The 71,579-nt window shown below is 40.7% G+C and overlaps 4 protein-coding genes across 6 annotated transcripts; 2 read left to right on the top strand and 2 right to left on the bottom strand.

Annotated features, from left to right (window-relative positions):
* Positions 1-21,858: 21,858 nt before the first annotated feature.
* brd1a (bromodomain containing 1a) lies at positions 21,859-33,853 on the bottom strand. Its single transcript, XM_079263286.1, has 13 exons — positions 33,712-33,853; positions 31,425-32,823; positions 31,054-31,210; positions 30,589-30,720; positions 30,348-30,476; positions 29,077-29,389; positions 28,683-28,991; positions 25,996-26,568; positions 25,684-25,825; positions 25,051-25,184; positions 24,370-24,479; positions 23,819-23,973; positions 21,859-22,760 (listed from the first exon to the last, which is right to left on the bottom strand). The coding sequence occupies exons 2-13, from the start codon at positions 32,804-32,806 to the stop codon at positions 22,577-22,579; spliced, it is 3,720 nt and encodes a 1,239-aa protein (XP_079119412.1). The 5' UTR covers positions 32,807-32,823; positions 33,712-33,853; the 3' UTR covers positions 21,859-22,576.
* A 1,209-nt stretch (positions 33,854-35,062) lies between these two features.
* Positions 35,063-42,779, top strand: zbed4 (zinc finger, BED-type containing 4). The gene is made up of 2 exons (XM_079263203.1): positions 35,063-35,179; positions 37,979-42,779. The coding sequence occupies exon 2, from the start codon at positions 38,167-38,169 to the stop codon at positions 41,929-41,931; it is 3,765 nt and encodes a 1,254-aa protein (XP_079119329.1). The 5' UTR covers positions 35,063-35,179; positions 37,979-38,166; the 3' UTR covers positions 41,932-42,779.
* A 177-nt stretch (positions 42,780-42,956) lies between these two features.
* alg12 (ALG12 alpha-1,6-mannosyltransferase) lies at positions 42,957-46,596 on the bottom strand. Its single transcript, XM_079263204.1, has 9 exons — positions 46,432-46,596; positions 45,459-45,591; positions 45,204-45,377; positions 44,926-45,120; positions 44,708-44,813; positions 44,349-44,570; positions 44,002-44,171; positions 43,418-43,493; positions 42,957-43,317 (listed from the first exon to the last, which is right to left on the bottom strand). The coding sequence occupies exons 1-9, from the start codon at positions 46,588-46,590 to the stop codon at positions 43,092-43,094; spliced, it is 1,461 nt and encodes a 486-aa protein (XP_079119330.1). The 5' UTR covers positions 46,591-46,596; the 3' UTR covers positions 42,957-43,091.
* A 356-nt stretch (positions 46,597-46,952) lies between these two features.
* creld2 (cysteine-rich with EGF-like domains 2) lies at positions 46,953-55,621 on the top strand. Of its 3 annotated transcripts, none has more exons than XM_079263210.1 (10): positions 46,953-47,279; positions 47,439-47,521; positions 47,777-47,887; positions 48,222-48,313; positions 48,695-48,871; positions 48,982-49,080; positions 52,927-53,010; positions 53,269-53,364; positions 54,833-54,976; positions 55,075-55,621. In XM_079263210.1, the coding sequence occupies exons 1-10, from the start codon at positions 47,136-47,138 to the stop codon at positions 55,119-55,121; spliced, it is 1,077 nt and encodes a 358-aa protein (XP_079119336.1). In that variant the 5' UTR covers positions 46,953-47,135; the 3' UTR covers positions 55,122-55,621. The 3 variants fall into 3 exon arrangements, with proteins under 3 accessions (XP_079119336.1, XP_079119335.1, XP_079119337.1); XM_079263209.1 differs by having other exon boundaries at positions 55,072-55,621; XM_079263211.1 differs by lacking the exon at positions 53,269-53,364 and having other exon boundaries at positions 55,072-55,621.
* The last annotated feature ends 15,958 nt before the right edge of the window (positions 55,622-71,579 follow it).

Raw genomic sequence — 71,579 nt, 5'->3', positions numbered from 1 at the left:
AAGATCCATATGGAAGTGTTTTCCCTCATTGCTTTATGCACAAGTACAAAGCAGAAGAGAAAACCAACATTTTTCAGTCTCAGACAACAGACAATTGACTGAAATTGGATGATGCAGCTTATTAACAGAATCTAATTGCAATATAACAAAGCACTTATTGTGTTTCTTCATACATTTCATCACTGGTGACTTGTGTGGTGTTACACTGCACTAACTGCTACGCTAAATCTCATGCCGTTTGTGAGAAGCAGCGATAAGGAAGGGGGGCAAACATTTTAGTTTCTGATATATAAGGGCTGTTGAATTATTTTTTAACAAGTGGCAGTTACAAAATGACAAACTGAACAATAAAACTGTCACGGCTGTGATGCATTTCACACCTTTTCATGTTTCACAACATGACAAAAATGGGACTTTTCTTAAGTGCATTACAAAGGAATGTTTTTGGACTGGATGTCAAAGCCAAGTTTAAAACAACTCTGCTAAAAGTCAAGAAAAACCAAAAAACATGGGAAAAATAGTTCCTGTATTGCTGCTTTTTCCCTAAAAGAGCCCAGTTTTCGCCATTTCAGCTGGGTGATCGAACCTCAGGAGCTACGCTGCTTCCCCTCACTGCATTTTACAACAAAGCAGATCTGTCTGGAGGCACCAGAAGCAACTTTATGTCAAGTTGAGATTTTCAAAACGAGAGACACCCCGACATCCACTATTACCACCTGCTGACGCACTACAGCTGTGGTCTTCTTAGTGACTCCAGCTGTTTTGTTTCAGATATGACATAGATTTTTAATTAAAAAGACTATTCAATATAGTTACAGTTTATTGTGTCAGTAATTTTACAATATCAAATCAGGACAGTAGCAAAAATCCTCATTTAAAAACAAGGGGGAAATACTGTGCAAAAGAAAACTTTTTAATTTTTTTTTTTTTACTTTCAAAATTCTGCACAGAATCTGTACAAGGCAGAGAGCCTGAGCAAACATCATCTTGCCACAAAAGCCCTGCCAAATTTCCACAATGCTGATTTAACAGTATGGGCTGCGGCATTACTGACAGATTAAAAGTCTCTGCTGCTTTGCAAGTAGGAGATACCCTATTTACAAAGAAAAAAGATATACAATACAGAAATATAATTATGTTACTTTCCCTATCTTCCATTTTTTTTTTAACAAAAAGGAAAAAAACAAAACAACCTGAAGTAGAAGTACTTGGGCCGGGCGCACTACTGACAAGTGTTCAAATCTTCTTTGTGCTAGTTAAGAGTTTATCAGTGCTTTCTTGGGGACTTTTCATCCATTCTTCCTTCAAAAGTACATCCAGTTCTGTGAGACTCTTGGGTCTTGCATACAGATTTTTAATTACACTGCCCATGGCTAAACCTTGCATGTCTCACACACGGTTAGAATCTTTATCCTCTTAAGGGTCCCTGTTGTCAGCTAGGGTTCTTTGTGCCACTGGCCGCAACATCTTCCCACGTATGATCAATCCCCATCTTTAGCATTTGGGGAGATACGTTTTTTTTTTTTTGGATCAACTTCTGGATAGCTTACTTGAAGCTACTACTGCACAACTTGAACTGTTTGAAAGTCTTGTTTTAAAAACAAGTCTATTTAGCTTTTTTTTTTTAAAAAAAAAAAAAGATTTTCAATTGCATTGCTCTACTTTCAATGACTGACTAAGATCATATCTGTATAGGTGTTACTGCAAACATATGTAGACCATCAGAAGAGTACAGAATCATGGCAGAGTCCTCCAGCTCTTCCATAGATTGATATTTAGTCAAACAAGGCTTTGATTTGCCTTCCTGACTTCTAGCTATCTGTGTGAGAAACCAGTTAAGAGAAAAGTCCATCTTCTGAAAGCCTACTAATGCTGGACACTAAATTTGAATATCAAAGTGCAAATAAGAAGCTTGGAGGTGTTTGCTACTGCTGACCTTTTGTTCAACCTTTGTCCTGTCAGTATTTATGAAGCTTTGAAATTTGCCTCACCTGACCTTTACTAGCTAATAACTGTAAACAAGTCTTTGCTCTAACAAGCTCATTAAGACGGAGATCTTGGTTAAAGTTATCCGAGAGCTAAAATCTATAGAAGTCCCCAACCTTCTGCACGCTGAAACTCTTCCTCTATATTCTTACAGGCAAAAACAATGCTGTCAAAATAACACACTAATCACAGTTAAGCTGCCCAAATATTTCAGATTTTTGCTAAAAATGTTAAAAAAGGAAATTTTGGCTTTAATCGCTACTGTTTGGCATATAAGTGGATATTTGAAGTATATTAAAAGATCAGTACAACATCAATTTGCAATTTAAAATCTTATTTGCAGACTTAACTTCCTCAACACAAACGTGGATGCATTTTTTTTTGGCAATTAGACCATTTCCCCACCTTTCCACTGGAAAATAAAGAGGAATCCATGGAGTAAAGCAACTGCAGCTGTGAACTACTGTTACAGAATGAAGGGATTCTGTTTTGTGCACATAGCAGGGTAAACATCTGCTATTACATGCTTCATAAAAACCTTGCTTTTTCTGATGCAAACATTTTAGAAATCAGACAGAGATCCTCGTTGGCACCAGATATCTGAAAATACAGCCATTGATCATTTCAATTCTCTGGTAAATCAAATGGAAACTGCAGGCTGTGATCACAGATTTCTTATTCATTCAGCGTGACAGCTTTTCTTTTGGACCGAGCAACTGGACATCAAGATAAATTCCAACAGCAGCCCCCTCTGTGCCAACTTAACAAGCGAACACGCTCATATAACCACACAACAACACAGGAATTCTTAAGCAAAAGACACCCTGAAGCAAGAGTGTTTTTGTGTGTGTGTGTGTGCGCGCGCGTGTGGTTGCTGCAGTTTAATCAATCTTAATTATTTTTATGCAAGTAATTCAACATAATGAGCTACAACATGCAAAACAGTTACCTTTTTCTTCTCAATTAATCAATATTTCTACTAAAGACCTTTCCTGAACCCATTTCCACACGCCTTCCATTACTTTTTCAAAAAGGATGTCAGAGAACAGATGCAGCCAGTGAAGCCTATCATCTGCCAGAACACACGACAACAACCTGGATGTTGGCACAAGCCTAATATCTTTGTCTCTTCTAGAACAAGCACACAGACATGGACATACACACATTCACACTCACTCTCACACAAAAACAAGGACCCCAATGCAGATTAAATCACAGCTGACATTAATAAGTAAACACACTAAAGTAAACAAACTCCATTAAAAAAACTGACATGTTTAATTTAGCTGAGCTTTTTTGCCTTATTGGCTCCAGTTGTAAGTTTTGTTTAAACAGAAGAATGGAGAAGTGAAGGGATGTGAGGTGAGACCACTGCAGGTAATTATACTCTTACACACTTGTAATCTGAGGGGGGGTCAACTTCAGTCCCTCCCCTTTGTTCTACAATCAATAGCCTGAGAGGAGGTGGTGAAAGTAAAGAGGGGGGAATAGAAAAGAGATACAGGAAAGAAACAGAATGGGAAAGTTTTTATATTGAGCATAAATGATTAAACAGTATAACTGTGAGCAAGTGGAAGCACAAAAATATGGCCAAATACTCATAGTTAAGAAGTGAGGTGAAGCAGTGAAGTGTCTGGTGGTGTTAACAGAGCATACAAGAGGAACCAGGGCTATACTCCCCATCAGGGAAAGGTTGTGGGAAATGGGGACACAACGAAATGTTATGGCATAAAGAGCATCCTTTGACTAAGTCCATTTATATGTAGGAAAATAAAAAATTATTGCTGCCATCTGCAGACAGATGTAGCTCCTGTAGCTCAGGAGGAAGAGCAGTCATCTTTCAACTGGGAAGTTGGGAGGCAGATTCCAGGCTTCCCTTGACCTGGGGCAAGACCATAGACTGTATATAAAGAGATGGACGGAGTCTCCGTGACGTCACCTATAGGTTTCTGAAGAGCTGAATTGAAGCTCGGTGGGGGGTTCCTACCGACGCCATGTTGGCAGCATCATGCGTGTCATCTCGCATGAAAATTACAAATATGGGCAAAGAGGTGGAGCTGAGAGGGCAGACGTGAGCGTCATGGCAGATGATTGACATCGAGCGAACTCCAAGCTTTCTGTAGCTTAAAGTTAACCAAGCTAACCCCGAGATAACGGGAGCTAACCAGCTAACAGAGGTAAGCGGGCTAAAGCTAAGTCACGTTGTTAACCGGCTAAAAACCGCGGTTGTTCTACGTTCTTCTTGCTTGAAGCCAGAGATTGGTACCTGTCAATCAAAAGGACACGCCCCTAAATATGCAGAACTTCAAGATTAAATTACTTTTAAAAGGGCGAGTTAGAAAAAAATTCAATCCCCCCCCACAGTTGTCATGAAGGTAAACCTGACCTATAAACCGAAAATGGATTTTTGAACCAGGCTGTAAACATGTTTATTTCTGCCGTGAAGTTGGCCTTTTTAACATGGGAGTCTATGGGGATTTGCTCTCTTTTGCAGCCAGACCCTAGTGGATGAAGGAGGAACTGCAGGTTTATGCACTTCCGCATAGACTTCACTTTTAACCACTGGAGGTTGCCGCTTGGGCAAGACACTGAACCGCAAGCTTGATGTGCCTATCGAGGTATGAGTGTGTTGTATCAGTGTGGGAGTAAATGTTTGAATGTGACAAGTAGTGTGAAGCGCTTTGAGTGGTCTGCATGACTAGAAATGCGCTACATAAGTACAAGTCCATTTAACATCCGATATGATAAATTTGGAAAAGGAAAACAGTATCATTCATGTGGGCAACTAGACTAGAATCTCAACAGAATTCTATGAAGATAAAGTAACAGAGGAAAAAAAAGGAAAATTAAGAAAGTTGTTGTGTGAGTTGACATAACCTAACCTGTAGCTGCCCAAGGGCTTTTTCAAGTTTGGGTAGACTTTAACAAGTTATATGGGGATTTTACCTTTAAACATGCATATAGACATTACATTTATGATGAAAGAAAGCAAAGCAAGCAGGGTTTATTTGGACAGCTCCAAATAAGTCTCAATCAACCACTTCCATCAGCTCCTGGTTAATCTAGTACCCTGCCACCCAAAGACTTTTTAATTACAGTTTTCCCTTTGATGTTTTTAAAAGAGGTAAAAACATAACCCATGTTTTCCAGTTGTACATATTGCTAGCCATTTGTATGACAGCAGAACATATTTGCTCAAGTGGAGAAGTGAAGCTTGAGCCAAAGAAGCCATTTCAGCTTTTGTATCTCCAAATTTCTACTACACTAGATTTTTTTTAATAGACAAGATTTTGTAAAAATATTGAGGGTCTACATGTCCAGATGACAAGCAGTACCTACAAAATAATAAAAATGACAACATGAATAATGGATCAGGTATAAATTGCAGTTTTAAGCACTTTACATTGACTCCATTCATTCACACTTGGCGATGGTCAGCTACATGTTGAACCACAGCTGCCCTGGGACAGACTTACAGAAAAGCAGAGGCCACTGCACACCTCCACAGCCTCGCTGACTACCACCAAAACAATTATACACCAGTGGTGCAGACACTAAAAGGCAAGGAGAGTTAAGTGCCTTGTCCAGGAATGACAACAGATTGATTGAGGGAGCAGGAATCCAAATGACAACCTTACAGTCATTGGACAACCTGCTCTGCCTTCTAAGTCACACTCCAGAGGAATGTGCCTAATCCTGTGGTGGGTTTATAAAACTTCAAGTTCAACATGAAAATATCCAGCCATCCATTTTCTATAGCAGCTCATTCCAAATGCAGGGGCTTTGGAGAGGCTGGAGCCTCCCAGCAGCTACTAGCCCAGAGGCAGGATACACCCTGCATAGGTCACCACCCCACTGCAAGGAAAGCTTACACCAATGGATAAATGTTACCATTTAACCTTATATTCATGTCTTTGAAGGATTTTTAACCCTTTTTTCCTTGGCTCCAAAAGCAATAAATTCTGTATTGCTTTAAGTAAAATTTGAAACACCCAAATTCAAGCACTTGTTGAAGATACAGGTAGTTGAATAGCCGACAAGGCACAAAAACAAGATTAAAACCAGCAGATCACAGTGTATGGATGGATAAAGGATGGCACTTGAGCAGCGCCTCCACATGAAGCCGAGATAGAAAGCCATTGTTTCCCCTCTCAGCTGAAATAGTAATCTGTCTTGGATTGCATGTGCCTCCTAAGCCTCACAAACAGATAAAGATAAAAGGAGTGGTGGGGGGGACACCATTGCAGTAATGTCAACCTTCAGCCAAATGGATAAACCTGGATGGCAGGCTTTTTGCTTGCGATAAGACTGTTACTACCACAGATCTGCAGGAGACAAGAGTGAGCTATCTAAACGTCAGGAAGAATGAGACAGCGCTGGTATGCCCATCGTTTCACGGAATAGCTAACTAACGTTACAAATGTAGATCTGCATGGCTTCACCGTAACAACAAGCATGACGCTTCTTTGTTCTGGCCATCTTCACCATCTCCATTGAAGAAACGCTACCAGCTAATGGAATTCTATTTCAGATGCCTTGTTGCCATTAATGACCACGATTAGGCCTTGACCTGTGATGGACTGGCGAGCTGTCCAGGGTGTACCCTGCCTTTTGCTCAAAGACAGCTGGCATAGGCTCCAGCTTCCCCGCGACCCTTAATCGGACGAAGAGGTTAGGATAATGAACGAATGAATGATGCCTTGATGTGTACAGTTGAGGAAAAGTTTCGCCTGTTCTGCAACTAAGTTGCCTTGCCAACTCACCCCCAGACTGAGTGGTGTTCCTGACAAACACGCCACAAATTATTGTTCCATTTTATCTCGTCAGTTCTTTGAAGCATGAGGCGCTAGCGGGGGGGTAGTGCAATTATTCAGCCAAATTCTGCAAGGAAAATTACAGCTCTGCAGCAGCAGGTGCATTGAAAATTACCTGTTCCCATTTTCAGGCACCAACAGACATGTAGATTTGGGCACAGAAGCACATATCCCAAATCATACACATGTATAGAAAACACATGACATGAATAACTAAAATAAAGCTCACACAGTCACACCTGTTTTGTTTAGTTTTAGTTTGGTTTTTTTTGTAAATATGTCTCCCAAATGCGCAAATCCTCCTCTATCACCATTCAAGGAAAAAAAAAAAAAAAAAAAAAACACAAAAAAACACTGACACAGATCCATGCATGATCTCGCCACAATGCAGCGAGCAAGCCTGCTGAAGCTGCTCCAGAGGAGGTAATTCTGTTTCTGTTTGTTCGACAGAGAAAAAGGGAGGGGAAGATAGAAGTAGAGCGGAGGAAAAAAAAAGTGTAAATCTAACATACAGGCCCTGTGGCAGAGCCCCCAGGATCAAATTCAATTCTGGCAAGATACACATTAAGCCCCGTCAATCACAAGAGTGTCCTTGGAATGTGACAGAATGGTGATGAGAGCAGCAGGGGAGTCTCTTTTCCAAGATAGCTGGGATAAACCCTCTTAAACCTGTTCAGGCTCATACAAAAATTCCCATCATCCCGTCATGTCCCCATACAGAACTCCATATGCATAAACAGACATATATGCAACAGTTAGAAACAGCCAACTCAAGTCCATTTCTTTTTAGTAAACACAGAGCTGTGGTGTCTATGGGTAAATTCATTTTGAGCATCATTACACCACACACAGTTATAAAAATATTACACAAGACTTATGATATGAAGTTGCGTTTTAGCCGAGAAAGCAGGTTTTCCACCAATAACAGATGCATCTAAAGACGTATCATACCTTATCCCAGGGGTGTCCAGCTCTGGACCTCAAGCGCCACAATCCTGCAGGTTTTGCATGTGGGCCTGCTCCAACACACCCAACTCAAATTAATGGGTTGTGCAGAACTTCATAGGCTGTTGGAGCCATTTAACTTCAGTCAAGTGTATTGAAGCAGGGATGCATTAAAAACCAGCAGAACAACGGCCCGTGAGGACCAACTTTGGACTCCACTGCCTTATCCCATCTCGACAACCCCTCATTATTTTAGGCTTCATTTGTTTTTAATCTTTTGCTGTCAAACAGCCTTTTTAAAGTTTTACTGTCATTTAAAATGTGTTCTTTGCATTCAAAGGGTTATTAAAACATTTTTTGTATGAATCAGGCAAATATAATGTAAAGATGGACTTTTAATAAATAATGCCAATAATGTTTTTTAATAAAAAAAAAACAAAAACATTATTGGCATTATTTTCAATATTGATATTAGTTTAGAATTTATATCCAAGATTATATTATATACAGTATTAATGGTACACATGGGTAAAAATTAGGGCCTGACCGATATATCGGCTGGCCGATATTATCGGCCGATATGGGGGCCCAGGGTGATATCGGCTATCGGTAAAAAATTACTGATTTTTTATTGACTTATTTTTGTCATATATTAAACGTAGTTAAAAATGTAATTGGGCTACTTATCCAGCAGATGGTGCCCATAACACATGGGCTCCGTCTGCTGGGTAAGTAGTGGGGGCAGGGTCATCCTTGCTCATGGCTGCCTGCCGTGGAAGCCGAGACAGAGCAAACCGGACGGTGAAAAAGATAGCAGCTGAAGCTAGTAAAGTCTGCTCACAAGCATTTTATATTTTGTCACTGGTAAATTGAAATGTTAAACAAACAGTTATGTTTTCCCTCTTATATTCTCTACAAACTACAAATCATTGCGTGTCTCGTGGCCGCACTGCAGCGAGTGATGCAGTGCTTAGTGTTTTAGCCTCGTGAGCGTGTGTGAAAGTTGGTGGCTGCGTGCCATTCACACAACTTCTGAGTACTTATTATGAGTGGTGCAACGGATCATCATTGATCCGCGATCCGTTCGGATCAGTATCTACGGTTCGGCACACACGTGATCCGCGGATTGATATGGGGAAAAAAAAAAAAAAAGAATCGTTCCACACAAGTGCAGCGTGGTCATGGCGAGCGGAGGAACTTGAACGCCTCAGTTCATTCAAATCCCCTGTGTGGAAACACTTTGGTTTCCCTGTCAAATACAGTGAAGGAAAGAGGTCAGCTGATAAAACAGTGACGTTGTGTAGGCACTGGAATAAGAAAACTGTATTTACATTTTTTAAAAATCGGTGAATAACTCAGATAGTTCATGGTGTCTAACAGGTAGACATGAGTTCAAGAATGAGCTTAGAATGGAGTGTTTTAGCTTTGAGTAATATTTTTGAATTTTTTTTCTGGTGGATGGATTTATCGGCCATTATATTGGCTATCGGCCTGCTCTAAAGTCTTTATATCGGTATCAAAAAATCCATATTGGTCGGGCCCTAGTTAAAATTAAGCTTGACTTCATAAGCTAGAGGCAGAGAAAACTCATTTTAAACCTTTGTCACCGACATTACCCACAATGCATCAAGAAAACCTCACAAAAGGTAAAGATCTTGAAGTCACAGGCTGCTCACACTCACCCTTCTGTCTTCATATTTTTCCACCCATATCACAACAGATTCAAAACAAACATTCAAAGCTTTGAAAGATATAGCAGCAACTATTTGTGGGGAAGAACTGCCTCCTCTTTCATAAAAGATGATCCAGTGTGAATATTTTTCAGGCCCATTTATGCAGAAATACTTTCATAGTGTTAGAGGGCTCAGAAACATTCTAGCACCGCTGCAAATTATTCACCGCAGTTGCCAAAAAATGCACATCCTAAAATCTAATGCCACTTTCAGCAGACAGGAAAATCGCATGCTGTTTGACTCGCAGCTTGAGTTCATTCAGGCTGCAGTGGAAGCGACAGTTAGCCTATTTACTTTTATTCTGGACTTGTGCTAATTATCTTAACTACACAAGTAATTATCTTTCACATCAAAGGACCTTGCTCTGAGCCCTGCTGATCCCCCCACAGCCAACCAGCCAGCCCCTGACACACACCATCATCATCACGTTTCCGGAGCCAGCTGAATCATGACATTAGCGGATAATTAGACGCTCGCCTGACTGGGTTTGACGGGGGCAACATGTGACGAGCAGCCAACTGCCAGTTGAGCTGCCGAACGAGAATCCAGAGAGATAATCAGACCCAGATTTAACTTCAGCGATCAGGCATTAAAAAAGTTGAGCTGCAGCCCTCGTTTAATCCAGCGTAACATTTCTACGTCTTCATTTTGTTTTGTTTTCCTCCACTGCTTTTATCAATGCTGAGCAAAAGAGAATAAATAAAGCATCAATTAGCAGAGCCGTTTCTGATAAGAGTCCACTCTGATCAATGAATAATGCAGCTTCTGTTTTTTGCCCAAAAGTCATGACTTCATGCAGAGCTTCGTGGTGAGGAATACACTATTCGTTTTGGTGTGCATATGCATTTACAACTCGTCTCTGGGCTCCTGTTTCTGCAAACAGACAATAATCAGGTCATCTGGCATCAGGCGCGGATCCTTCATTAACAGTATAAGGATAATCTCTGCAGAAAACATGAGACTAGAGGAAAATTTACATGAACTGCATTTAAATTCCTTTGAAGTCGTTTGTTTTGCTCACCTTGGAAACATACTATTTCTACTTCGCCTCTGTGTTTGGAAGTAAACGCACCCCATAAATATTTATCTACCTTGGGCCTGTGCTATTCTAGCCCAGTGTTTTCAACGTAGTCACTGGAGATTGGGCCTATCAGGGACCCACCACGAGAGAGAGAGAGAGAGAGAGAGAGAGAGAGAGAGAGAGAGAGAGATAGGAGGAAGCAAAGGGGGTGGGGGGGGGGGGGAGACTCAAACAAGAGAAGGGAGCTGGGAGTGGTGTAGGATAATATTTTGGAGAGTATTCCAAATAGGAAAGTAGATGGGTTGCAGGATGTTTAATGCAGCAAGATCGAGGCACGGTTCAGTCATTTTCCTTGACGAACCACCTGACATTTTTCTGAACTTCAAGTCACAAGTCTAGGCTTCATTTTTATCGTTTTTTGTGTGCATAGGAGTCAAAGTAATGACCTTCAATGCTACTCAGTTATTTAAAACTACAGAATTCAATTCTATTATTTTTATAGCACCACTTCACAATAATGTGGTCACAGGGCACTTTACATATATGAATCAACATAAACATCAATTTGAGTCAATTCATACATATCTTATAATAAAAACCAACTGATTGCATCGAGTCATGACTTCGATCCCCCCCCCCCCCCCCCATCTTGAGCATGCATGCGGCGACAGTGGGAAGGAAAAAACTCCCCTTTAACAGGAAGGAAACCTCCGGCAGAAGAAGAAACTTGTCTCAATGCTCTACTTGATTTATAAACCATTTAAAAAAAGAACCACAGCTGAAGCAAAGTAATTGGAGAAAGCAACACAAGAAACAAAACATTTAAAAGGAAAATAAATATGAAAAATATTGTTTTTAAAATGAAAAACGAATAAGTAAAACAAATCATAACACACTAAAACAGAGTTTCATGCTGAGTTGAAAGCCAATGAACAAAAATGGATTTCAGGAGGAGTTTTAAAAACAAACTATGAGGAACAAATTTGCATCTAAAGAGCTGGAACAAGCTGAAATATATTAAATTTGAACAGTGACCGCTTGTTATATGGTTGAGGTTAACCATTTACAAAAACACAGTCAAATTCCAGTTGTATAGGCATAAAGTCTTCATATTTAAATTATATGAAGGCTTAAGGAATTACTGCAAATCAAACATGTAGAACCCTGCTTTTCAAGGGTTTAAGTGTAATTGAAAGAATTAACTCTCTATATAATGTTATGCAACTTCTGCTGCTGATATTTCTCTGCAGGCAGCATCTGCCTGAAATCCACAGACATAAACCAAGAACTTGTCTCCACAACTTGGGTTTTTCATGTGGGATCTGGACGTGCTGACGCTGCGGTAACGTATTGTGTCATTTCCTGTTTCCCTAGCGTGTGTCACTGCGGATTGCTACGAGCCGTTGGCTCCTTTAACTTCTTTCTAACTTCTATCTATTGTTAACCAACCACTCACTTTAGCGCACAATATCTTCCCAAACCACTGTTCTATATATTGCATTTATTTTTGGGATCTTTGGCTTTCTGTTTACTGACTTAAACAGCTCAAGCACTCGGTTTTAGCATGGCTGCTAGCTCTCTTCCCACACCCCGGTCCCCTGCCTTTTCTTGCTCGGTGTGTCTGATGTTTAGCTACTCCTCCGCCTCCTTTAGTGATAACGGTAGGTGTATTAAGTGTAGCAGCTTGGCAGCCTTGGAGGCGAGGCTCTGTGAGTTAGAAGCCCAGCTCCGCACTCAGTTAGGGAAGCAGTTAGTCAGCAAGCCCCCATTAGCCAGTGCGGAGCTACCAGCCAGGGCAGCCATCCCGAGCCGTCCCTCAGCAGTTCCCGCGCAGCCGGGAGCCGAGGCGGGCTGGACGACGGTCAGGCAGAAGCGTAGCCCCAAACCAAAACCCACTGGCCACCACCGACCTGTTCACGTTTCTAACAGATTTTCCCCACTCGGCGACACACCCGCTGAGGCAGAAACCCTGATTATAGGTAGTTCCATAGTCAGAAACGTGGCTCTAGAGACACCGGGGACCATAGTCAAATGCATTCCTGGGGCCAGAGCGGGCGACGTCGAATCGTATTTGAAACTGCTGGCTAAGGCTAAACGTAAATACCGTAAGATTGTAATTCACGTCGGCGGTAACGACACCCGGTTACGCCAATCGGAGGTCACTAAAATTAATGTTGCTTCGGTGTGTAACTTTGCCAAGAGCATGTCGGACTCCGTAGTTTTCTCTGGTCCCTTGCCAAATTTAATCAGCGATGACATGTTTAGCCGCATGTCATCCTTCAACCGCTGGTTGTCTAGGTGGTGTCCCGATAACAACGTGGGTTTTATAGATAATTGGAGCGCTTTTTGGGGAAAGCCTGGTCTTATTAGGAGAGATGGCATCCATCCCACGTTGGATGGAGCCGCTCTTTTATCTAGCAATATGGACTCTTTTATTAGTCAGCTAAATTGACAACTCAGGGTTGGGACCAGGAGGCAGAATTGTAGTCCTACACACTTTTCTGCAGCTTCCCACCTGCCGCCGCCCACCCAAAACCCCATTCCGACCTTATACAACTTCCCAGCAGTAAGAATTAAACAACACAAAAACACTTCTGGGGTTAATCGTGAAAACCTCATAAAAATAAAAACAATGGATCTAATAAAATCTGAAAATAAGACAATAAAGTGTGGCCTACTGAATATTAGATCCCTCCCAAATAAGTCTTTATTAGTCAATGACTTGATAGGTGATCACCACATTGATTTATTCTGTCTTACGGAAATCTGGTTACAGCAAGAGGATTATGTTAGTATTAATGAAGCTACGCCAGCTAACTATTTAAACTTTCACATTCCTAGAACTACAGGCAGAGGAGGAGGTGTTGCAGCTATCTTTAAGTCAGAATTTTTAATTAATCCTAAGCACAAAACTAACTATAAATCCTTTGAATTCCTGACATGAAATTTATCTCATCCAAAATGGAATTCAGAGAAACCGCTCCTTTTAGCATTAGTGTATCGCCCACCTGGACCTTACTCCGAGTTTCTGACCGAATTCTCTGATCTCTTGTCTGAGTTAGTGCTGACTACTGATAAGGTCATTGTACTAGGTGATTTTAATATTCATGTTGACGATGAAAATGATAGTTTAAACATTTCCTTTAGCTCTATTCTAAACTCAATTGGGTTTTCACAAAATGTCAATGGAGCCACTCACTCTCATGGTCATACTCTTGATCTGGTTCTAACATATGGTATTGAGACTGATAAGCTCAAAGTATTTCCTCAAAACCCTGTCTTGTCCGATCACTTCTTATTAACCTTTGAATTCACTTTATTTGATTACTCACTGACCAAAAATTAATTCTACTATAGTAGATGTTTATCAGACAATAATATTACAAAATTTAAACAATCAATTGAATAAATTTTTTCACATCTACCATGTGTTAGCATGACTGAGAGTCCCCCTTTAAGCCTTACTCCTGCTCAGATTGATCAACATGCTGATACTATAACAGCTTCAATGCGTACAACCTTGGATAATGTTGCTCCCCTAAAGAAGAAGAAATTAGGTAAGATTATGAAGGCTCCCTGGTTTAATTCCCAGCTTCGAGCTCTAAAACAGGCATCAAGGCGTTTGGAAAACAGATGGCGTTGATCAGGACTAGAGGAGTCTCACTTAACCTGGAAAGAAAGTTTTATTGTATTCAAAAAAGCCTTACGTGTGGCAAGAACAGCTTATTATTCATCATTGACAGAGGAAAACAAAAACAACCCAGTTTCTTTTCAGCACTGTAGCTAGGCTTACTAGGAGCCGGAGCGCTGTGGAGCCATGTATTCCTTTCTCACTTAGCTGTGATGATTTCATGTATTTTTTCAGGAATAAAATTGACACTATTAGAGATCAAATTCACAATACTCTTCCTTCTACCTATAATGTTGAGCCTGTTGTGGTCTCCGAAGCATCCTTAGAACCAGGATCTGACTTGTGTCTAAATAGTTTCTGTCCTGTCCAACCCTCTGAATTAACTAAAATAATAGCTTCATCTAAACCATCCACCTGTATCTTAGACCCTCTCCCAACGAGCCTCTTTAAGGACATTTTCCCTTTAATTAATACATCACTACTAAGTCTTATCAATATGTCTTTAGTGACAGGATATGTACCACAATCATTTAAAACTGCTGTAATCAAGCCATTACTTAAAAAGCAATCTCTGGATCCAGAGGTGATAGCAAATTATAGACCTATATCTAACCTCCCGTTTATGTCCAAAATTCTGGAGAAAATAGTTTCCGCTCAGCTACATGCCCACCTGAGCAGAAATAATTTATGCGAGGAGTTTCAGTCAGGATTTAGAGCTCATCATAGCACTGAGACAGCATTGGTGAAAGTTACTAATGACCTTCTTATGGCCTCAGACAAAGGACTTGTGTCCGTACTTATCTTGCTTGATCTTAGTGCTGCATTTGATACAGTCGATCATAACATTCTGTTACAAAGACTAGAACAGGTGATTGGAATTACAGGTACAGCGTTAAGCTGGTTTAAATCATATTTATCTGATAGACTTCAGTTCGTTCATGTAAATGACAAGTCCTCCTCCCAAACTACAGTAAGCCATGGAGTTCCTCAAGGTTCTGTACTTGGACCAATACTCTTCACGCTATATATGCTCCCTTTAGGCAAAATTATTAGACAGCATGGAATAAACTTTCATTGTTATGCAGATGATACTCAACTATACTTATCCTTTAAACCAGATGAAACAAATCAGCCCAATAGGCTACAAAATTGTCTCATAGACATAAAGACTTGGATGTCTAGAAATTTTCTCCTCTTAAACTCAGATAAGACTGAAGTAATTCTCGTTGGATCTGAAAAACTCAGAGCTAAATTTTCCGGTTTTGTAATGAACCTGGATGGCATTACTTTAGCTTCCAGTGCTACAGTGAGAAACCTTGGAGTAATATTTGACCCTGACCTGTCCTTTGGTCCACATATTAAGCAGGTTACTAAAACAGCCTTCTTTCATTTACGTAATATAGCCAAAATTAGGGACATTCTGTCTCAGAGTGATGCAGAAAAACTGGTTCACGCTTTTGTTACTTCGAGACTAGATTACTGTAACTCTCTATTACTGGGCTGTCCTAAATATGCCCTGAAAACTCTTCAGCTGATCCAGAATTCTGCAGCCAGAGTCCTGACCAGAACCAGCAGGAGAGATCATATTTCTCCAGTTTTAGCCTCTCTTCATTGGCTGCCTGTTGAATCTAGAATAGAATTTAAAATCCTTCTCCTTACATATAAAGCCCTCCACAATCAGGCACCACTATATATCAAACACCTCATTGTTCCTTATATACCAAGCAGAGTACTTCGTTCGCAGACTGCAGGCTTACTTGTGGTTCCTAGAGTCTCAAAGAGCCGAGCAGGAGGCAGAGCCTTTGGTTATCAGGCCCCTCTCTTATGGAATAAGCTCCCAGTTAGTGTTAGGGAAGCAGACACCCTCCCCACCTTTAAGACTAGGCTGAAGACTTATCTTTTTGATAAGTCCTATAGCTAGGGATGGTTAGCATCCCTTAGTTATGCTGCTATAGGTTTAGACTGCTGAGGGACATTTCCTGATACACTGAGCTTCTTTCTTTTTCTCTTTATCTCTTTCTTTTACCCCCCCCCCCCCCCAATAACAGTGTTGCATCATTAACATGTATGTCTCCTGTCTCAGCAGGTCTCCCTGGCCGGGAGTAGCAGTTCCTGTTGTCTGTTGTCTTTCTGTCCTCTTCCCCCCCACACAGCAGAGGCAGATGGCTGCCTGTCCTGAGCCGGGTTCTGCCGGAGGTTTCCTTCCTGTTAAAAGGGAGTTTTTTCCTTCCCACTGTTGCCAGTGTGCTTGCTCAGGATGGGAGATTGAGTTGGACTCAACTCAATCTGTTGGTTTCCTTATATAGGCTATTATGAATTGGCCTTCATTATGTTTTCCCCTCTGTCTGTAAAGCGTCTTGAGATGGCATTGCCGTGATTTGACACTATATAAATAAAGTTGAATTGAATTGAATTGAATTGAACTGTCATGGTCTGAGAGACCTTTGCCACAACTGTCTTCAGGAGTTTCACCTTTGCAAAAGTAAAACCACTCACTCAGGTGAAGTTCAAGTTGTTACTGCAGAATTTTCTTTTATGTTACAGTTTGCCTCCACTATGTTTCACATACTGTGTTGCACGTATCAGACCATTCCTTTGATTGTAGTATGAGCATCTCAGTGTCATCTGTCCAAACAATGTCGCTCTAGAAGTCTGGTCTGGCATTTCTGTTTGTGGTGATCCCTCTGTATTAGCCTTCTCTTTTTCAATGCACTTGGATACTTACGTCCGTACTCAATTCTTAACCAGGGAAAGGGTTCTATGATCTACCACTACTGTCATATGTAGAGCTTCAGGGCTATTTTTGATGCCAATCCCACCACAGCATTAGTTTTCTCTCAGATATACCAAACAAGCCTAAAGCCAACTTTATGGGCGCAGTGACAAGGCACTAAAATCGATATAATACTTGGCATGAGGTGCACTTTAGTGCCATTTCAGCCAGCCAAGTGCATCTTGACTTCCGTGACCTGTTACAAACTGCACAAATAGCGTGTGTGAAAAGCAAGGGAGGAGTCTGTGAGCAAGACTTTCTTTACAGGCATCTGTTGCACCTATCTGAAACCAAAACTGTGTATACATTTGCGTATGAATTGTATCATACGCTCGGTGCACAACTTGTTCTTGTACAGTTCCTGTGGTGAAGCAGTGTCATTTTCTCAGTAGCAAGACCAACAGTAGGATGAGGGACTGCAGGAGGTCCAGCTTGCCTCAAGCAATATTATGAACAATTACAGCGCTGTGTTAACATCACAGTTTGCTCTTGCCTAAACCAATGCATCAAACTTAATCCTATTTTACTTGTACTGAAAATGTCTTTGACCAGAAGTTGTGGCTTCATAGTAACAGAGATACCTCAAAGCGAACTGCCTACTTTCTAGGAAACAGTTTTGAATATCAGAGCAACAAAAAAGGATTATTTTTCAGACTGTAAAGATGTTAGAGTGGAAAAAATGTTTTAAACAAAAAAGAAAAAAAATAAATAAATAAAAAAGCAGTTTTACATTAATATTTTAGTCACCAAGTTGAATCTGGAGTGTATTTCTCAGATCCCCATGTGTTTTTAGAATTCAAAGAAAGATATATTCATGGTGAATAAATAATCACGTACCCAAATCCTTTTTTTTTTTTTTCGTTTCAGCGCACACAACTGCAACAACCTGCTGCCTGCTCGCCATCTTGTTGTCAGGCACGCTGTGGTTGTCATAGGTACTAGGAAACTTTGTTTTTTGTTGTTCACACTCGAGCACGTCATGCTGTCACACGCCGACTGACACCGACAACTAGTCATGGTTGTCAATAATCGTGGCTGACAGCAGTCGTACAGTATGAGTACACATGTCATAGGGTCAAATAGAGTACGAGTGACAAACCTGGTGGTGCTGTGGGAGCATTTCCCCGACAGTCAGATTTCTAAAAATCGCACAGTGTCTGCCCAGCATTAAGGAAAGCAAAGATTTGTGTGTGTGTGTATACATTTTACATTTAAGCCATTCCTTTATAAGCAAAGGATCCATCTTTTCTCTGGATAATTTGTGTACATTTCTTTAACTTCACTGTTGAGATTATATGGAATTAGTTGCCAAAATAATGCCTCCAGTTTCTGCCACCTCCTGACAGAAAAGAGCCTCCCATGCCACAACTTTTGCAATAATCAAACACATAGATATGGAATATGCGCACACATTTCCAGATATGAACCTGTGTGGCTGCTTATGCCATACAGTCGAGTATCTGTGTGGGAACATGACAATTCCTCCCTGAACCCTGCTGACACCTCAGTGCAGGGGGGGTTGGATTATACATCCAGGGCCCTGTCGTGCACACTCAAATACACATACACTCACCTCTTTACTGCTCTGCAGGCTGCCCTAACATCAGAGCCCCTCCACCTGGATGTTACTATCACCCACGGCAACCTCTTCCACCACTCTAACAAGCCCGCCTCAACTCAGTCAAAGTCATCTGATGACACTGATGTGGGGAGATTGATATTCACGCTTGACTCGCCGTCCTCTCCACTTGACTGCTGTGTTTACCTCCCCACACAATTAGTATCTGCTGAAGACAGACAGACAGACAGACAGAGAGTGGAGAGACAGATGGAGTCAGGCGATGCTGTGTGTATGGGGCTACATTAACTGCAATTGTTTGTGAAGATGGGAGATGTCTTTCAAAGTGACTTGAAGGTGGCTTTCTATATCACTGGGCCATTACTGACTCATTTAATCCCCATAAAACTGCTTTACTTCACAGAATGGCGGAAGCTTGAAATAACAACAGCTGTATTGGCTTAAGTAAAATGCATATTTCAGCGGATATCTGCCAATTGTTCATCTGAGATGAGTCTCGCTTTGGCCTGTTAAGATGCACTTATCAATGAAGCCACAAGGCTCTGCGTCTGCCCACACACACTCTCTCTCTTCTCTGTTAACTAATTTTCACCTGGAGATTAGCATATCAACAAATAACTTGAGAAGGCAATTTTCTGCCCACTCTGTGAATAAAGGAAAACGGACGTGGGATTTAGAGAGATGGTCAATGACTGACAGACGAACTTTTTGGCTCAGGTAAGACACTAAACGAACGACCGCTGGTTTGGCATTAAGTGAGTCTCTCTTATCGTCGAATTATATCGTTTTAACACAGTGATTTGAAAAAAAGAAATAAAACGTTTATAAGCTGAATGATACCTTACCTAAGAGGAAAATTGGCTTGGTCTGAAGAGGCCAGGTGGACACTCAGGTAGGCTGGATTCGCGAGTGTCTGACACAAATGGGAGGTTTAATACGGAGCAACAGCGCCTCCTCGTGGATAGAAACCAAATGGCCGCTTTTCACTGAGACGCTTCTACTGTATGTGTAAATTCAAGCCAGTTAAGCATTTGTATGTTTTTATAATCACAATTACTGCTTTATTCCCACGTATAAGGACATTTTAAAATTCATTTAAGTCTAATTTTTTTTATTTTATTTTTAAATTTTCTTTTAAACACTTACAACTTTACATATAACTTTGTCATTGCTTTCTTTTTAGCTATTTTCCCTTTCTAAGCCAGCATTTATACCTGAACCAAGTGTTTCCCAATCCAGGTCCTCGTGACCCCCTGCCCTGCACATTTTAGACATGTTCCAAAACACCTGAGTCAGATTACTGAACTTCCTCACCAAGTTCTTTGCAGCCGGTTATCAACCTTTTATTTCATTCAGGTGTGTTAAAGTAGGGTTACCTACCTCACTACCTCCTGAGGACCTGGATTGGGAAACACTGCCTTAACCCTTGTTGTTTCATATGACTTAGTTTAACTGTTACAGTCCGTCCACATAAAAAAAATGACCCAGAAGATGCATTCATGAAGAAAACCATGCTTATCTTAACTTTAGAGGCAATCTAATAGCCCCATCCATGACATTTACGAAGCATTATTAAATAGACTAAATGAGGATGTATCCTCCTAGAACTGAACCTCAGTTTGATTTCAATGTTAACTTTTCTTCTTAAAAAAAAAAAAAAAAAGACTGCAGAGATGTAAAATGGCTTTGAAAACAAAACCTGATACACTTTGTTTTTCTCATTTCGCTTATATCCATGAAGAAGCATGCAGAGTTTTGGAAGAACAAAGATTAAAATTTCTTTAAATACTCATAACTGGAACAGGGACTTAAGATGTTAACACTAAATAAAAAGTAACTGACAGGCAAGGGCTCTAAAAATGACTGAAATCAGACAGCTTCGAGACATATTGGTATTTGAAACAACTGCAATGTAGTTTCAGAGTTTTGACTCTATGTAGTGTTATTTAACTTGTGTTAAGGCCAAAAAGCATGCAGTCTAATGATACATTCAGGTACCTAAGATAGATTTGGTGGTTTTATGACTTTAAATGCTGCATTTTATGAAGAATGTGGTAGTGATGATGTAGAACACATTAAACAGTTCTTGTAAACATTTACCGGGGTAAACCTCAGATGCCGAAGCGCAAGTAAATGCAACATGTAATGTACTTGTATGTGTTCTACATCATCAAAATGCAGCATTTAAAGTCATAAAACCACCAAATCTAATGACTGCAAATGTAAAATGGTGACATATTAAAACCTGTGGCAGTTTTACAAATTTTGTTTTACAATAATTAATTCAGTTATAATGATTTAATTAAAAAAAACTTTTGAAATAAATAGATAAATAAAATCTGTAATTTACATGAGCCTTAATTTTTTTCCCAGTACTTGCCCCAGTTTGACTGCCATCAAACACTTTTTAGACCGGACCCTGCATGCCAAAATACCTTTTTTTCTACTGGTTTGTCATTAAAAACGTCCACATTGGATGAAAATAAAATTTGAATCGACGGGGTAGACTAATAATGTCACTGACACAGCTCATTAAATCCAAACTGGTATCTTCACTGGTAAGCAGGAATTTTAAATTGCAGCCCAATTAAACAAATCTGAATAATTGCAGTTTTTTTTCTAAAGATTCGTACCTTTGCCTCACAGTGAGATTAAAAACAAAAAGGTGAAAAGCAGAATTTATATTTATATTTTTATTTTTTGCTTTGTTACAAAATGTTTCAGCATTTTCTTTTGACCTCATAAAAAACACAAAAAGAAAACACTTAGGTACAAAATGAAGTTTACAAAACTGCTACCCAGAAAAAATAGGCTATTAAAAAAAAATTAAAAAAAATTCTCTAAAGTCTACAACTAAAAAAGAAGTTAGAAAAAAGGTTACTTTAGAAGAAGGCAAGTATCCACCACAAAATGTGCCACTTGACCACAATCAATTTGCACGCCTCTCCTTGAATATAAAGTTATGCAAATACTTTACAATAAGTTAACGCAGGCACATCTCCGCACTACTACAGCAAAACCAGGTAACAGTCAAATGTATCACATAAAAATACACTTCACTTGTTTTCTTTTTTGGCAACAATTTCTCACATCACGCAGAAAAATCAATCGGCAAAGACTTCTGGGTAGCACTGTTTTTGGTTTCTTGGAAGCAAAACGTCCTGTGTCGATGAGATTAGACTGTATGAGCTTCAGAGACGTACATACTGTATACCATGTATTCAAATGATATAAATATATATATATATATATATATATATAAACAAAAATATACTAAAACTGTTCTTAATACAAAGGATTAATGCCAAATAAAAGCTTACAATAGGAGCTTCAATAACTTAATAAAAAAAAAACGGAATACTTTCATGTTTCGGTAACTTTAAGATCTAATCTCCTTAATACTAAGGATTTCAGAATTTTCTTTTATTTTGTCCCAAATTCTTCTTGATCATAAAGGACTGGTGAGACAGCATTCATACCTTGGTGTCAAGAAGTATAAATACTTAAAAAAAAAAAAAAATAAAAAAAAAAGGAAAAAAAAGAAAGAAACCCTGTACAGTACTAATGTCTGTCCAAATTGCAAAATAAGTTAGTGTCAGGCAAATATACAGATTATATACAGTTTAAGTACAACAGAAAGGATTTATAAATGGAGTCAGTTTGAGTATCTGAATGCTGTTGAGTATATTTGAAAGAATAGATTTGAGTTGAAATACTTTTCAGCCTAAAATTAGTGGTTGCCGTTCTCACCCATGACAGGTTTGGTAAGACTACCAACGCAAAAGTCATTCATACTTTTGCCTTGAAATAATAATAATAATAAGAAGAATAAAAAATGGCAGCCGTTGTGTGTGGAGTTCAGATGACAAAGACTAAATAAGAGAGGACTCTTTCAGCACAGTTTCAGGCCGGGAGGTGGGGAGGAAATACAGACACATTCATTCCTGACACCACCTGTTGTAGCAGGTGCCCAGTAAACATTTTAGTCTCCCACAGAGACAAATGGGGGAAGAGGCAGGTTAGGGAAGGAGGATGAGAAGCTATTTGGTTTCGGAGAGATACGAATCTATGACCGCAGACGGTTGCTGATGTCATCAGTCTACGTCACTGAGGTCACTGACTGCCTCGTCCTGCACTATGCTCAGATGGTTCATGGCGCGGCTGAAGGCAACTTGGACTGCTTTGCGGATGCTGGATGTGCGTCCTTCCATCATTTTGATCTTGTCAATGGTTTTGTCTATCCCCAGAGGAACCATCTTGGATCTAGGAAGCCACTGCCTGAAGGAGTGAAACAGCATTGGGATTACATCATCGGAATAGAAACGGGTGTTTAATTCTGTTCAGGAAAATGTCATTAAAAAGGCATTTATTCTTGTATTAAAAACCACAATCCTCCGACTTCCATCAGAACTATCCTGCTAGACTGAGCTGAACTTCATTTCTAAACAATAAACATTTTATCCTTTTATAAAATAAAAATACCACCGCTGCATCTCATTTTTGATTGGGTGCATAGCCTCCGCTGCCAACCCCGTCAGATTGCACACAAAGACACCACTGTTTGTAAATAGCACACATTCAAAGACATGTTTTAACTTGATTATAGATTGGCTTCCTGCTCCACAAGGCTTTGACTGCACATCACCTGTGTGATTGTTAAAATAAAGGCCACATCCACACTGAGGTGTATCCACTTCGGCAAGGAAAACCAGTTTGGAACCACTGTTTATGCTTTAACCTCTGGATATTATTGTGCCAAAGCTGCTTTTCTGTTACTTCTACCAGCCCATCATAAACTCCAGACTTTACTTGGTTCTGTTTATAAGATGGTTTTAAGAAACAAAGCTACTCGTAGCTGCAGATAATCTTGAAAAGTTATTTGTGTTCAAAATCAACACTTATGATTGAAAAATAAGAAAAATGTCATTATGAGCTGCTTTAATAATCAAATGTTCTCCTTATATATATGACTCAATTGTTATTGTTTCTGCCAGTTTTTTGTAACATGTTTAAAAAACATGTCTTTTTTTTGTATGTGAAAACATACAGACACTAAACTACAAACCAGTTCATTGTTTACCAACCCAGATTATGTATTTATTCATTAAAATATTGATATTTATAAATGACCTGTCTGATACCCTTTCACAACATTGTGATGGGATTTTAGGGGAAATTATCCAGTGTCTCTTGAGGTGAGAGCAATTTGTTGTCTCTTGACAATTGATGCTACGCAGCCACGAGAGAGTAATGATCAGCTGACGGAGGGGTTGACGGGTTTACCCTTGCAGTAGCTCTTGTCAGCTTAAATCACTCCGACAGGCAGCGGCACTCACCAGCTGCGCTTGTTGTCGAAGAAGAGGACGAGGTAGAGTTTCTCTTCGGCCTTGTACTGCATCTGCTCTCCGATGCGGAGCACGTCCATGGGGGGAATAGGGATGGATACCCCATTGTGCTGGCAGCCAACACGCGGCATGTGGGGGTCGATGATCTACTCGCAGCAGAGGAGGCAAAGCGGGTAGTTACAAGCGAGCGCTTGCGCGGCAATCATGTGTACACATTTTAAACAAATCTATATTGTCTATACACACAAATGCATACTGACTACCAGCTTGTGGGAAGAAGATTTTTCTCTTTTGTCCTTTTCGAGCAAAGATCAAACTGCTGGTTCACAGTGAAAGGCTACCACCTAGAGGATAAACCGTGCACTGAAAAGCAGGCAATCCTGTTCACTTGCAAGCAAAAGGAACACCTTCTCTCCAAATGTTGCTCCAATCTCTGGAACAAGACTGTTCCGAATGAGTTTCGGTGTCACCAAACTCAAAAAAGAGGCATAAAAACATCAGAGTAAAAGGACTGTCATGCTGTCTGCGCCGCACACACTCACCAAGGCAGGGTAGGAAGGGTATCCACTACATTTGGCCCAAACTAGCTTTAGGGGTTCCAGTGCAACTGTTGAAGCACTAGCAGGCATCCAAATATTGCTGTTGCCAACCTCTATGGGAGCAGGAACAACAAACAAGTAGTGTGTGTGTGTGTTTATACACACAGAAACATGTTTCAAAAGCCGTGCTTTAAGTGCAAGATGACACAGTAAAATCAGGGTGGGAAATTAACTTCCAGAAATACGGAGAAAGACAGATATTTTCTGACCACTTTCAGCATTTAAACAGCCAAACTGGAGTTTAAAAGCCAGTATCAGGTTTCCAGATGCTGACTGGTTTAATGCCACAATAGTAGGCAGAGTACAGACTCACCAGGACGTGGATGTAGCTGCTGCTAATTTCCGACCCTGCTTTTTACTAAAAACATCAGAAGTCTGCAAGTTCTATAAAATGCATCCGTTATGATTTTATAGCTGATGAGACAGAATGTTAAATATCTGAAAGTCTACTAAACCTGCAGACATCTGGGACTGTACAAAGCCAGTTCCTCACTATTTACTGCTGATAAAACTATAAGCGTTTTGTAATGCTGAATAAAACAGGCTTCAATCTGCTGTACTTAGCAAATGTAATTTCAACATTTCATAAAATCCATCAAGTGAGACTTATTAGTTTCACGTTACCTGCAGCGATCCGTGCAGCTTTTGCAAAGTTTCCCGTTTCGATGCATGCAATAAGTTCACTTTTATCATCCACGGTGTTTCTCCTCACCAAAGCGGGTTTTCCCTTCCCGCATTTTGGAAGACTGAGAATGGTGCTGAAAGCAAAACACACGGGCATCACAAATTCAGAGCCAAATTACCGAGAGCAGGGTCATCAGCTGGAGACACGGATGACTAAAGAGGACAAACACACCAGCTGGAACTAAGTGCTTTGAGTCTGGAAAAGCGTTCAGTTTTCACATTTAGCCGTATATTCTAGGTCAGTGTTTTTCAAACTTTTTTGAGCCAATGCACACTTTTTTTCACTGAAAAATCCAAAGGCACACCACAAACCAAAATGTTTTTTGTTTTTTTGTTTTTTTTAAAAAGTCCATATAATTAATATGAAGTCCATCTCATCAAAGCCTCTTGAATAGAAATCAGGTAAACACAAGAAGAAATTTTTATTATCTTTCATTGGGGCCTGTTTGGATGAACACAGAGCTGCTATTTAGACAAAAAAAGTGAAATTGGGTATTTTCTCAAGGCACACTAGTGTGCTACGGCACAGCAATTGAAAAACACTGTTCTAGGTGATGAAACTCTATAAATGACCTGGTGCTTCCTGGCAGACTGCTACACGAAGATATGGAGGACTCAGAGGCGCAGCGTCTTCTCGGTTCCACAGATCTACTGGTCCTCCCAGTTTGTTGCAGATCCTTCTCCTCTTCTACCTCCCGAAAACCTCTCGACAGGCCTGAGAGAAGCCAGAGCAAACATTTACAGCCAGTGATGAAGATAAAAACGAGCTACATCTTAAAGCTACAATCTGAGCTGGAGACACTGCTGTAGAATATAATGAGGGTGATGGCGAAGCATATACTGATCGTTTCTAGGTTGGTGTGTTTGGCTCTGTTCGCTTCTTACCCGTGTCAAGCTTTTTCACAGGAGACTCTCCCTCCTCTTCATGCTCTCCTCCCTCCTCCTCATCTCTGCTGTCACCGTGCTTCCTTTTCTTGCTGTGAAGCAGTGTCTCAAGCCGCGGTATGACCACTGACAGGAAGGATTTGGAGCCCAGCTGAGCGCCGTCTTCATCTTCTTCCTCCTCGCCCTCTTTTCTGTCAGCTCCATCGGATTCCTTGTCTCCGCTCCTGGGGGGCTTCTGTGGGCTGGCGGTCTTAGACTTGCGGAAGAGAACGGCCGTCCGGCGGCTGACTGTGCCTGTGGGCTCTGCCAGGGTAGACGTGGCCACCACGCTCACTTCTCCGTCCAGCAAAACGCTCTGGAAGCCGTCGTGGGAGTGGCCGTTGAGGCGTGGGGCAGGGGGGAGGAGGTCTGGCATTTCCCTGTCAAACCCGCTTTGCTTGCTGGGAGCCTTGTCTTCGCAGTCTGGGGAGGCATCAACTGGTTTGAGGGTGGGGGGCTCAGGATCTGTGTCTGAGTGGTTGAGAGGAGGTATGGCGTCTGACGGCTCTAGTTTAGGAGGAAGAGACTTGTCTCCTGTGGAGGAGGTGATGGAAATAAAAACCGTTACATAATCTGTGTCAAAAGTGTGAAGGAACACTTACTGATGAATAAAGCATGTACTCTATTCCTCATCGTGAATTTTAAAACAAAATGTGGAACTTGATGCTGAGTGGACAAAAAGTTTGAGTCCCAGCAGGACAGGACAGACATGGGAAGCTCTACAGATCAGTAAAAGCAAGACAAGTTACATTAACTGTGATCATTTGAAAATCAAGGGAATCTCAGGCAGTCATTATAAGTTAGGAAGGTTTTTTTAAGAACAACCATGTATCTATTGTATCCTAACTATTGCTGTTCGCCTGTACTAAAAGTGTCTTGGCTGAGGTCTGACTGCTTTTCTCGAACATAAATGAAACAACACACCACTTGCAAACTCTTCCAGTGTTTTCCCTTCCCACGTTTATCAACTTTTTTTTTTTCCTTTCTCTACAATTTGTTCGATGTGTTGTATAAAATGCTAAACAAATTCACTATCACTGAAACGAGAATGAATATGCTTAAAAAAATATTATCATGATGATACACGAACAATCATCCCCGAAGCAAAAATAAATTTGTTCATTTTTATACAAACAAAACAGATTTATGTGTTAGAATAACTTGACAATGAGACTTTTTATGATTGTATTCCTCTTTTTTTTTTTTTTTGGGTATGTGGGAACCAATTTATTGTACTGATTAAAATAACATTTTGAACATAGTGGAAAAAGGGAACCACGATATCACTTCTGCTTTGTGAGGCTGTAACGTTAGTAACGGTTAGCTGAGGACATGGAGCTGTTCTGTTTATAACCACAGAGACTGTGTGCAATAAATAAAGAATTCAAGTATGTCTAAACACAGACAACATTTTCAACAAACAAGAACTAAATTGTTTGGAGCGGAGAGAAACTGTATTTAATAAAAGTGTTTGCTTCCTACGTAGTACACTCATATTTCTGTATAAACTTATGCAAAGTCAATGAGAAGAGCTTTGGTTTATAAAATTATTTCCACTATTTGGGATGCGCCAACATTTAATGTTACAATTCTGAATTATAAACTTTAGTTTGTTTTATTTATCTCAAGCTAAACTTTTTTTAAGGACTGGTGAATAAAAATCAAATTTAATGATTCTTTCTTTATGCTTCCTACCTCTTCAAAACCTAAAAGCTGAACTGCAAAACATCGCTGACAATGTCTCAAACAACTGCAAGTTAATTAAAAATTAAAAATAGTTTTGTTGAAGTTTCCTTATGTGGGTAAATTTCTCTGTTACATCCCATAAAAAAAAGGAAACATGGAAACAACATACCTAGTCTACATCACCAATGCAATGCATGGCTCCTGCACACAACACACTCTCTGTTCACGCTCACTTCTTTTTTATAAACAAAAAATGATTTTTCTCAAGTGAGAGATTTTAACGTAAATTGTTTCGGTCTGTGTTACTGTTTAATTATATGAATGTTCTAAATATGTTGCAGTATTATGAATAAAATGTCCAAACAATAGTTTTTACTGGAATTTCTGGCCATTTTCAACCATCCAGCAGGTATTTACACCAATCAAGCAGTTTTAATTATAGTCAAATGTAAGTCATCATAGATGCAAAATGACTACCAGACGACAGAGAAATATTGTTTTTATGCATGTTTTTTTTCCTCAGGAACATTACTATAATAAATGCCTTTATTCAGACAATTTCATTAAAAAAAAAAAAAAAAAAAAAGAGGTATGCAGACAAACTGCTCCAGGGCAGGATTTTTTTCTTCAGCCAAAGTTGCCATGGTGATCGAGCCAGGTAGTGAGAGCCAACTTTGTGACAATAAAAACTGACTTTAGGTTCAGTGTATCTGCCGAAGCTATTACTTTTAAGACTTCTCCCTGAGAGTAACTTTTGTTTTTGTTTCACACACATCTATATCTGGAAGAATCTCATCCATTATGTTGTCAGACTAAACAACAACTGAGCCTGTTGGTGGCAAAAACAGGAGCTTCCCTTTCTCCGTGTGGACTACGCTGCAGTAGATTCCAAAGTCACTGAAAGCAAACTTGTTTCCAACTATAAAAGGAGCCCCATAAAGGCAAAACAGATGTGTACATACCCTCATCGTCTAGGAAGTGGCCATTGGGTTTCAGCCTCTCCTCTGCAGTTTTAGCCCGCTCTGTAAGGCAGAGAGCCGATGAAGCTGGAGTTGATGAGGAAGAAGAATGATGGTGGTGAGAGGGCATAACTTTCTTCAAGCTTATTTCATTCCGCACGTCGTTGATCGTCTTTTTGAGCAGTTTGAGACGTTTGCTACGGGACGGGCTGGACTTCATGCCACATGTCTGATCAAACTTCTCCAGGAGCTGTTGCAGCTGCTTTTCCAGAGATAGATGCTCTCGACTGGCTGGCACGAGCAGATGGTCCACTAAGGAGAGAAACAGAACAGTGACAGATTTGTTGTGATTGATACATTTGATTGATCGGTAATGTATTTAAGCTTCATTTCTTACCATCTCCCCAAGAAAACGACGGCGCTGCTTTGGTTTCGGGAACGTCTGCCAAATGCATGCCACTCTCTGTGTCGAAGCCAATTCTCTCCACGTCTCTCCGGGCCTTTCTGAGCAAGACTCCGCCTTGGTCTCTGAGTCGAACGGCCGCCCGATAAAAATATGTGTCCTTCGAGTTGTATTTCATGCAGTTATCAATAATGAGGTTGAAGTCAGCCTCAAACTGGTCAATGTTGTTATACACCTGGTCATCAATCCGCTGCCTCATGGTGGAGAAGTCCATTGGGTGTTTAATGTGGTCCAGGTAATCCGGCACCTACAGGAGGAATCAGATGTAATGATTGCACTTCCTAAATAGACACAAATACCACTTTACATTGCATATTCTTCTGAAACAGTCATATGACTCTATCCCAAACTTTATACTTTTATATCTGTCTTTTAGTCTTTGGCTATATAAGATCACACTACATAAACAAGAAGACTGCACCCAATGTGAGGCTGGAACCCACATCCCTGTGATTATTTACACAGTACTGTCTCCACAGAGTGACTGGCTATGATTTATAACCTCAGTGGCTGCCCTCTTATCAGGTTCAAGTGCAATAAAGATGATAGCTCGCCATTGTAAGAAGTTTCATTTCTATTTAAATTATCAGGGGTATAAGAGATAAAGGGTGCTTTAACACATTTAGTCCCAGTAAGTCACATTTTGTAGTGTCCCAAGACACTTGTGCAAAATCTGCTTTAGTATAACACAAAAATATTAGAATTAAAATCTCTTGTTTTGCATTTTGAAATTTCTGGCATACAAGCACTGAACTGTATTTATTTTCATATTTGCAATAACAAAAAAAAGTGATTTGTTAACACAAAAACGAACCACTATTCAAATGACTTTGTCAGCAGTTATTTTCTTGTCCTGTTAAATATCTGAAAAGAAAAGTTGATCTTATGTTACAAGGGAACAAGTTCAGTTTTGTTGGTCATTTCCATAAAACATGTCACACTGACTTGCCACAAACAAGCAGCTTTCTGCAGTAAAAGAAATAAATCTAAAGTGTCAAATTTTAAACACATCAACATAGCAACACAAACATGATCCTCTCACAGAAAATCTTACAACTGTGCACAAGAAATGGAAATGTTGCACTACAATAGCTGTGTTTACAGTTGTCCACAGTGTAGAAAAGAAAAAAACTAACATTCTTTATGGACAAACATTTAAAAAAAAAAAAAAAACTCAAAGTATTCATTTGTCTGCAGCAGATCACCTCATTGACATCAACAGGCTGGGTGAAGATCCGGGCCTGGTCTTTTGCCTGGATCTGGTCCAGGAGAGCTATGAGCAAACTACTAAACGGTGTCAACTGCATTTCCAGAAGGGTTTCCTGTAGTTTAATCTGCAACAAAACCAAGAGCAAAACAAACATTTTAGCAGAAATTCTCTTGCTGCTGCTTAAATATTAACAATTATGTCTCTATCCACTCCAGCACAGATACACCCTTTCCCACCTCTTCTCTCTTTAGCTTCTCTCGCTTGCGAATAAGCTCCAGCAGCAGCCGGGCTCTCTCCAGGTCATGTCGGAGGCGGTGCCACTCCTTCAGCTGTTCTTTTAACGCTCTGCTTTCCTCCTCATTCTGCCTCTAGAGAGGAATTTAAATAAAAGAAACGTGGTGAGGCGGTGTTGAAAACAACCAAAATCCCAGCACAAACTTGTTTCTGGGGAGGTTCTTCTTTTTTCACATAATTCCTGTACGTTCTGTCACAGTAAATCAAAGTTTGAACTTGCAGCATTGTCAGAAACAGCATTAGCACAAGTGAGACACATACTTAAAAAAATGCAAAAGACAAAAAAAAGAGACAGACTTAAACTTGTGAAAATGAATGTTCAGATATCTATGATACACATCTGAACACTGCTTTGATAAATATTAATATAGAGATATAGAAAGGGGTTGACTGACAGATAAACACACCGGCTGGGAGTTCTTCTGTGCTTGCAGGCTTGTCTGAAGGCGTCTGATCAGGGGCAACCCATTCCTGAATTGCCTTTTCAGCATCCAGTAATTTAGAACCAGGTCCACAAACGCTTTCTTCTTCTGTATTGATACCTGGTTTAGGATGGTTTGTAACCTAGAAACACCAGGAGAAAAGGTTTTAAAGAGAAGAAAAATGAAAACTTCTGACATCCCTAAAAGGATATTAATTCAATACATTCACCAGCCATGCATCTTCTATACATACAGTACAAGCATATTATCACCACTTAATCCCAAAGCAAAACAAACTTAAAGTTAAGTTTCACTAAATATCTCATTCAAAAACATAATACAACTAGTAGGTGTACCTGTGAGCAGGAAAAGAAGGCGCAGTGACAGGAGGTGCGGTTTCACTTTCATCTTCATGCTCAGGCTTTTTGCTCTTACTCTTCTTTTTCTGTTTTTCTTTCGGCAGCCCTTTATCCGCTCTCCTGCAAAGTCCATTTCTGGGTTTGACATCATCGTAGATAGACAGAGGCCTCCTAACACACCCATTTGGTGTATGAGCGCCACAGTAAGCTGTCTTTTTAACAGAAAAGGTGGGCTCCCCTGTTTCTGTCACATCTTTGATTGGCTCCATCTTCATGAAGAGGCCGGCCTTCTGAGCACAGCTGACATGGAAGGCAGTGTAACAGTTAGCTTTGTGGCACTGGATGCACGCCCCGACCCCTTTCTCCTTGCAGATGTAGCATGTGAGCTTCCAGCGGGCTGGAGGTATGTGGCAGACTCCATCGATAGGTTCAATAAAGGTGGTGTTGGAGAAGCCAACCTCTGGGACCCAAAGGGCACACACTACATGGCCCCATCGGTCATCGTCTGTCTTTTTCACCGCTCCTCCCTTGTTGGGACAAAGGATGCAGTCTGCTGGCTGGGTGGACAACTGGAGGCAGTGTCTGCAATGCCACTGGCGCTCTGGAATATAGGGCACACCGTAACATTCTTGATGCACAGCTACGTTACACATATCACAAAACAGGATTGCGTTGCTGTTGTGACACTCCCCGTCCATGCAGATGCAGCAAACAGCTTCTTCGTCAATGGGAACATGCCTTTCACTCGCTTTATCCAGACTCTCAAGGTACGATTCCTTCTCAAAGCGGTCAATGAGGAATTCAAACACATTATGTGAAACAGGGCTGACTCCTTCACCTCGACGTTTTTCATTCACTAAATCCAGCCAGGCATAATCTTCCTCATCCATGTCATATTCTGTTTCTTCATCAAGCTCTTCCTCTGTCATCTCTGTAAATTTATAATAGGATGCTGGCCGCTTGGGAACTGCTGGAAGGTTGTATTCCACAGTTCGGAATTTAGGCTCTGGGACCTTTGGGCCAGCATGTCCGCTGGCATGAAGCCCACCTCCCTCTCCATGGCCTGTGATGCCCAGTGCAGCGTTTCTCTTCTCCTGGTTGTTTTTTAGTCTCACTGACCTCACCAGAACCTGCTGTGGTTTGTCAGCATTCTCTTTATTCCTGGTGTTCTCCATCATCACCTGAACCATGGGATCATCCTCTGAGATCACGTCAAGCTTGTCGTATATGCTGAGCCGATGGATGCAACCGTCCAGCTCGAACTCCACCATGCGCTGCGCCTGGGCATAGGTTAAGATCTGCTTGTTGGGTGAAGGCTTGATAGGAGACGGCGGCCTCTGCGGCACCGCAGTCCGGTGCTGCCGAGCTTTCTTCTTCATCGTGATGCTCCGTGTTGCTGTGGTGGCATGAAGGAAAATTACCATGTATTTAATCTGGGTCTAGTAAGTTAAACCAAAGGCAAAGAACGATGCTGCATTCTGCAATCTAAGCTTACTTTAAACTTTAAATAAACGTATTTCAAGTCACAGTATTGTAGGCTTAATGCATGCCTATTTTTAAATAAAAGCCTCATGTCTAATAGAAGGGATATCGCTCCTCCACAGGATAATATTATATGAGCCTAGTGTATTTTACCAGTGGGGTCAAAAAATAACGTTTCCAAATTATACCACCACATAAATCTGGTTGCTAAGTTACCATTTCCCAATTGATGAGTCCTACACACATAAAGCAATGTCCTCTGATCAAAAGCCCCAGAATAATGTGATAAAAAAAAAAACAGAATATGTTTAGTATTCATCCATTTCCATGAATGATACAACACTGATTGATTAAGTGCAAAAAAAAAAACAACAAAAAAAAAAACAACAATTCAGTACGTAGAAACGCTAGCTGGTTAGTAAACTGCAACGTACTGGCCAGTCTGTTTTGTCAGTGACCTGAAGCACTTAAATGCATGTGGGGGGGCGCGGTCACACTGGGCATCTGGAGTATGACTGCGCAGGACTTCACACATTATCCATTTGGTGGAGAGAAGCTTATAAAGCAAATTCAACGTGACCACGGTGCTAACAATAACATCTGCTAACCAGCTAGCTAGCAAAACAAAAAGGCTAACCGCCCCATTTTCGGGGCAAATGGCGTTAAAAACTAAACATGCGCCGTTTTAAAACAACCTTAGTTGTTTCGTATCCAATATGCACCCAACAGTAAACGTCGATTCTGCATTGCATGGCTTGTCGTAGACACAACACAAAAATGGCTATAAAGTCACGGCACATACCTCGGCTGCACAAACAGCTTGGCTAGTGGAAGGAGACTGTAGCTAGCCAGCAATCTTACAAAGCAGCGGCGACTCGGCCTACGAAAGGGCTCTGATTTCGTGCACAATGTTATCATCCACCGAGCGGTAAATTGGGGCTTGTCACTCGTTCACAAAACAGACAAAGACCTGCTTGGTGCCTGTGAAGTTTCGATGTTAGATTCCACAGAGAGGACAGTTGTTTGCTTTGTGGGCCATTCACAAAGGCTAGTTACTCGCTAGCCACACAGTCGAGCAGAGGCATATAGCAGAAACAGCAGCAAGCAGGAGTACATCCCCCCCAACACAACAATGCGTTCAAGCAGCAGACAACTCCCACCCGTACGCACTACTCTGCGTGTGACGCTGGAGGTCATGTTGGTGAGTCGGAGATTTCACACAAAAGACACCCCCCATCTGTCACACAATCAGTGCATTGCCTTTTTTTGTGGGTTCTTGCCAACGAGACGCATAGACAAAGCCCCAAACAAAGCGTGGGTTAAAAATGTTGGCCAATGAGGGATAAACTGGACACAGTTTTGGATATAAGTTTTATTTATTTGTCTATTCGCAATAAGATATGCCTGTGTGCCACTTTTTGTGAGTTGGTTATAGGAGTGTGGCTTAAATTACAGAAGTAACACCAGCTTCTGTTGCCATTGCATTTTGTAGCATTGCCTTACACTTCCTGAATTTCTGGAGTAAAAAATATAGAGATAAGGCCTACACTAACAGGTTTGCACAAAAGAAATATATGTTGTTACACTTTTAAATTTTTGTGAATGTAGTAATAACGTCCAAGAAAAAGGTCTGAAATTTCCAGGCAACATGCTGTCAAAGCATACAGTCTATGTGTCAAAAGCTCTTGCAATATTTAATATGGACACAGATTTTTACACCCGCATTCTGGGTTTTTTTTCTGATTTTAAATATAAGTCCATGAACACAACACACATCAGAGTCACTAACCTCGCCGTAACAACGTTGTACCCCGCTATTATGTGCTTGTTGTATGATGTTAAAAACTTAAATACTATTAATATATAAATAAATTCAGTTGGTATGATATTAGTTTGTTGTTGTGGGTGTAGTTATTACGGTATGAATAACTTATTCATATTCATTGAGTCAAACATTGAAGTGTAAACTGGACATTTAAATGCATCTTACATAACCAAATTTCAATAAATAAAATTATTAAGTATGCTGTTATGTAACGTAATAGCTACAAGTAATTCATTACTCGCTTGGCCATCCTGAAGACTGGTGACAACATAAAACCTGTTCCTTCCGTCCGACGCTGTGTGGAGCTGCTTCTCCGGCCCAACGCGATCAGCTAGCAAACCAGGAGACAAAAGCAACAAAGTGAACCCCCCTCCGGATCAATCAAATGTGTCATATTTAACCGTTTAGGAGCCGAAACCTTGTGATCTCACCGTCTTATTTAACAGTAAGTATGCTGGGGCAATATAAATGTTTGGAGAGGGTTTAGTGCGGACAGGACGTCGTGGTGAGTGTCTCTGAGATTCGGATCCCGTGTGGTTCGTGTGTTGCCACGGTTGGGTTCTGCCTCGCCAGGTTAGCTTGTATGTCCTGTGTGTGGCCTAGCTGGCAGCTAACCAGCTAGCAATCGTGGTGTGGTCCGAAACTGACCTTAGGCATTTCTGATTTCACTGTAACATAGACGAAGATGTTTTAGGGGTGTCCGATTTGCTGATATTTTCGCTGCAAAGCCACGTGACTGAAGCGTTGTACCTGTGCTCATTTTTGTGTATTTATTAGCTTAAGAGCTAACCCAGTTAGCAGCCACGATAGCCACCGAGGTGTTTACTGATAATGTGGCTTCATCGTCAACAGCATTTTAATAAAAATGTGGAGTGTGTGGTGGGGTATGGGACGCACATGTTTCAATGGCGTGGTGGTTATCTTTCATTCGGGTAAAGGGAAAAGCCGGCGTGCAAATATTAGAAATGTAAACTGGTGCGTTAAGAGAAGACGAAGGCTAGTCGGGGTTGGCTATTTTCTGCTGCCCTCTCGTATCTTCCTGAACTGCACGTAAGCCAGACCCGGAAAACTGTGTCAGTGCTCACATGGGAAACTTCCATTTTAATGTTTGAAATAGGATGGCTCATTATTAACCTAACATATAGTTGTTTATGTTGCCCGTGGTTGTGACTATAATGGAATAAATTAGTTATTGTGGCTAATTACTTGTTATTACTTCGACTAGTTTCGTTGGCGTCACACTTGCGTACTTAAGAGAACGTCCTCAACCTGACGTGTGTTGCATGTCCACAAGGGACACATTGGATGTTACTGTTAAAATATCATTGTAACATATCTACTCTTGAAAGCATTAGCCATTAGTGACACAATATTTACTGATTTGACATGAAAATAATTAAAATAAGACTAAACAGCCTGTTTACAAGTACTAAGTAAGAATTAAACTAAGTCCCACTAACCAGTTTTTAATGCAAATTTAAGTAAGACTTATAAAATGATTGTTTATTAAATGCTTTTTGGTTATTAGACTCAAAAGACTTGGTTGAATGAAACAGTTGTGTATCGGTTATTAAAGCATGAATATGTACCTTGATCAGTAAAGATATATAAACACATATAAAATTTAAAACTACTGGTCCAAAGTCGAAAAAAGTGAACTTTTTAAATAATAGGAAAATGTTTATGTACAGGAGCCAAAGATCAAGCCAGTGATTTGATTTTAAAATGTAAGAGTGAGAGATTCTCAGCGAAAGGAGCAGTCAATCGAGAATCAGTTAACTGTCTTCTTAACTGTGGTTTTCTTTATTCTTTGTACCAGTAATTGTCAGTTTGTTGTGGTAGTCTGGTATGGCTATGCCTGCGCCTGCATTTTACCCCCTCCCTGTCCTATTTCATGCTTTGATGTTGCTCATTTTGGTGGGTTTTTTTTCAGTTTTATACCTCAAAAACCTAACCACATTCAAGGTGTGCAAATTAGCAGCAAAAAACCAAAACAATATGTGCTGGCTGCATTTTAAAACATTACCTCTATGCATGTGATTGTGATTTATTTTTCAGCACTGTCAAAGCTGATTCAGTGAGGATTGTATGTATATTGATTTAGCTCATTTCAGCAATTACACCTCAAAATGTACTTCTGTTACTTTAATAAAAACATTTATACACATGTTTCTCTTAAGATGCATTGATGTAGAACATCGCACATTTAGTTTTGTGTCTGCATGTTCTGAACTAATCTCACCACCTGACTGTAAAGTGATCTGCTTTATCCATCACACCCAAATCTAAATGAATCTTCACAGCAGCTTACTACAGTTTGGCATTTTGTGCTCTAAATGTCTCTCTGATGCTTTCAGGGCAGAAAGTACAGTGTATTTCACAGATGTCTTTTTTTTTTTATTATTATTATTTTAACCAAACATGTAGAAAAGTTCCACCGATGCGTTCTATTTCATTTGCAAATATTTCTTTAGTAAGAAGGACTGTTCCAGTGAGTAGGTGTTGGAGCTTGAGTTGTTCAAATTCAGACAGCAGACCAGATTGAAGAGTAGGTGCATAGTAAAAGTGTGATGCTGACACTGTTTTCCAACTGAGTGGTACATAGAAACTGTGATGCAATTTCTCGGCACAAATCCTAAAAACTTAAGTGCAAGGCAAGCCAATCTTCTGGAGTACTGGAAGGGCTGGCTAAACCTGCCACCTGTAAATGAAACTGTGTATTCTCAGTGAAGTTGGTGTGGTTCCTTAATTTCAACATATCAGTGCTGATTCATATCAGCACAAGATGGCATTAGATAAAAAAAAAACAAAAACGAAAGTAAAATCTACCAGGTTTGAATTTTTTTGGAGGATTCATGTATTACCTGTTTGTAGTAGAATGATAAAGTAAGAGAAATTCAAATTTCCAGCAGCTTAACAAAATATAAAATTAGGTCAATAAAGTATACAAAAGATTCAACGTTACAAGGCCAAAAAAATAAAATAAATGAAATAAGATAATGACAGACTGTACTGTTTGCTGACTTACTTTATTAAGTGTGTGTGTGTGTGTGTGTGTGTGTGTGTGTGTGTGTGTGTGTGTGTGTGTGTGTGTGTGTGTGTGAGAGAATGCCTGTGCTTAAGTTGCATTGAGTGTGTTATGAATCTGTGGCTCTTTTATTGACCCCCTCGTGGGATGTTGATGTAGATGTTGTGGACTCTTATTTGTTTGAACTGAATTTCTTTTATTTCTCCCTCTCTGCAGGTTGTGTGCAGAGAAGTGGAACTACTTCCAACTATAAATGGGAAAGGACAAGCAGGCGCTCTGTGTCTCATACGCCCATATCACAACACCTGCTTGAGAGCTGCTGTATCAATGACTACGCCTGAAAAAAAGTGATAACATCTGACACACAGACCTAACTAGTTCATAAAAACCCTTGGGCTGTTGCCATGGATGGGGAGGAAGAGCTTTCTCGCTTGTGCGAGGATGTGATTTGTGAATCTGATGGCTCCATAGAATGCAAAAAGAGAGAGGCGAAAGGGACCTGCCTGAAAATTGAGGGGCAGGATGGCTACGTCTTCAAATCCTACAGCATTAATCCTCACGATATTGTGGATGAAAAGTCACCTGCGTGCTCCTCAACACTGGATAAAGACTGCCTCCCTTCTTTCCCCTTTCCATCTTTTGATTTATCTTCTCAGGATGACTGTCAGTTGGACTTAGATGCAGCATGTCACACTGATCCAGTTTCTCCTAATACTGAAATTGAAGAAAATGTAGATACTGAGAATTTTGAAAATAGCAACGAATCAAGTGAACATGTCCAAGAGGAAATTGAGGATGCAAATGGGATGGAAGATGAAACACAAGACGATGAAAGGCTAGCATTTGGTAGCTCAATCGGCCCTTTTGTAACTAGAGATGGTGATGATTATAGTAATTTATTTAGTGGATACACAAGCACCCTTTATGATGTTGCCATGGACGCTGTCACTCAGAGTCTTTTGTCATCTATGAGAAGTCACACCAACCCAAGGAAAAAATCTCCTGCATGGAATCATTTCTGCATATCGCCACGAGACAATACCAAAGCAATCTGTTTATACTGCATGAAAGAGTTCAGTCGGGGGAAGAATGAAAAAGACCTCAGTACCAGTTGTTTAATGAGGCACGTACGAAGGGCTCACCCCACTGTGCTTATACATGATGGAGGGGACATATCTTCAAATAGTCTGCCTAGTTCTTTTGCCTCACCTTTGATACTTCCCTCCCCAAGCTCACCAAAAAATGGAGACTTAATAAACAGCATTTTTTCTTCTGCCTCAAAGAACACTTCACCGTCCACTTCCTCAGCTGAAAATTCAGACCCCTCATCCAAAGAAGTGTTACCCAAAGCCGAACCAAAACTCGAACCATACATCCCTGCCGACGCCATTTGCAACACCCTCTCATCCTCACATTCCATCGAAAACCACATAGAAGATGTATCAGACAGTATACCCGAGCGCCCTCCAGGGACACCCAAAAGCTCTAGTTCCCGTCGCAGGTCAGCAGTATGGAAACATTTCTACCTTTCACCCATTGATAATTCCAAAGCTGTATGCATCCATTGCATGAATGAATTCAGTAGGGGTAAAAATGGAAAAGATCTCGGGACAAGCTGTCTTATTCGTCACATGTGGAGGGCCCACAAGGAAGTTGTAATTGAAGAAAATGGACAGGGCAATCAAATCCCTCCACCCTATACAAACCCACCCTCGTTTTTGTCCCGCACACAACTACAAGATGCTTTCGAAATGAAAAAGGAGTCACCCCTTCTGCCATCCTCCCCAGAAACTATATCAGATGAATTACCCCAAAGCATTGAGGAAAGCATGGATATAAAGGAGGAATGTGAGGAAATGATGCATATCGCAGGGCAGGAGTCCTCTCTCAATGTTTCCCTCAAAGCTCAGGGGGAGGATACACCCCTGACTTCCTCACCGTGCGACTTTGCCGAAGGCCCCAGTCTCAGCCAGGATCATTTGGTTTTCCAGCAAAACAAGAAGATCATGAAACGGGTGAAATCTGAAGTGTGGCATCATTTCATAGTGTCACCAGTTGATCAGTTAAAAGCACTGTGCCGTTACTGTCCATGTGTCATTAGTCGGGGGAAGCGGGGCGACTTTGGTACAAGCTGCCTGATGAGGCATCTAATGAGACGTCACCCAGACGTCCTCAAAAACCAAAAAAGCACAGAAGACAAGGAATCATCCCCTCATCCGTATGCCAATTTAGCCGCAATGAATACAGTTTCAGCCAAAGAAACTGAGAGCCCTGCCACTGAGAAAAAATCCCAAACTCCGCCTGGTTTTAGCAAAAGGACGTCAAAACTGTGGAACCATTTCTCTATTTTGCCTACTGACCCTACAAAGGTGGTTTGTTTGCACTGTAACCGCACAATTAGCAGAGGCAAAAAGACTACGAACCTCGGCACAAGCTGTCTCTACAGGCATATGCAGAGGTTTCACGGACATGTTTTTGAAAGTAACAGTACTATCTCAGGTGATGTGCCGTCTGCTGAAATTCACATTAAACAAGAAGTCATGGACACTTCTGTTTATGAATCGGAGCAAAACTGTGAAAGGTTCAATGAAGACCACCCGGTTGCCAAAAAAATTACCAAACTTCTCGCAGAAATGCTCGCACTGGATCTTCAGCCATCAGCGATGGTGGAGAATGCTGGACTGAACAGACTGCTTGAGTTTCTCCAGCCTCAGTATTCTCTACCACCCTCTTCTTATTTTACCAGCACTGCCATACCAGATATGTATGAAAGGGTGAAGGATGTTGTGCTGACCCATTTAAAAGAGGCTGAAGGTGGCGTTGTCCACTTCACAACAAGTATTTGGGTTAGTAGTCAGACAAGGGAATACCTGACCCTTACTGCCCACTGGGCAACGTACGAATCAAGTTTTAGACCAATAGGTCAAGACTTTCACTGTTCTGCTCTTTTAAGTGTCTCACAAATAGACTGTGATCAAGATATGCATGACATCCCAAAGCAGCTTGAATATCTGTGGGATTCTTGGATCACCTCATCAGGGCTTAAAAGGGGGTTCACTGTAACGGATAACAACACCATCAGACATACCTTGGAGGAGCGTGGCCATGTCACCATGCAGTGTTTTGGACACACTATAGACCTCATAGTTAGTGAAGCCATAAAAACCCAGAGAATGGTTCAGAACCTTCTAAGCATTGCACGCAAGATCTGCGAACGTGTGCACCGCTCGGCAAAGGCAAAAGAGAAGCTGGCTGAGCTCCAGAGGACCCACCAGCTGCCAGAGAACCAGCTGATCCAGGATGTTCCATCCAAATGGAGAACCTCCTTTTTCATGCTGGAGCGGCTGGTGGAGCAAAAGCAAGCCATCGACGAGATGTCGATAGAGTGCAATTTCAGGGAAATTATCAGCTGCGACCAGTGGGAGGTGATGCTGTCCGTCTGCAATGCACTGAAACCATTTGAAGTCGCCTGCAGGGAGATGAGTAACCGCACTGCCACTCTGGGACAAGTGATACCACTCATTCACATCCTCACCAGAAAAATAGACTTGCTGTTTGATGAGACTGTGGGCATTGACAATATGCTTAAATCTCTCAAGGAAGCTATGGTGAGCAAAATGTCTGCAATGCTGCACGATCCTCGATACACCTGGGCAACCATGCTGGACCCAAGATACAAAACATCACTGTTCACAGAGGAGGAAGCTGAGCGATGTAAACAGGATCTGATCCAAGAGCTGGACTCTTCTACCTCAGATGCAGATAAGCCTCTGCTGCCAAACGGCTGCAGCGAGGCTCCAGATTCATCCAGTACCTCCCCCTCAAACAAGGACAACCTCTGGTCCTTGATGACTGAGGTCCGACAAAATGCAAAACTAGAGGAAAACGCAAAGTCTTCAGAGATGGCAGTGCTCGAGTACCTTGAGGAAGACATACTGGATCAAAGCTGTGACCCTCTTGACTATTGGAATCTGAAAAAGTTCCTGTGGCCTGACCTTGCCAAAGTAGCTGCCCGTTATGTGGGCTGCCCTCCCAGTATTGTCCCAGCAGAAACCCTGTTTAGCACTGCTATCAACTGTGCTCTAAATCAGCCCAGGCCTGTGTTGGACAACATTGAGGGCCTGCTCTTCCTTAAAGTCAACCTCCCTTTGATTTATTTTCAGTACTGATTATAACTGAGCATTAACTTGAACCCCCCCCCCCCCCCCCCCCCTTTTTTTTTTTTTAAACAAGGACCAAGTTGCATAGCTGTGAAATGGGAGGTATTCTGTGAGCAAAATGTAAAATATCAATTTATACACTGATTCTCAATGCAAAGGCCAGATTGCGGTTTTATTGTATTGTATACTACTGTTAAACACTTTGAAGCTGTTGTGATGAAAAGTCTCAGTGAGAAGTGTATCAGGGAGGGAGGGTTTTTCTAGCTGTAGGGGTTGGTGGTTTTGTGTCTGCTTCTAAACCGATGTCCTTTTTGTTTTCTGTCTGCTCTCTCCTTGTGCCTTATCCAAAACTACTTCAGGTCAAAATGCTGTAAATATTGTTGGAATCATTAAGATCTTGTCAGGATGCTATTTTTAGTTTGTTGTTGTTGATGAATGAATTATAGAAGCAGAGGTTTTTCTGAATGAAAACATGGCCCAAAAATACATGCTGTGACTGAAAGATGTTTTAAGTTAATGTAATTTAATATTCATTGTGAAATTGTGGTACAAGGTACTGTCACTTAGATCTAGGTTTTTGGGTTTTTTTGTTTTAACTTCATGACAAAATGTTTTTAAGACCTTGTATAGTATCGCTGTATTTTCAGAATGACGGGGTTGTTTGGATTAGACATTTTGTCTCTTAAGCACAATTTAAGTTTATGTCCAGGGGATTAAAATTATGGGTTTATTATTGATTAAAATGATGTACTGTACATTTTTATAATAAATGACTTCTCAAACTAATTTGATATACATTTTAGAATTGAAACTGGAAACATGCAGATTTTGTGGTCATTTGTAAATAAAGGCTTTCCTTATACAAATTTGGGTTTGTTAGATATTTGTTGTATGTAACCTTGAAATGTTTAAAAGTCCAGAAAGTTTGACAAGGTTTGCATTTCCTTCTGTTCTCACATTCAGCTTTATTCAATAACTATGAAAAATATACATTTGAAATTCTGATGTAAAACATCTCAGTACCTCCTCGGGTAGCAGCAGAATGTGATGCCGTGTTAAAACTACATATATGTACAGTTATGACAGCAGCTCAAACTTTTCTGTTTTTGGTCCGCTTTCAAACAATTATCCAAGCCACGGCCTTGCAAATCCGTTTTTTTTTATGGAAGTCATTGAGCCTTTCGTTCCATCAGCACAGTTTTCCTCTCTAAACGTATAGTAACAGGAGGAAAATGAGCCGTGTTAAAGGCCATGTTGCTGTAACCTTCTATGAAGGCCAGAGGCCGATGAGTGTCCTGAAGCTGCTGGATGCTGGTGATGTTGGCCTCCATCAAAAGGTGCGAGTACATTTTCGTTTCAGGACTTTTGGGACTTAAATCCTCTCGCTTGTCATATCTGTTGATGGAATTAGACATGACAAAACATGAGGAAAACCAATATGGGGAATAAAATAAAGAAATCGAATTTTTTTTTAAAAAAAAAGGGAAAAACAGACCTCCAGTTTTGATTTTGCTCTAAAAAGCGTGACACTCCTGTCTCAGCAGCAAAGGTGTCAATATGGACAAAAGCCTCTGGGGAAGACAATGACAAGTGAAGCATAATTATTTTTTACAATTACATAATTACTACTACAGCAGGTTAACAGTATCTGGAAGTTGTTTCAAAGGTCAGAAAGTCAAGACATGAATGATGGTTTGAGATATTTGTGTAGCATGACAGTACAGCACAAAATTCATAGCTAAAAGTAATAAATTTAAAAAAAAAAAACATTTTACATTTTTCTCAAACTTTGTACATTTTACATTTTAAAGTGTTAGATGTTCCTGTAGGTCAGGTTGCCCAAGTTGGGTCTTTTAGATGCAGACCTCCAACACCTGAATCAAATGAATGCCTTGTTGCCAGGCTTCTACAGAGCTGGATGACATACAGAAGAGGAATTCAGCCATTTGATTCAGGTGTTTTGGAGTGGACACGCATGTAAATGTTGCAAGTAAATTCTGAAGATCGGACGTGTGTACCCCTGCCATAAATCCTGTAGGGATCTCTGCAGATACAAACAAGCTGGAAATGATTCTCAACCTGCTGTGGCTGGCACCAGCCTGTGCAGTTCCTGCATCCCTTTGCCTCCAGGGTAGTTGTGGTGGGACACATACAAACAAAAGCTTGTGTACATTGTGTTGGCCAACAGCTGACCAATCACAACTGCAGAGCCGAGTTTATACATCCAAGATTTCTGGTAGCTGCACAAACTGAAGCACATTGGGAAGGGAAAGAAGATATTAAATGATAATCAGAAATCCAGTCCTGCATTGCGGAAGTAAGTTTGCATTTTCTGTTCTAAATTTCATATCTGTTAGTAACACAATCAAATATGCTTGTGTTTTTTTCCCCTGTCCTTAATACAGAGATTTTATAGTTGAGCTTACATAAAAGAGCAGCCACGCGCAGCCACCAAACTGAGTACTGGGAAAGTGTATATGATGAAACGCAGCTCCTTGTGGGGCAGGAGGGAATATATAAAAATAAAGCCAACAGTGGGGAGCAGCAGCAGTCTCATTCGTTTATCAAGAAAGCCAAAGGGTATGAAGAGGAGCGTGCAGCCCAGAGCACGAGGTACTGCTGAGTAAAAGTACCATAAAAACGGTGAGGTTTAATGGAGAGCAGAGTCAAAGAAAACTTAGGAGTGGTTACTATGGAAAGAAAGAAATTTAAAACCTTTGATTTCTACTAATGATGAAAAGCTAAACATAATTTTAAATGAATGCATATTGCTTTTAAAAAGGATATTCCCCAGTTGGAACTTTTGTTAAGGACAGTGTTGTACCACAACACCTGCCCCTCAGGCCAGAGAAGTTTCCTCCAAAAAAAGCTGTCAACAGCCACAGTCAGAGCTGCATCACACAAAGAAAGCCAAACTCATCTTCAGGCATAAATAAACAGATATTTTTGCTTTATTATCACTGTTGTAATACTTAAAGTTTGTACTGTAAATTCACTACTAACCTAGGGAAAATATTCCAGCAGGCGCAGCATAGTAAAGCACCTGTAGCACTCCGAGCCTCCTGCTCAGCAGCGACATCAGTAACATAAGTCCCAGGAAGATGCAGAGCTCTGACCGGAACACAATAATAACCAACGCAGAGAGGCTAATGAAGCGGCCATGCTTCTGAGCCATCCAGGATGTGAATGCCAAGAGAACTGGGGACAGAATTTTACAAAAATCATCAGCAATAATGTAAGAAAAAGGTAGAAAAGGTAAAATTTAATGAAGAGTTACCTACCTATTGGCAGGGCAAAGACATTAGGGAGTGTCCTCGTGCTGTAAAACATGAGGTGAAACTGGGAAGCACAGGTCAGACAGAAAAGACCTGCAACTGTGGAGCCAAACTGCCTTCTCACCTCTCGCTGCATGTGCCATAGTGCACCAACGGTACATAATCCCAGGGAAGCTCTGACTGCAAAAAACACAGTAAACATCTGTTCAAGCTAAACTGATTAAAACATACTAGTGGCATGTTATCTTTAAGTTTGTATACCTATAAGCTGAGAGTAGAATTTTGGTGCATCAAGGAGAGACAATATAAAGACAACAGGGGAGCAGAGTGTGGAGAGGAAGAGGGGGCCGAGGAAGGTACGAGGCACCACACCAGGAAATTCATGATGGTCATACTGAAAGACAGGTGAAGCATTTACAGGCTTTGAATTTCAAAGAGCACTGAAAGTAAAAAAAATTGTTACGAACAAGAACAAATGAAAAATCGTGAGATGTGCAAGTATAAACATCACTCCAACATCTTAAAACACAAACACATATTTTCACATTAATAATTTACGTTAAGTTCAAATATCCTTTTACAAAACACTGCTGGCGTGTGTACTCTTCAACATATTCTTCACCAGGCAGTGAGTTTGTTATACAAGATGAATATTCATTTAAACTTTTTATCAGGCATTTCCAGACTTAAAAAAAGTTATGATAACTCCAAGATTCATAATTCATCTTCACAAAATAATGATGGTTAGACAAGTTACTATGAAGAAAACTGGGTACTTTAAAGGAGATTTTAGAATTAAAATATTTAGACGGACTTTCACTGTTAAATAGTTTACATGAAAGCTGTTAAATTTAAATCTGAACATTTTTATCCAATCTATAAAAAAGTATACAAGTTTTAGAAAATGCAATATCTTAATTTCACTGTGAAATTTTGATACAAACAGTACATTTTGCGTTCAGTGTTATAGCAATACTGTATAACTTGCATAACTATGAGCAACACAATACACAGTATTGATAGTAATAGTAAAGATACTTATTGCATTAAGTATAAGCTTTACAGTACTTTACTCAATTAGGAAAGCCATGAAAATATTTTTTTTTTAGTGATGGATCAATCAAAGTTATTAATAATCGATGTTTTGTAACTGTTAACAGCATGTCTTGGTGAATTTCACTAGTTATATTTCATACTTGGCACATCAGCAATATGCATGTTTCCACCTGCTTACCTTGTCAAAATCAAGCCTGTGATACAGAATATCGTGCGCCGCTTGTAAATTAAAACTTTCTTCAACTTTAGTAAATGGGCAAATTAATAAATGCAACAAAGCCACAGAAATTAATAGAAAAAGAAGTGGCAGCCCCCAAACATTCCTCTTTTCAGCCATGACAGATGAAAGCTCTCGTATTCACTTCCTGTCAAAACAGGAAGTAAACTACGCTTTGTGTTACATAAAGTTAAAATAGTATCTTAATTTATTTTAAAAATAGGAATGAAAATGTTTTTATAAATTTTACCAAACAAAGTGCTCTGAAAACGTTTTTGAAATATATATTTCTGTGTAATTATTTGGTTTCTTGAATTTTCCACATGGGGTATTCATTTTATGTCCCGCGCGTGGCGGCTTGGGATTGGTTTCATATTTGATTGACAGGCACTTAAACCTATTATGATAAGCCACAATCCAACAAGAGGCTGACGCGGAAAACTAGAACCACAACCTTTTTTTTTTTTTCCTGCAACCGGCATGTAAATAGTAGGCTACTTTGCGGAGCTTTGCATAGATAACTCTATCTTTGATTTAATGTTTAAAACAACTCACCTAGATGTGTCCGACTGTTATAGCTCTATCATTTTAATTAAAAGCAAGCTTACGAGTAGTTGAAGCGTACGTCCTGATATGAAATTGTGAGTAAATTAGTTTCTGCGGAGATGCTGTCAAACGGTCCAGAGCTGCGTCTTCTGCGGTTATTGTCTTGTGTCATTTTTGTTTTACTTTTTCAAGTCAACGACGCCAAGAAGGATTTAAAAAGTGCATGTACCACATGCCAGCAAATCACTGACAACTTTAAAAAGGTTTGAGCTTTTTACTACCTTCTCCCTTTTCTGTTTACCACCTGATGTGAATGAATGTTTCGCTCTTATTTCGCTTACTCTTCTTTACATTAGATTGCACCAGATTCATTAAGTGTGTAGCTAAATGCAATATTTTCTGTATTTTGTCATGTTTAAAAGGGCTTTGAAAGAACAGCAAAGCAGAACTTTGGAGGGGGCAACACGGCCTGGGAAGAGAGGAAACTGTCTAAGTATGAGACCAGGTGAGAGACTTCGAACTGTCAAGTCTAAACTACAGGTCAACCTGCCACAAAACTGTTTGTTGTGCACCAGATCTGATCAACATTTCAAACAAGATCCATGCATGTGAGTGCACCTAAAAAAGGCAGATATTTTCGCACATATTTGTAATGCTTCTTGGTGGATCACCAGTTTTCTGTTTGTTTGTGTGTTTTTCCCATCATCATCCTCTTCCTTTGCCTTGTTGTGATGAATGTCTTTTTATTGCTGTTTTACAGTGAGATCCGCCTGATGGAGATTGTGGAAGGTCTGTGTGACAGCAGCAGCTTTGAATGCAATCGCATGGTAGAAGAGCATGAGGAGCATTTTGAAACCTGGTGGTTTAAGCGGTGGGCATCTCTCTAAATTTGAATGTCATGGTCAAATACAGATGTGAAGTTTTGATTAAGTTTCTGATTTAGAAAAAAAATCCCTGCTTAAGCTTTACCTAAACTGTCCATTTAAATGCACTAAACAAGACCAGGGTAATGTTAAAAATCAGGCATAAATCCCATGCAGTTTTCATAAATCTTTTACCTGGATGTCATTCAGTCTGTGCACATAATCAAAGACATCCAGATGATTATGCACTTAGACATAAAATTAAGAGTTATGTGTTTTTTAGGAAAAGATTTTTAATTGTATCATCTATGGTAAACGTCATCCCTTCCTGTTGTAATGCAGGAAAACAAAGCATCCTGATCTGCACAAATGGTTCTGTGTAGACACCATCAAAGTGTGTTGTCCAAAGGGAACATTTGGACCAGATTGCAATGGTAAGAAAAGCATCTTATTCCAAAGGACATTAGTTAAAGTATGTACTTTGCATGACAACAGAGCAGGGGTGCCCAAAGTCGGTCCTCAGGGGTATATATCCCTTTTCCCACTCACCTGGCTGACATTAATCAGATCCAACAGTGAATGAAGTTCTGCACAGTGGATGATTAATTTGAGTCAAGTGTGTTGGAACAGGGATACATGGAAAACCTGCAGGATTGTGGCCCTTGAGTACTGGAACTAGACACCCCTGCAATACAGGCCCAGAAATTTGAACACAAAGTGTTTGTTTGTTTTTGCTTTCTAAAAAGAAGAGATTAAGATTACAGTTAAAAATAAAACTAATGAGGTCTTAATGAGAGCAACTCTACTCTTTGAAGCTTGTGTGGGAGGCTCGGAGAGACCATGCCATGGAAATGGAATGTGTGATGGTGATGGAACCCGCGGCGGGAAGGGAAAATGCAGCTGCAACCACGGTTATCAGGGGGAGTTTTGTTTAGACTGCATCGACGGTTATTTCAGCGAAGTCAGGAACGACACTTTCTCTTTGTGTACAGGTAAAACTCACTGCTGGCTGGCATATCTTTGATTTATTTGAATAAGCTACCCAGATGAAAGAGGAGTAGGTGAACTTGTTGTAACTCTTGGGCTTCCATTTCTACAACAGAATGCCACTCTTCTTGCAAAACCTGCACTGGAGCAACCAATCAGGACTGTGATGAGTGCAAAGAGGGCTGGGAGGAGGATGACCAAGAAGCTTGTGTTGGTAGGAACAACAAAAATGAGATAAATCTTCTTACATTACTCAAAGAAGACATTTCCATTCGCACAAACATTTAAAATCTAATGTATTTATGGAAACAATGGTAAAAATGGCAGAATGATGTCTCCACTCCATGTCCATCATCCATCCATCCATCCATCTTCTGCCGCTTATCCGGGGTCGGGTCGCGGGGGTAGCAGCCTAAGCAGGGAAGCCCAGACTTCCCTCTCCCCAGCCACATTTGCCAACTCTGCGGGGGGGATCCCGAGGCGTTCCCAGGCCAGCCGAGAGATGTAATCCCTCCAGCGTGTCCTGGGTCTTCCCCGGGGTCTCCTCCCCGAGGGACGTGCCTGGAACACCTCACCAGGGAGGCGTCCAGGAGGCATCCTGACCAGATGCCCGAGCCACCTCAACTGGTTCCTCTCGATGCGAAGGAGCAGCGGCTCTACTCTGAGCCCCTCCCGGATGACCGAGCTCCTCACCCTATCTCTAAGGGAGAGCCCAGCCACCCTGCGGAGGAAACTCATTTCAGCCGCCTGTATACGAGATCTCGTTCTTTCGGTCACGACCCACAGCTCATGACCATAGGTGAGGGTAGGAACGTAGATCGACTGATAAATCGAGAGCTTTGCCTTCTGGCTCAGCTCCTTCTTCACCACGACAGACCGGCGCAGAGCCCGCATTACTGCAGACGCCGCACCGATCCGTCTGTCGATCTCACGCTCCATCCTTCCCTCACTCGTGAACAAGACCCCGAGATATTTAAACTCCTCCACTTGAGGCAGGACCTGACTCCCGACCCGGAGAGGGCAATCCACCCTATTCCGGCTGAGGACCATGGTCTCAGATTTTGAGGTGCTGATTCTCATCCCAGCCGCTTCACACTCGGCCGCGAATCGCTCAAGCGAGAGCTGGAGATCACGACCAGACGAAGCCAACAGGACCACGTCATCTGCAAAAAGCAGGGACCCAATCCTGAGGCCACCAAGTCGGATCCCCTCAACCCCTCGGCTGCGCCTAGAAATTCTGTCCATATAAGTTATGAACAGAATCGGTGATAAAGGGCAGCCTTGGCGGAGTCCAACCCTCACCGGAAACGAATCCGACTTACTACCGGCAATGCGGACCAAGCTCTGACACCTGTCGTACAGGGACCGGACAGTTCGTACAAGGGGGTCCGGTACCCCATACTCCCGGAGTACCCCCCACAGGAGCCCCCGGGGGACACGGTCGAATGCCCTCTCCAGGTCCACAAAGCACATGTAGACTGGTTGGGCAAACTCCCATGCCCCCTCCAGGACCCCAGAGAGGGTATAGAGCTGGTCCACTGTTCCGCGACCAGGACGAAAACCACACTGCTCCTCCTCAATCCGGGATTCGACTATCCGGCGGACCCTCCTCTCCAGGACCCCTGAATAGACCTTACCAGGGAGGCTGAGGAGTGTGATTCCCCTGTAATTGGAACACACCCTCCGGTCCCCCTTCTTAAAAAGGGGGACCACCACCCCAGTCTGCCAATCCAGCGGTACTGCCCCCGATGTCCACGCGATGCTGCAGAGGCATGTCAGCCAGGACAGCCCCACAGCATCCAGAGCCTTAAGGAACTCCGGGCGGATTTCATCCACCCCCGGGGCCTTGCTGCCAAGGAGCTTTTTGACCACCTCAGCGACTTCAGCCCCAGAGATAGGAGAGTCCACCCCTGAGTCCACCAGCTCTGCTCCCTCATGGGAAGCCGTGTTGGTAGGATTGAGGAGGTCTTCGAAGTATTCCCTCCACCGACCCACAACGTCCCGAGTTGAGGTCAGCAGCTCCCCATCTCCACTGTACACAGTATTGATGGAGCACTGCTTCCCCCCCCTGAGCCACCGGATGGTGGACCAGAATCTCCTCGAAGCCTTGGACACTCGGGTGAAGAGGGGGGCGGAGCTGTCAACTGATCACCACCTGGTGGTGAGTTGGCTCAGATGGTGGGGGAGGAAGCCGGTCAGAGCTGGCAGGCCCAAACGTGTTGTGAGGGTCTGCTGGGAACGTCTGGCTGAGTCCCCTGTCAGAGCGAGCTTCAACTCCCACCTTCAGCAGAGCTTCGAACATGTCCCGGGTGAGGCGGGGGACATTGAGTCCGAATGGGCTGTGTTCCGTGCCTCTATTGCTGAGGCGGCCAGCCGGAGCTGTGGCTGCAAGGTCGTTGGTGCCTGTCGTGGCGGTAATCCCAGGACTCGTTGGTGGACACCAGCAGTGAGGGATGCTGTCAAGCTGAAGAAGGAGTCCTATCGGGCCTTCTTGGCCTGTGGGACTCTGGAGGCAGCTGATGGGTACCGACGGGCTAAGCGGCATGCGGCTTCGGCCGTTGCCAAGGCAAAAACTCGGGCATGGGAGGAGTTCGGCGAGGCCATGGAGAAAGACTTCCACTCCATGTTGTAGTTAGATATTGGGTTCAATTGTAAATTATACAAAAGGGTCACATTCTGTCCTTGGATAAAATATGCCTTTAGTTGCAATGTACCATACTATGTTTGAGTCTTGAAACTCCTCTTGTTTCTTCTTTTATAATACTTGAAAACAGGAAGTGGGTGCAGAAAATCATTCAAATATTTGTCAACATTAGTGTAAATACTGTATAGGAGACTTTTGCCTCCTATACAGTAATCGTTGTGCCACTCTTAACAAGTTTGAATATTCGGTATGACCCGCTTTATTTTTCCAACATATTCTTCTTTGGATGTTACCTCTTTTTACTCTGTTTTCTATCTAGATGTTCCAGCACTGCTTTAAGAATGTTAACGTGAATGTCCAGACTCTTGGGTGGTTTCATCACTTCACTTTACCAATTTTTTTCAGTCCTGTTCTTGTGTCATTTGGCATACCTCAGCCTTTTCTCTCCATTTCCTTACTTTTATCATTGCTTCTAGACCGCCACCACTCCATGGACACTGTATCTGATGAGGCTTCAGTAAAACAGTAGATGGATGAATTGAACATCCAGATGCATTTATGTATTTGCTGTTCTTACACACAGATAAGATTTTTGTTGAACTTGTTACTTCTTTTGTTCTCTACTTTTCCACTACTTTAAATCTCACAAAGGACATACAGTGTATGCCATGCTGAGAAATGCAGAGATTTTGGTTGACAGCTCTTTGGGAATCACCTTGCTGTTTAACATCCATCAAACAAATTTCTGCATGGCTATAAAAACTGGAACACATTGTGTCTGTCTTTCTAATCGGCTGCAAGTGCAAAAATATCTAAAGATAAAGTTTTGAATTAGCTTGTGAGTTCTTTACAAAGTTGTCTATTATGTGTAGACAAAACACTGGTTTATATATTTTCCAGATGGCTTTTTTTGTTTTGAATGATTTGAAAATTAGGGTTATGTCGCTAAACAAACAAAAGAGCAAAAAAAGAATTCCTTTAAAAAATAGGTACAATGATTGGGTTAAAGAGAAACTTTCTGAAAGCTCAGAGAAGCAGTGGGACCAGTGATAAATTAAAATAATGTAATATTTATTGAAATTAATTAACAACTAATAATAACAATAAAGAAAAAAGAATAAAAATAGATAGAATAGAGTGGTTCAAGAATTATGTAGTGCTTTATATTTATCAGGTGTATTTGGAAAGTTAATCATATCCACGTGAAACAAACACAATTTTACTTCATTGTTATCTGGGAACATTTAATCTGATCAAGAACTCAAATTTAATGTGATATAATGGCTTTCCTAGTCTGCAGACTTCCATTTTCATAGTGAAAAGATAAATGCTTTGGTAAAGGCATATTGCAAACATGTTTTCTGTCTTTCAGATGTGGTAATAGGATTGATCTCACCACATTCTGATGTGTTGCAGATGTAAACGAGTGTGCCAAAGAGCCCTCTCCATGCCAAGAGAATCAGTACTGCCTAAACTCTGAAGGCTCTTATTCCTGCAAAGGTAAGAATACATAAGCCGTGGGTGTCACCTGTTTGCTAATACTGCACAACATTTTAAACAGTAAACTCTGTATCTGCTGCAATTTAAAATGCTGAACTTACTTTAGTTTAATTGGGAAATATTCATTCCTTGTTTGTTACAGTTGTAGGGTCTGGATTTCTTTTTTTTTTTTTTTATTGCTGTCGGCTACAGGAGTTATTACATTAAGGAGTATTGAAATAGTTTCATATCAGTTGTCTCTGTGCTTGCACCTCGCAGCTTGTGACAATGCATGCACTGGCTGCACAGGAGCTGGTCCTGATAAGTGCCAGACTTGTGCCAGCGGTTACCAAGACATAGAGGGGACCTGCACAGGTGGGAACAAATGGTTCATTGTTTGTTGCAAGGAAAATGTAGCCTTTTTAACACAAAGTTTAGCTTGAAAAACACAAGTCACAACAACAACATAAAAAGGAACTAAAAAGAAAGAGATGTGTTTTTATGTTAAAGGTAATGTTTCCCATAGTTTCAGACATTAAAACAAAACCAGACCAAATGGAGCCAGAAAGCAAGATAAGCAAGATACGGAGTTCCAGACCGGCAGGAAGTAAATAGAGAAATAAGGGGTCACACTGACCATCACTGCTTCAGAGTATGGGACATACACAAACACCCCAACATGCATGAAGGCAGACAATTGATTTTAGTGGTCTGAGTTAAATATTTAAATGAAATGAACAAATCACAAGTTACTTTTGGGCAGCAAATGTGTCTAGTTCTTACTCATTGTGTTTTTTTTAGTTTTCTTTGTTTTGACTATTTTGGGTCTTTGTGTGTGTAATGTGATGTTTGGTAGCGCATAGATAACATGAAAGCGGAAAACAAGTACAAGTACTGGTCATATATATATATATATATATATATATATATATATATATATATATATATATATATATATATATATATATATATATATATATATACATATACATATATACATATATACATACATACATACATACATACAGTAAAGGGTTGATCTCTACCAACTATTTACGGTAGTCAGGGTAGCAACAGTGGCAGCATGTTAAGGGTTTTCATGAATTTTATTGTAAGCCTATATGAAGGAGATTATGCCCAGTGCCATAACACTGACACATAACAAGGGCAGCGCCATGTTTAAAAGTTGTGCTGAGGTGTGTTTTTTTGTTGGTGGTGCTCAAGTGTTCATTTAGCTTCTTAGAAGTCAGTCATTATGTGTCTCAACTCTAATAGACAAGGTTTGTTTGTTTTTTTAGTCATTTTAAGTGTGTACACAGTTAAGAGTCTCACTTGGCAAAACAACTTTCTTTTTTTATCTGTGGTGACGTGCATCCTGAATTTTCTGGTTTAGACTGATTCTGCAAAGACACTAATATTATGTTTACCTTTCCACTGAAATTGACAAAAGACTCCGTCAAGGGTCTGTGTTTTGTGTTTTTGTATATACACTAACACTATAACGGCTTATTCAGTGAAATCTGTTTACTGGACTACAGATGCAACACATCCTGTTCAGTACACCTGTGCTTTGTCACTTAACAGATGAGAGTAAAGCAAGGGATATTCAGTGGACTGTAATCTGCTACATGACCACTAGATGTCACTAATCCGTCAAGTTGTTCTTGAAGACGGGCATCATTTTGAATGTGATCAGAAGCTACAATATCAGTGATAATCATAAAAATGTAGGAAACAAACCTTTGTGGCACAAAGTAACAGAATGTATTCACGCACACTAAAAACATATTTTTACATAATTACATCTGCTTGGCTCATCAGACTCGGGGTTTGTATTTTCCAGATATTGATGAGTGTGCACAGTCCGAGCCAGTGTGCACAAAGGAGCACCAGGAGTGTGTCAACAATCAAGGTAGTTATTCATGTGTCTGCTCCAATGGACACGAGGAACAAGATGGCGAGTGTGTCCTGACGCAACAACAGCAAGGTGAGAAATGTCACTTTAATTCGAGAACTGGTCAGCTATCTACTGGTTTGACTTCAGCACCTGTAACCATCTGCCATCCTTCCTTAACACACCAGAAGAGACGGAGGCATCCCAGACTGACTCAAGTCCACATGGTGAACTTTGATGTCAAAACAAGAAATCGATGGGACCAAAGCGAAGGTTCTTCACCGTTGAACTGTCGACCACCTGCACTTAAGTTACCAGCTGCTCTCAAAATCCATCAAGACTGTGTTTTCCCTCAATGGATTAAAGAACAGAAAACTTGACATTTTATGCTTTCAAAATGAAGCATTTGTTTTACAAGGTTTGTTGTTTTGTTTTAAAAATGAAAGGTGTTTCAAATAAAGGTTAATTATGTTCAATTTCTAGTTTTTTCACATATGTGGAGTAAATTGACGACATTGAAAAGACAAGGTTGTATTTAGCTGCAGTGACCACAGATGACAGCATGATGGCACTGCAGCCTTTTGAAAAGTGAACACATACATACTCCTACCTGTTACAAAAGCAACTGTGAGTGTTCCTGATTTAGAAAGGACTAGATGACATGTATGGTTTTAATAATTGACTGTCCAATTTATATATACCATCTTTATGTTTGGTAAGATTATTTAACTTCACGTCAGCACATTTTATATCTTCCATATTTGAAAACATCTGTATTAATCCACAAATTTACTGTAGATGTCCTGTGTGGATGGAAGCATATTGATCTAACCCAGGTCTCACCTTGCAATGAGGCTTCCTAGCTTCCTGAGGGATTGTGTCATTTGTTTTGACTCTCCAAGCCTGCTTGCAGTGGAAGAAGCAGCCAGTCGAGACCTGTTTGAGCTGGTAGTGATGCAGCTGAGACGCAGTCACACCACAGACCTCCACCCCCACCCCTTTCACTCTTCAGCAGTGGATGTTAACTGTTATGGGAAACAGATTGCCAGGAAGGATGAGCAAAGGCTTTTTCCCACATTTCCATCATATTATGCAAGTCATCTATGAAAACTGTCATGGTGTAAAATTTCTGTTTTTGTCGCTCAATAAAATCAATGAGATAAGCGCACAAGGAGTGCCAAATCAGGGAATCTTTTAATATTATCAGAAGCTCAAGGGAGAACTTGCTTTTCTGTAGTTGAAGGGTAAGATGAGGTCCTGAGCAAAATGGAGTATCAGTGAGTCAGCAATCTGAGTAATACATGAGTCGGTATATCTAATATTGGTGCTTCTACACCCATCTAGGTGACTTTAGTTGATGATGCTTTATCTCCTGAAAAAAAGATGTTCTCCACTTTCACTACCTCAGTAACAGCTCAAGTAGAAAAGTGGAGGGATTACATTGCAGCAACCTGATGCTAAGTGACAGGGTACTGTAATCACAACAGAGCCACTTGGCTCTTTTCTGATTCACATGGATTTTTGGATTTCCTCCACAGAGAGCGAGCGCAGCAGAGATTTTCACTGTGCAATCTGCCGTAGGCTTAATTTCACAACTATTTTATCAACCTGACACACAAAGCGGCATCGCAAAAGAAAGTTTAATTATATTTGTGTGTGAAGTTTGCATTCAGTTTGGTTGACCACATGGAGAGCTTTTCAGGAGAGAATTTCTGGGAAAATTTGATATGACGCACCCAAGACTCGATTTTCATTGGCACCATGTTTGTTGTGGGCATTCAAAGGCTCATGCTAGCATGACACTGGCTAAAGTTTCTCTGATTCTGTTTTCTGTCAGCGGTCTAATTGGGTTTTGGCCTTTTGTAAAATTTTGAGAGATTCCTTTTAAATTCTTAAGGAAAAATCGAGATTCACACTGCTGTTTTGAACAAACTTATCTCCGTTACGTTTGCAACAGAGTTTCCAGCTGAGTGTAGCAGCATGCTAATTCAGGTGGCTAATTCTGAGGTTCATTTTATAAGAACAAGTGCTGAATTGTTTTATAAAGTTATTTGAATATTAGACTGGGAAAGCGAGAACTCTGCATGGTTGTGCTCATACTGCAATGTCCTTCTATAAAATACATGTGCAAAAGGGTTGGACCCTTAAACCCAAATCTAAAATTGCCTTAATGGGGGACTATGCTCTCTGATTGTGGTTCTACTTACAGACTATGTGCTTGTGTACCACAGGAAACTTTTTATTTCTCCTTTTAAAACTGTTGGAGCATGACCAGTCATAGTCCATAGAACTACTACAATATTTTTCTGCTTTTTTAGCTTTATTAGACAGTAGATACCTTCCCATCCTTCATGGTGTAACTACGGTAAGTCACAGCTGTGCAAAACCACTGCAATGGGAGGCAGAACAGATTTCAGTTTTCCCCTTTAGGACAGCTGTGTCCACGTTCAGATCCACCATCCTAAAACACCTGAATCAAATGAATAGCTTTTTTCCAGACCTCTGCAGAGCAAACTCAACAGCTGTGGTTTGTGCATTTGTGAAGTAGATTGTAGGTTTTTTTTTTTCTTTATTTCTTTTGCTTTTCATGCATAAGTTCTACTAAGCAACACTGCTCCCATTGTTTCTAATGGTACTTCTCAGTTTTCTGCATCTGGGTAAGCATTCACAAGTTCTCTGAAAATGTACTAAACACACACTGGAAGAAGGCAGAAGACAGGAGTCCCCAAACAAATGCAAATGCATATTTAACGTTGTGCCTAAATATGCATTTAATGTATATTAAAAAAAGAGAAAATGACCTGGACTCAAGATTTTTCAGAGCTTAATGACCTTCCCAAGACAGCTCCTCTAAACACCAGGTTTGCCTTATGTTGAATTTAGAGCATTGTTTATTCCCAAAGCTGGCCTGCCTTTTCATTCAGCAAAGTGAATCCCTGATCTGACCCCACAAAACGTGCTTCAAGATGTGTTTGTGTGCTGGACCATGTGCACACATGCTCTGTAGTTTGGAGGGGCACCCTTCTCTTTTCCCTTCACTTTGTGGTGTTTTTTTTCACTGCCAGTAAACCTCAGCTGTGAAGCACATGGTCCAGCTGTAGTGGGGTGACCATGAGGACACTGGCAGGGTTACCAAGGCAGCCTAGCATCATGTGGAGCAGGAAAATACACTGACACTGAGCTGATAGCACTATAATCTCCTCCACTGAGAGACATTTTTCCTTTCAGCTCGCCAAGAAACCCTTCTTTCCATCCTATGACACAAAGTTGTGGCTCTAATTCTACTCTTCTTCCTCATTCACCAGGGCTGAAATCTCAGAACTGCTTTTTTGTCAAAGCCATCCTTAGCCGACAATCTTCATTGTTTCATTCTAAGGCAGTGGGACAGGGATAATCATAGTGGTGCAGTCCAGAGGGGAAACTGCACGCTAAACTAGAAGCCAGATGTGGCACCATGCGCTTTTGTTGTCTGTTAGCGGTCTGCGCCGCCTCTGATGTCAGGCCGTGCTTAAACCTGCTGCTCTTTCTGATGCGGTTGAGTTAGCCTTCCTTTCACCCAGCTGGACACTCAGCCACCAACGATTAAGCCAGACAAATTGGAAACTCTGCAGGGTCGACTGAACGGGAACTCAGATATCAAACTTTTCAAAGGGCAATGTGAGAACTTTGACCAGCCCATGTGGACAATGACTCTTTATAAGATGCAGACTTTGGCGGGAAGTGAGAGCATTAAATGAAGGACAGGAGAACAGCTGGGGCCATAGCTTTGGCTGCCTGTCTCTGGTTAAGGAAGGGAAATTGGAAATCTGTGTTGTGTGCAAAAGATATATAACACTCTGCATTGCAGCCTGTGTGACCCCTGAAACACAAATGATACTTTATGCTGGATTTCATCAGAGAGGGGGTTTAATTAATCTAGTTTTCATATGAGGCTACAGAGAAATATACTCATTGACATCTGAATGAAAGTTTATCATCACTGAGATTTGTGGCAGGATGACCATACTGATAATTTTATGGTCAGTGTATCAGAGCAACAATCCTATTGAGTTATATTTGAGAGCTTCAATTGAAATATTATGTGCCTATAAGCTCAAAATGAATGCATGGATATCGAGCGCGTATGGAATGCTGCTTGAGTTGCATTTCTGACCACTGATTTAATATGTTTATCCCCGTATTTTGTTTTAATTCCACCAGCTTTTGAGGGGCTATGTTCAGTTTTATAGTTACTTTGGCTGGTTTTGCCTGTAGCGGCTCCCACAATTGAGAATATCAGCAGCCAAAAATGTTGTTAAAAGAAATATGTGACCCTCTTTCAAAAGGGTATTCTCTGTGGTTTCTGTCCGTTACTTGTGTGCTCTGTGATATTTTTATTTTTTAGCCAAACTTTCCTTAAATTTCTTGATGCAGTATAACAATTAGGCAAATGGTGATCTGCTAGAAAAGCTACACAATCTCAACCGAGGGATGAGACGCCTTTAAAATGTAACCAAATATTGTTTTGGCTGTCAAAACCAGGTCTCTTGTAAATGAGACCGCTTGTCTTTATGGGACTACCTGTGTTAATAAAGGTTAAAAAAAAAAAAAAGTATAAATAAATAAAAACTGGGAAAAACAAAAGTAAAAAAATGTAATAAAAAATTTAGATGTGATCAGGACAGATTATCATGCTGTTGAGAGAACTGAGATGCACTTGCACCATGACGACAAACCACAAAAAACTAAGCTGTTGCAAAAAGCTGAGCTGTTTGTCTTTGACCTCCCACTGCTCACTTCATTCACATCAAAATCAATATGTACAACTGCAAGAAAAAAATCTGTATGATGATGTGGGGGATCCCATCTTTTCCTCACATAAATGTGAAATGGTTTATAATGGGCCAAAGGAGAGAATAAAAATATAAGAGTTGAACCCCAAATTTTCAGTCCTGAGCTAAACTGAAATGAAATCCCATCCATTGACTCCATTCTGATTTCTTATGCCTGCCTGGCACGAGTTTTAAGTCAATGTCACGTTCTATTTGAAGAAAAGAAGAGCTAATAAGCCAGTGCTAGTAACTTAGCATGATAACATGTGATGTACTATACCAGCAACCCAAAACAGATGATTTTTTTTTCTTGTTATTTAACAATTTTTTTAAAGGCTGAATCAAAGTTTAAATATTTAAGAATAATACTTTTGAAGCTTTAAAATCATTATTTCAAGTTCAAGGTTGCAGAGCCACTTTTGCACTTTGGCAGATGTACTCACTTTGGCAACCTCTAAGAAGAGCTAATTCAGCATCCTGTCTCTTCTCTGAGCTTGCTGTAGCCAATAAAAGTTAATCCAGTCCTGACTCTTGTATATTCTCTTTCCCTTACATTATCTCTCTTTTCTTACTAGCTTCCTTTGACAATTTCTTTTTGCTTTCTTTCCAGAATATGCCACAGTGCATATTCAAAACAGCCAAAGTGTTGATTTGCATTTGCTTCTGTGTGACAAGGTGCTCTAAAACAAAATGATTCTGTCTCATGATGCACTTTTTCCTGGCAGGGCAATGACAGCTCCAGGAATGTGTATAATGAATGTCAGTATCCCACTGAAACAAGTCAGAAGCACCGAGTTAGAAGGTCTGAAACTACTACTATCATTTTACAACAGAATTTAACTTGAACAGTTTGCACCAAAAAAATATTAAAATGAGTCAATAATTTGGTTCAAATTGAAAGCTGGTGTGGTGTGTCATACTTGGCTATTCTATTTTCATATCCATTTGAAATTCACTTTTTAAAAAGAAGATTTTTACAGCTACAAACCATGCATCAGTGCAGAGTGATGGGTTTTCATACTCATGAATGTTTATCTAGTGTGTTCTGTTCATTCTTGAGGGGAACAAACAGAAAAACATAAGAAAAATTTAAATTATTAAAAGCTTTATTTTCACAACTGCATCTGAAGAAGCACAGAAATAATAGATTCGCAAAACATTCAATAGCACCGGTGTTTTGCTTTCATGTCTAAAAACAATGTTCTACCTGGGAGCGTTCTGTTCGATAATAGGCTGGAACCAGTCCAACCATTTTAAATTATTCACCAGATTATATGGCCCTAATGATTCATCGTGAAGGAAAAGTTGGAGAAAACGAGTCATTTTTGTTTGTATTTTTCCAATATTTTATCTGATAAGATGCAAGAACTGTATCTTTATACGTGCTACCTATGGACATAAATATGATGCTACAGTTTTGATGTATTTGAATCATTTATACATTTCCTCTGCTTTCTTTTGCGATTCTCTGACTAGGTTTTTTTTTAGAGGTGTTTTCTGCAGGAGAAGATCAAGAAGGATGAGCCAATGGTATCGTGGTAACTGGTATGCTCTCAGCTGTCCAGAGATTTTGCAAGCTGGTAGGATAGACTGATGTTGCCCGCTTCTGTTTGATCTTAAAGCCAGCGTGTGTGTCTTTATGTGTCTGTCTGCACAGGCAGGTGTGCATGTGTGCCTGCATAACAGTATGATGAGATTAGTCTTGTGTGCGTATGTTTGTAAGAACGGCAGTGTGACTGTATTGTCTGGCCTCTGATCTCTCACCGCCATCAGGAATGAGAGGAGACAGTGAAGGGACTTTGATCTTCTACTGCTTTTCGTTTTTATCTTCTTCTATTTTCCAAAGAAATACTGGAGTCCTTCTTTTTACAGCCTTTGTCTTTTGATACTAAAAGGCTGAATTAAAAAAAAGAAATAACAGATTAGTAGCTATTCATTATGCATGGAACCAGACTTTTAAATTACTCTTTCTAGGATATTTTATTGGAATATTTTATTGTATCTGGGAGAAAGTCAATCAGAATACAATCTCTAAACAAGCAAATACCACCTCAAGTCAGTATTTATCAATCTTCATACTTCCAACTTTGCTCATTTAAAAACACACACCACATAATCTCCTTCACACATGCCATGCAAGCACAACTAAACAGGCAGGAATTCCTTAGTTATTGTCTCTTAACTGATATAGATAAAAAACTAATAATAGAAATAAACAAGCATCTGGCTGGACACTGCTGCATTTAAGTACCATTTGCCACATTAATGTTATGCTTTAATGTTATATTTATTATGTTTCACTTCAGGGCCCTGGTTTCATTTGTTTATCACATTGCAGAGTATGTGGCCATGTCTGTATGTGGAATCTCTGTAAGGAATGGCATTTTTAGTAAAAAAAAAAAAAAAAAAAAAAGCATCATTCAGCTGTTTTAGATGTACTCATTGAAGAAAAATGTAATTATTTTAATTAAACACACAAGGTTTTACCTTAATATGCACCAGTTGCTTACTCCTTGTACAATTTGATAATCCATCACAAGCTAGCAAGTTATAATTTTGTTCAAATAAAAATCACATTTTTACAGCCACAATGGATTGAAGTTTTGTCTTTATATTTTTCTTTATTTGATCTTGTCCTGTGCAGCATTATATTCACTGGTGGTCAGGCTGCAGCATCATGCTAGGCAGATTTGTTTTGCCAAGTGGGATCATGGTAGATGAAACCTGAGTGATTTTTAAAGCTACCCTTGTTCTTTATCTTAACTATTGCTAAGTTACACGTACATGAAGGATCTGACAAGGGGAAATAGAGATAATTAGAGTGAAACTAAGGCAAAGAGACAACTATACAACAGATAGAAAGGAACAGCTGTTCAACCAGAAAAAAATATCCTTTCAGTTGGTGTAACTGTAAAGCAACACAACAGAAAGCATCCTCTGGCTCCTGCAAGGAAACAAAGCTGATAATCATCAGGGGCACTTACAAAATGTGGCTGGGGAGAGGGAAGTCTGGGCTTCCCTGCTTAGGCTGCTGCCCCCGCGACCCGACCCCGGATAAGCGGCAGAAGATGGATGGATGGATGGATGGCACTTACAAAATGACAGGTTCAGAGATATCTTAATCAACAACAAGCCTAACAGTAGTAATAAAAATGAACAAACAAACAAAAAAAAAAAACCCAGAATACCTGTTTTCTGCACAACACACTGATTGTTTAAGCATGCAAGTTAGCAAATGTGATTGCAAAAATAAGGAATGAAAGTGTGACTGTGCAAATGCAACTGCAACCATGCAAAGATCAGAGGCCAACTTGGGAGCCCAATACCTGGATGACCAGCAGGGACCTGAGAGCAGATGTCCCAGGCAGCCCCACCATAGGGACAACTACACACCAGCCCAGGAGACGGCAAAGAAAGACCCCATCCAAAGCCCCCAATGGCCATGGAGCACAGACTCCATATATAAAGACAGTTAAAAAGGTTTTCACGAAACTCTTGCTCTTTAGCTCTGTTTTTCCTCAATCTCATTGTTGTAGGTTGCTGTTAACACAATTTCACTCAATTCTAATAAATTTTTTGTGAAATGTAAACACCACATTGTGTCACGTGCCACTAGGCCCCCGCTACAGCTAGCTGCCTTATATTTTGCACATTTTTCTCAACGTTAATAAACATTAACATCCACATTAATGTTGTTTAAGACACCTAAAGGATACAAAAAAAAACCATATATAATATATATAATTGTCACTCAACTGTATCCCCATCTCAACCCAGTAACATGTAACTTATATCCTATTGAAGCTCAGATTGTGGATGTTTGCAGCTGGTAGATGCTTGTGAGCCTAAAAGAATGCATGAGTAAAGTCAAAGTAACTGGCAGCTTCAGGCAGATGTTCAGCACCTGATTGGGTAAACAGTGGAGTCGAAGTCAACACATGCTTATCACCATGAGTTTCATGTCATCCTGTTTAAATGAATTCAAAATTTGAACCCGCAAAATGTAAACCTAAGAATAGCTGTGTCGGTGATTGTATTGGTGAAAGTCTGAGCCACTTCACAGGGTAGCTGTGAAGCTTTTTGTCATGAATTAGCAGAATTTTTTTCATTGTTTAACCTATTTTAACCCCTTCAGTCACATAAAACACAGGCTGGATTTCCACATCAAAGCATTTTTCTCTCAGGCTGCTGGACCCAACCTCAAAGTGTTTTTCCCAACCTTTTCTCTAAAACCAGCTGTAAAACCCCAATGGAGGCGGAGAGCGGTGTTCCTCTCTTCTTATAGCAGTGTGTGGTTGCCATGGCACTTAGGTGGTGTTGACACTGGAGGGTGCAAACAAGATGAACAGGAATAAGGTGGCGGTGTGCAGGGTGAGTAAAGAGATTACACACAGTTTAGGATCAGTGATTCTGAATCTCGTTTGAGCCAGTGTGTCCATTATCCAGTTTCCTTACAGCCCCCACTATTAAAATGTAACCTAAGGTTATGTTTACGCTGCAGGTCTTACAACTCGATTTTGTGTTTTTGCTTGTTTTCTTTTGGTTTTTGGATTACAGTTTAAATGTAACCACCATCAGAGTCTAATGTAAAAAGTTTATGACCGCAAAGTGACTGGCATGTATAGAAGAAGACGTAACATACATGTAGTATACTGTGTTTACATAAGTAAATAGGGATGCCACACACATGCAAACCTTAACAGGACAAAGCGGTATTGAAAATGAATGAATGAATGACACTAAATTAGTGTGACCTCTACATCTGATGATTCTTAGCAGGTTGCACAAAAGTCCACTCCAGCCGTAGTGTGCCATCAAATCTATCTTATTCCAGTACTTTTAAAAAATGATTTAGGTGTTTGGTGGGTTACATTGAGTAACAACGGATAAGACTTGACAAGAAATTTGAAAGCAGTGCCAGTTGTAGGCGTGACTCTCTGAGTGTCCTCACAGTTAAGTATACCTATTAGAATGGAATACCCCTGCATATGATGCAAAGAAAACCACCACATTTATGAATGTCTGGTGTGCTAGTCCGAACGGGTATGCTAAACAACACACCAACTGCATTGACAGGATGTAGCCTCCACTGAGTATAAAGGGTCCGCTCTACCAGGGGAGCCAAACGTAAAACATGTAATGATGGGTCTTGACCAAACAAAATCCTGATGCATGTTTCCAAATAATCGATTAGAAACAATAATTTTGAGGCGATTTTGCGCTATAACAAAACCTGCATTTTATCTAACAGCCAGCAGGAGGACGCTCCTGTGGATAACAAAAAGAGGTCTAAACGGAAGTTTGGGGGAATTTTTGCCCTACGACTAAATTCATGATCTCCATGAGCATTTCCTCCATTAGCATAGACCAATGACATCTTAAAACCAGAGAAGCAAATAAACTGGTCCAAGGTGGACACCTAGTGTTTTCTGGCATTATGGTCATTTGCTAAAATAGAAAATAAATTGTACTGGGGCATCTGAAAGCCTGTCTGTGAGCAGCGAGATAACCGCATCTGGCTACAAACCTTACATCGATCAACTGATTAACAAAAGGAATGGATATACAGCAGCAATACCATGGATGACCATGAAAAAAAATCTGTTCTTGTAGACCGGCCAACAAACCCAACAACCACTGCTGTGAACTGCACCACAGCTGAGTCCATCTTCCATGGTGGGTGATTCTTAGGGGTAGCTGGGACTGCATCTTAACCTGGTAAGGGAAGCGGTTTTATGGCATTACCACTACATAACAAGGTGAAAGAGTGTATGAACAGATTATGTAATGATGCAGTACTGACTCGAATTCCTCTGAGGAAAACAGAACAGGTTCTTTGGCAGTACCACAGCTGAACCAAGTGCTCTAGCACCAGCGCCAGTTCATCTCTGGTCGGAAAAGAAATGTTAATGCACTGTTGTTTGCCCTTTATTTTTGCTCTGACAGAGGTCAATAAGGGAAAAGCTGTGTTGCAATAAAAAGAAAAAAAAAATCTCTGCAGCTGCTGTCTGTGCAGCTGTGTTTTGACCCGTGCTTCTTTGCTCTTTATTGTTTTTGACATTGTGTCCACTTTGGATTATCAGCTCTCACTAACTTAGCAAGTAGCATTCACAGTGATGGGTCAGTTTTCTACTCTGGATGCAGAAGTGGAAAACTTAAACTGATAGATGGGTGTTTAACCTTACTTGTATATATATCTGGACTCTTCAAATTGTATTTTTTTTTTGTTGTGTCAAACGTGCTCAATCTGCTAAATGGTCAAACTTTGACACACAAAATACAGCTTTCTGCAGTTGGGGCACCAAAACATTCTCACATCTTCCTCCAGTTTCCTAAACGTGACTTGGTCTGATCCTTGTTTTATTGGGTGGTTTAGTGGATGTGTTCCTTTGCAACATAATAAGAGAGGACATGAGTCTCTTATGAACCTTCAAAGCCACATGGCCACATGAAAGCAAAAAGCAGCCTATCGTAGCAGCAACAACGGGCATCAAGTCTATTTTCCTTCTGTTATAACCGACTGGATATGAAACAGGCCGGGGCTTCTGTGTCATTCTGCGTGGAACTCATTTCCTGGGTGTTATCGGTTCATATGGCTCTGTTTTCTTCTGGACGGGAACTTCAGAAAGGAGAGTGCGGCGATCACAGGAGGGCTCAGCAGCTTAGCCATGCTGACCACCCCACTGATGGCAGTTATGCAACTCACAGGGCTACTTTCGGTCAGCACAAAAGGTGATTCACGTTCAATCCAGCAACCTCAGGGTGAAAACAAATTCCTCCCTTCAGGATTGTGATTTTTATCAAGACAGATTCTAATGTGTCACCTATTTAGATTGGGAAGTTTGGTGAGAACAGCATCAAATAAAGACTTTCTTTCTTAGTAGAGAGAGAGAGAGTTGGGCTCAGACAGCGAGGTTTCCAGGAAAGAGAGCACATTTTGTTTTAAAGGCTGTGCTGATGAGTCTGCAGTCAGACAGACTGACGGGGGAGAGAGAGCGGTACTGCTGGGTCAGCTAAGCCTTGTCCGTCACCTCTCTGTCAGCTCAGCACTTTCAGACATAATTCTGCCATGTAGAGCTGCTGGTCCAGTGACATGCCACTCTTTTCCCATTGAAACCTGCAGATCTAAAACTTCCGACAGCCCTCTATTGACTTTTTAAAATCTAATCCAATATAGCCAAAATGTATGAAATAGTATAATCACAACTACAGCTTTACACACATATGGAACAGATTCAAGGCCAACTCGCTTGTCTTTTTAAAAAAAATAAATGATCTATTTATTTAAATGCCTTTTTAGTTCATATTTTTTATTACTTACTTTTCTTTCAAAACATGTTGTGTTCTTCTATATATTTATATGTTACATGAGTGCACACATTATGCAATGTAAGCACATGCTGATGATATCTGGTTTCTGTGTTCCTTTAATAGCCAGGAAATGCAACTAAAAGTCAGATTATCAGATCGCCACACTCTTCATCCTCCATGTCCCATGAACTTCAAACACTAGGTGGCATCCTGTGTGCAAAAGACGATCTGTCAGCGCTCCCACTGTGGCCCACACACACACTGAGAAAATGCCCAGAAACATCTGGACACACGTGCGATTGAAAAGCTGGACACAGCTGCAGACAGGAATGATCCAGCAGAGTGTTTTCCTGCAGGCAGCCTCTCTTGTTTTACTGTTCTGAGCAGTGGCCTGCATGGTCTTCATCACCTCAGGAGCTGAATCTTCTGCTCAGTTTAGTTACACAAACAACATCAAGACTTTCTATTTTGTTATTGTGTGTCTTATTTTAAAAAAATATCCTTCAGGGTGATGATCTTGACTTAGATAAGCTTGTTTTGTTTCCAACGGAACCCCCAAAAGTAGTCTGATCCAGAATCCGGGTTTTTGATGCAAGAGGGAAGGCATAAATGTTTGCAAATGAAAAAGCACATTTAAATGGGAGTAATATTTACGGGGTAAGGATTTTCATTTTATTACGTGGTTACTTCCCTTTCCACTCCTGAATATAATCCTTCATACAGCCAGTATTCTCAGTCTCTTATTTCAATCCTGCTCTGGAAGGTAAAAGAATCCCTTGGCACTTCTGACCTGCGACATAACACTCAGCCTGCCTTTGATCTGCTGATTTTTTCAGGTATTTCCTCCTCTCCAAGCTGCTGTCACTGCTCTAGTTGAATGCAGAAAAAGAAGAGCTTCCAGTGTTTCATTCCTCCAGTGAAGATGTAAATTAAGCATGCGACCAAATGACTACACAGCGTGATCTGGCAGGTTTACATAATGCTGGAACCTGGTCAGGTTTCCTGTGGCCATGCAATAGCAGCTCCAGCTTGGCCTACATCCTGTTTCTGGGGCTATTTAGTGATGGCTGTGAATGGTTCCTGTAGCAAACAGCATGGAAGTGTCTGATTGCAGAGAATGGAAGGCAGTGAACTGCCCACTCACCAGCTTGCTGCAGCCCCCGCACGCAGACATACAAATACACTCATATAAAGAAGCATGTTGGCTGGAAGAGTGGCTGTTGCGCAACCATTCAAACCATGAGGTGAAAAACTGGAAATTAAAAAATCGAACTCAGAAATAAATTATCTTAAATGACTTAAAGTATAAAAGGCTAATAGACACAAACGTAAGCTCCCACAAGATACAAACACACAAGCTCCCTCACTTGACTCTTTCCATCTTGCTGTCGCCCACACACTGACTCTGTTCTCACACGTGATTGTATGTGCCAATACAGAAGTCCCAGATGGAGTACTACCAGAGTAGGAATTACATAACAAAACCCTGTTTCAAACTACAAACTTTAATCTTATATGATAAAGCACACTGCGAAGATTTCAGTCCACATTAACAGAGATACTTTGCATGGCTAAAAGGAAACGATTGTCTTTGGAAATTCTCCTTAACACTGAGTTTTATCCCAAAACTTAACATGTGTGGCCTATGCAGCTTCTTTTAAACACTTTTGCTATGTTTTCTGACAGTCATAAAGCTGTACATGCCAACGTCTCTGCTGATGTACTTATGGTTGTAAACTATACTGGAGCTGCTAATAATGACTTTGCTTTTACTTAAAGACTTATAAAAGAAGAGAAAAACCTCCAAATGATGCTCACCAGACATGTTATTTAAAGAATAGAAGATGTTTGCTTAAAAATGTTTTGATGCTTATCATATTTGGATGGATTTCAGAGGCACTGACTCGATGCCTTTTTGCACATCAGTGATACTTAAACCGCTTCTCTGTAACTTAAAGTGAGACAAACTTCTGAGCACACAAAGCTACAATGTAAAAGAAGTACAATGCAGATACCCTCATGGCGTCAGGTGTTCAGTCACTGGTGACGCAAATCTGAAATGATGTTCTATAAAGTGGCATAAAATGTGACTTGGACTATAAATAGAAGGTCTTAATCATCACTTCTGATTGTTTGCCAATATCCTTTTCTTCTTTTTTTTTGCATGCTTGTTCATTCTATCAGACTCCAGTGTGAACAGTCTATGACTGTTTGTGTCTCACTTCAGTTAGATGAAATGCAACTTGACCATTCACATGGAAGTAGCTTTGAAAAGCATCTAATTAATGTTGTAGCACATATTAAAGTGGCTCGAGTCTGATTTGAAAAAAAAAAAAAGTCAGACAAAGTTTTTTAAAAAAAAGCAGAAAAAGAAAAGATGTTTGCACCCATTAAACCTGTTAGGTTGACACACACAGATGTGGAACCATAGTAACATTCAATAAACCAACAATATGAATCCCACAGGCCACTTTCCAGTTAATCATTTGATAATGTAGCAGGCATTTATCAATTTTGAGCACTCCTAGAATTTGAACTAGAATTCACTATGAATGCAGGAAACAGGATTTGTAACGGTGTTGGATTACCACCCCATGGAGGAGAGGGTTACACAACTAGAGGTTTCAAGAGAACAAGTTTGGACTGTTAATCGAGTTCATCTCACTGCATCTCCTGCCAAACAGCAGCTTGTCCCTCACTGCTTCACATGGATGGCAGAATGCAACCATTTACAAGGTAGCAAGGACTGAGGTTGGGTAACTGAGAACAGATGTAACTTCTGCCACGTAAACATGAACGCCTCTAAATCCTGACTCATGTCCTCCTGTCACACCAGCGCTATCTTCCCCCGCCACCTTATGAAAAAAATAAAATAAAAAATTCCACCAGTTTTCTTAAAAATGCTGTGACTTTTTCCCCTTCAATGCCTCTTCTCGCCCCTCTTGCACTAGTTTTAACAACAGGGTCACTGTGGCCCACTGGCGTCTTCTTGCTCCTCCACTGGACACAGGCCACTCTGTCTGGTTGCGAGAGAGCCAAAGGGAGGGGGGGGGCTTACATGACTCTCCTCTCACAGCATTACAACAACCTGGGGAGACATAGTTTTAAATGCCAAGTTTGTCTCTCTCTCTCTCTGTCTAAACATGTGTATGAACAATGCAAATGTTGTCAAACGTATAACATTCTAAAGCGCTGTTAAAAGTGGCTTTTCCCTCTTTGTCTCCCCCTCCTCTTTTTCCCCCATCTGGCTACATCAGACAAACAGCAACACAATAGCCTTGTTGTGCTGGCAATATTGCTCAGGAGGTAAATACAAGGTTCTGTTGTTATCCCCCCTCCCCCATCTTATCTGCTCTCCTCCAGGGAGTCTTACAATCACCTCAGATGCAAACTAAAATCTGAACAATCGCTCCTTTATGAAACCAGTAACTCCTTACAGTTCAGTTGGATGCAGGAGTCAGACCCCTGACTGCAGATCATGGGGGATACATCTGGTCTCTGGACGAAATTAAATGCATCCCGTTAGATTCTCTAAACTTTCTGAGTGGCTTTGAAGACATTTTGCCACCCTGATGTCTCTGATGCATCTCACATGAGCACCATCTGACCTAAACAGCTCACATCTGACCTCACTGACTCATGCGACTTCAAAGTGTTTCGCCGTGGAGGTAAAATGCCCGCGATTTGTTTGCAGTTGGATGAGGGAGAGAAGAGCCAAATTATAAATCCAGTTGTGCTTGACCACTATTCTGATTTGCTGTAACAGAATTCATGTTAACTCAGTATAGAGAGTGATTCAAGCTTGTTTCGAAAGGCAGGAAAGCTCCTGTTATTTGTGCAAAAGTAGCTGTAAAAAGTTTATTTAACAGAAACATTAACAAAAAAAAAGTTGTTGGTTTTTTTGCTTTTGGTCCTTGACAACAAATATCCCTTCATTTTTCAATATAATTTTCCAGGATGCCCTTATCCTCCAGATATTTCAGCCATAAAAATCACTTTGTAACAGTGAAGCAAGGGATTAAAATAGAGGTTTGACTTGCAGCAGACATGCAGCTGCAGATAGTGCTAGATGCCTCTGCGGTACATCTGCAAGACTATGATCAGATGTTACTTGTCAGCTGATAACCCTGGACAGTGATGAAGGACCCAGAGATTTTCTTAGCTATCCTAAGAAAAATATATGAAAATTAAGTAACAGCTGAATTAATGCGCAGGCAAGGACCACACTACCAGTGAGTTGATTAATTCTATTTACAAAATCTAAATGGAAATGTGATATTGATGACAAGGAAGATGAGCATCTGCAGTATGGGAAGTGAAGTATTTGCTTTGGTAAGACTGACATCACCATATCCTGGGTTGGCAGACCACATCAATTAAGAGAAGAGCCATGCAGAGATAGGACAGTAGAAGAAGATGGGAAGGCGGATGGGAATATCTACATATGAGCACATATGCGTATGTGTTGAATTATAATAAATAGAACATTAATGAAAAGCAAAGTACACAGTGAGTATTGTGCATTGATGAATGCTGGAAAGCTGACTACCTTTCTTCTTTTAGCCTTAAAAAGA

Source organism: Telmatherina bonti (assembly GCF_933228915.1).
Source record: "Telmatherina bonti genome assembly, chromosome: 23".
Lineage (NCBI taxonomy): Eukaryota > Metazoa > Chordata > Actinopteri > Atheriniformes > Telmatherinidae > Telmatherina > Telmatherina bonti.
This window is presented reverse-complemented; position numbering and strand designations above follow the sequence as displayed.

Bases quoted from the DNA above. Each gene is read 5' to 3' on its own strand.
- brd1a (XM_079263286.1), bottom strand. From the start codon at position 32,806: ATGAAGAAGAAAGCTCGGCAGCACCGGACTGCGGTGCCGCAGAGGCCG. The intron at 31,211-31,424 runs GTACACCTACTA...TGGTGTTTCTAG, and splicing joins CCTTCTTTTCCTGCTCACAG to GTTACAAACCATCCTAAACC. The intron at 24,480-25,050 runs GTAACGTGAAAC...CTGCTCCCATAG, and splicing joins AGCTGCACGGATCGCTGCAG to AGGTTGGCAACAGCAATATT.
- zbed4 (XM_079263203.1), top strand. From the start codon at position 38,167: ATGGATGGGGAGGAAGAGCTTTCTCGCTTGTGCGAGGATGTGATTTGT.
- alg12 (XM_079263204.1), bottom strand. From the start codon at position 46,590: ATGGCTGAAAAGAGGAATGTTTGGGGGCTGCCACTTCTTTTTCTATTA. The intron at 45,121-45,203 runs GTAGGTAACTCT...TTCTGTCCCCAG, and splicing joins TGTCTTTGCCCTGCCAATAG to TTCTCTTGGCATTCACATCC. The intron at 44,814-44,925 runs GTTAGTAGTGAA...TGTGTGATGCAG, and splicing joins TGCTGGAATATTTTCCCTAG to CTCTGACTGTGGCTGTTGAC.
- creld2 (XM_079263209.1), top strand. From the start codon at position 47,136: ATGCTGTCAAACGGTCCAGAGCTGCGTCTTCTGCGGTTATTGTCTTGT. The intron at 47,888-48,221 runs GTGGGCATCTCT...GTTGTAATGCAG, and splicing joins GAAACCTGGTGGTTTAAGCG to GAAAACAAAGCATCCTGATC. The intron at 48,872-48,981 runs GTAAAACTCACT...TTTCTACAACAG, and splicing joins CACTTTCTCTTTGTGTACAG to AATGCCACTCTTCTTGCAAA.